This window comes from Zea mays, chromosome 1 (assembly GCF_902167145.1).
Source record: "Zea mays cultivar B73 chromosome 1, Zm-B73-REFERENCE-NAM-5.0, whole genome shotgun sequence".
Taxonomy (NCBI): Eukaryota; Viridiplantae; Streptophyta; class Magnoliopsida; order Poales; family Poaceae; genus Zea; species Zea mays.
This window is the reverse complement of record NC_050096.1, coordinates 243,301,625-243,373,088: the sequence shown is the minus strand read 5'-3', so window position 1 is coordinate 243,373,088 and position 71,464 is coordinate 243,301,625. Positions and strand designations below refer to the sequence as shown.

Below are 71,464 nucleotides of genomic sequence, written 5' to 3'. Positions count from 1 at the left end.
GAGCGGCCAATCTGCCTGTCAGACGCTGGACGTCCCTGGCGGACTGCGGAGGCGACATGTCGACGATGGCCTAGATCTTGGTTGGGTTGGCCTCGATGCCGCGGTGTGACACCAGGTAGCCCAATATCTTGCCCTGGCGAACACCGAAGACGCACTTTTCCGGGTTTAGGCGGAGTCGTGCATCTCGCATGTTCGCGAATGTCTCGGCGAGGTCAGCGAGATGGTCTTCCTTATTCTTGCTGGCGACGACGATGTCGTCCACATATGTAAATATGTTTCTGCCAACCTGCCCTTCGAGTACTGTTTTGGTGAGTCTGGAGAAGGTGGACCCGGCATTCTTGAGTCCCTCCGGCATTCTGATGAAGCAATAAGTGCCGAAGGGTGTTATAAAGCTGGTGCTAGCTTTGTCTTCCTCCTTCATGTATATCTGGTGATAGCCGGAGAAGCAGTCGAGGAGTGACATGACCTCGCATCCGGCCGCGCTATCGACTATTTTGTCGATCCGCGGCAACGGGAAATTGTCCTTTGGGCAGGCCTTATTGAGACTGGTAAAGTCTATGCACATTCGCCATTTCCCGCTTTTTTTCTGCACCATTACGACATTGGAGAGCCACGTGGGGTAAGCCACTGGCTCGATGAATTTAGCTTCTAGGAGGCGGTGCACCTCCGCCTTGGCGGCCTCTGTCTTTTCGTCGGACATTTTGCGAAGCCTTTGCTTTTTTGGTCGCACCGAAGGGTCAATTCCCAAGCTATGCTCAATTATGGATCGGCTGACTCCGACCAGGTCGAGGGCGGACCAGGCGAAGACATCTTTATTCTTGGCCAGGCAGCAGAGAAGCTTCTCCTCTTCATGTAAGGTAAGGTCTTCGCTGACAGTGACTGTCTGCTTGGGCATGGCCTGATCGAGGGGGACAATCTTGGTCCCGTCTTGGCTCTGCAACTGTGCCTTGTCATGCAGCTTATCGGTTGGGCTGGCGGGCGCAGGGACCTCGCGCTAGGTCGTGAGACAGTGCACGTTCCTCTGACCAGGCACGAAGTCCCGCTCTATGTTGCGCGCTGTCTGCTGGTTGCCGTAGATCGTAATAGCGCCTAGCGGACCTGGTATCTTCATACATAGGTACAGTCCGTGGATGGCAGCTTCGAACTTATTGATGGAGCCCCGGCCCATGATGGCGTTGTATGGATATACCATGTCGACAATGTCGAAGGTTACTTGCTCACTTCGGGCATTGGGTGCTACACCGAAGGAGAGGGGCAACTCTATTTTGCCAACGGGAAAGGTGCCCTTGCCGCCGAAGCCATACAACGGGTTGTCCGAAGGCTTGAGCAGGTTGTGGCTTATGCCCATGCGGTCGAAGGCGTGGAGGAAGATGATGTCCGCCTGACTGCCGTTGTCGACTAGGACTTTGTGTAAGTCCCAGCCTGCCACGCTGCAATTGATGACCATGGCGTCGATGTGGGGGGCGCTGCGCAGGTCGACGTCTCGTGCGTCGAAGGTTAGCGGTATGTGGGACCACTTTGTCTGCACGACTGGGCCAGTGACGGCGACATGGTTGATGCTGCGGTAGTGGTCCCGCTTCTGCCGCTTGGTGTCGAAGTCAGTGCTTGACCCCCCTGTTATCATGTGAATGACTCCGCGATATGGTTGATCGGCGAAGTCTTCCTGCTTTGGGGCATGGGGGATGTTTTGATGTTGCTGGTGTGGAGGTGGGGGTGGAGGAGGTACGATTTGTACTTCCTGATGGTGTTGGTAAGCGTGGTGCGGTGGATGCGGAGCGGGGGCGTGGATATATGGTGGAGGGGGTTGCTGGTAGTTGTGCGCGACAATTCTGGGGTTGTCGGCTGGCTGCGCCCGTGCCATTCTGTCTCTGGTGGCCTTCGTTTCGGGGCAATCTTTGGTTTGGTGGGCGCAGTCTTCGCCGTGAAAAAGGCAGTAGAATCGGCGCGGCGGCTGCGCGCGCCCTCGGCCCCTGCCGCGAGTTCCATTTCCGCGGCCTTGGGGGGATATTCCTGGCGGCGAGGGGGGTCAGCAGCGGGATGCTGGTTGGCGATGTTGTGTACTTGCTGCTGACTGCGGCCGTCTCGACCGGAGTCTGGCTGCGGAGTCCTCGTCCATGTGCGGCTGGACTGCGGGGCATCTTTGGGCTTCCGCTGTGACTCAACCTTGCGCTGGTGGAGCTCTTCGGATTTGGCATACTTTTCAAAGAGCTGATACAGCTCCTGGAGGTTTTTGGGTGGATCTCTGATACAATGACTGTAGAGGACGCCGGCACGAAGGCCACTGATGGCGTAGTGGATAGCGATCTGATCATCGACGGAGGGCAGCTGTGACTTGAGTGTTAAGAATTTGCGGTAATACTCCCGCAGAGTCTCCTTTTCCAGCTGCTTGCAAAGCGAGAGCTCGGCCAAGGCGTCGGTGTCTGGGCGGTACCCTTGGAAGTTGAGCAGGAACTTGTCCCTGAGACTTCTCCATGAATCAATGGACAGCAGAGGCAATCTGGTGAACCAGGTGAGTGCTGGGCCCTCCAGAGCGATGATGAAAGATTCGCCATTGTGGCGTCGTCCCCTCCGGCGGACGCAACGGCGACCTGATAACTCATTATGTATTGCGCCGGGTCGGTGCTGCCGTTGTACTTGGTCTAGGTCCCTGCTCGGAAGTTAGCTGGCCAAGGCGTCACTTGCAGGTGTGGCGCCAGGGGACTTCGCTCGTCGAGGTAGTTGACCCCTTGGAATGGCGCGCCGTGCTGGAAGGCGTAGTCATGCTGGGGGAAACGCGGGTTCTCTGGCTGCGCCCGGTGTTGCAGGGGTGGGCCATGCTGCAGGCCGAGGTGGCCTTCGCGCGTGTCTTCCGGTTGTGCGCGCTGCTGGAGGGGTGGCTCTTGCTGTAGACCGAGGTGGCCTTCGCGCTGCATCAGCGCGATCTCGCGCTCGAGGTCTTGAGCCTTCTGCTCCTCGTCGCGTATCATTTGCCGCACCTTGGCTAGTGCGGACACACGCTGGCGCTTGGCCTCCAGTATCTCTTTCTGCCTCTGGAGATTGCGGTTCTTGAGGCGCAGGGCGCGCAGCTGTAGCTGTTCTTCTGTTGAGACGCCGAGGACCTCGCCGTCCTCGGTGAGATCCGCGCCTTCCAGTGGGGCGAAGCCTGGGGGCGGCTGCGATTGTCCTTCGGGCCCGCAGGTGCGGAAGGTGTCGTCTTCGCAGGTGCGGGGAACATTGTCTTCAGTGGGCTCTTGGTGGGTGGATTGGGTGAGGACGAGGGCCTTGCCCTTTCTTGCGGCAAGCAGTGCTGCCTTCGAGGCCTCGTCAGCCTTCGGGTTAGCTCTCTTGGGTGCCATCGCGGGTGGTTTTGTCGTAGCACGAACGGTGGGCGCCAAATGTTGGAACTTGCTATCGGTCGCAAGAAAGCCAACAGGGGTGAACAGTGTGGACAGTAGGGTTACGCGTGAGATGGCAAACAACTCTATTTTCTCCGGCCTCTCACGGGCACTGTGCGGGGGTATTTATAGGTACCTGAACGCCCAGCGCCCTGTGTTAAGGACGCATGTGCCCTCAGCTACCTAGGTTATCCCCAGAATATTCCCATAAAGCAGGGTTACAGACTGTAATTACAGGGATGCCTTTACAAATTAGGCCCGTAACACGCGGCGGCCACGCAGGGCCCGTTACAATGGGCCGGATCGCACGTGGGCCTCTGAGCTGGACGAGGCCGCACTGTGGGATGCCTTCGTCGCCGGTCTTCGTCTGGTGCCGATCAAGCGAAGGGTGTCCCTGCCTGCTTTGTCTGTCAGAGCAGCGGCTAAGCAGCGGAGACTTCGAGCGAAGGGTGGCGTTTCTGCCTTCGCTCCAACACGCGGGCCTGCTCTTCATCTCGCCCCTCGGGAAACACCTACGCTACGTGCTACGCCTCCATTTCCCGGCGTCCAACAATGTGGCTGAGTACGAGGCTCTGGTCAACGGGTTGCGGATCGCCATCGGGCTAGGGGTCAGACGCCTCGACGCCCGCGGTGACTCGCAGCTCGTCATCGACCAAGTCATGAAGAACTCCCACTGCCGCGACCCAAAGATGGAGGCCTACTGCGATGAGGTTCGGCGCCTGGAAGACAAGTTCTACGGGCTCGAGCTTAACCACATCGCTCGGCGCTACAACGAGACTGCGGACGAGCTGGCAAAAATAGCCTCGGGGCGAACGACGGTTCCCCCGGACGTCTTCTCCCAAGATCTGCATCAACCCTCCGTCAAGATCAACGACACGCCCGAGCCCGAGGCGTCCTCGGTTCAGCCCGAGGTACCCTCGGCCCCCGAGGGCGAGGCACTGCACGTCGAGGAGGAGCCGAGCGGGGCCACGCCTGATCGAAATTGGCAGACCCCGTACCTGCAATATCTCCGCCAAGGAGAGCTACCCCTCGACCAAGCCGAGGCTCGGCGGGTAGCGCGACGCGCCAAGTCGTTTGTCTTGCTGGGCGATGAGAAGGAGCTCTACCACCGCAGCCCCTCGGGCATCCTCCAGCGATGCATCTCCATCGCCGAAGGTCAGGAACTCCTGCAAGAAATACACTCGGGGGCTTGCGGCCATCATGCAGCGCCTCGAGCCCTTGTCGGGAATGCTTTCCGGCAAGGCTTCTACTGGCCAACGGCGGTGGCTGACGCCACTAGAATTGTCCGCACCTGCGAAGGGTGCCAATTCTATGCGAAACAGACCCACCTGCCCGCTCGGGCTCTGCATACGATACCCATCACCTGGCCCTTTGCTGTGTGGGGTCTGGACCTCGTCGGTCCCTTGCAGAAGGCGCCCGGAGGCTACACGCACCTGCTGGTCGCCATCGACAAATTCTCCAAGTGGATCGAGGTCCGACCCCTGAACAGCATCAGGTCCGAGCAGGCGGTGGCGTTCTTCACCAACATCATCCATCGCTTCGGGGTCCCAAACTCCATCATCACCGACAACGGCACCCAGTTCACCGGCAGAAAATTCTTGGATTTTTGCGAGGATCACCACATCCGGGTGGACTGGGCCGCCGTGGCTCATCCCATGTCGAATGGGCAAGTAGAGCGTGCCAACGACATGATTCTACAAGGGCTCAAGCCCCGGATTCACAACAACCTCAACAAGTTCGGCAAGCGATGGATGAAGGAACTCCTCTCGGTGGTCTGGAGCCTGAGGACAACGCCGAGCCGAGCCACGGGTTTCACGCCGTTCTTCCTGGTCTATGGGGCCGAGGCCGTCTTGCCCACTGACCTGGAATACGGCTCCCCGAGGACGAGGGCCTACAGCGATCAAAGCAACCAAGTTAGCCGAGAAGACTCGCTGGACCAGCTGGAAGAAGCTCGGGACAAGGCCTTACTACACTCGGCGCGGTACCAGCAGTCCCTGCGACGCTACCACGCCCGAGGGGTCCGGCCCCGAGACCTCCAGGTGGGCGACCTGGTGCTTCGGCTGCGGCAAGACGCCCGAGGGAGGCACAAGCTCACGCCCCCCTGGGAAGGGCCATTCGTCATCGCCAAAGTTCTGAAGCCCGGAACGTACAAGCTGGCCAACAGTCAAGGCGAGGTCTACGGCAACGCTTGGAACATCCAACAGCTACGTCGCTTCTACCCTTAAGATGTTTTCAAGTTATTCATATACCTCGCACCCACGCAAAGTTTAGTCATCAAGGAAGGGTCGGCCTCGCCTCGGCAAAGCCCGACCCTCCCTCGGGGGCTAAAAGGGGGGAAACCCCCTCTGCGTTAAAATTTTCCTCGAAAAAAGATCTCTTCTGCCAGAATGTCTTCCGTGCTTTCTGACTACTTCGAAAAGCGGATCCTGAAAATGACGGAGTACACGTAAGCAGCCAAGGCTAACCGAGCCGAGGGACTCCTACGCCTCCGGGATACGGATACCTCACTCATCACCTTCTGCGATAAGTAACTCGCGTTCGGATAAAGTGATTCCGCGGACCGAACAAGTCTTTACGTTCGGAAGCTCTTCTGCTGAAGCGGTCCTTCGAGCCTTCTCGACTGAGTCGGTGACAGGGCCTCATGGACGGGTGAAAGTACGAGTAAGCGGCAAGGCTGACCGAGCCGAGGGACTCCCACGCCTCCGGGATACGGATACCTCACTCATCACCTTCCGCGAGAAGCAACTCTCGCTCGCACAAACATCCCTGTTACCGACAAAAAAGTCCAGATACTCGAAATAAGAGGAAAAGAGACGCAGCTTTACAACGCAGCGAGGGTGTGTGTTCTGGCCTCAGCGGCCGCAGAAGGCACACGCTACAAGACAATCTGATCCTGCAGGCTCGGGTCTTCACGCTGGAAGGGGGCTGTAGCACCCTCGGCATCGACGACACCTTCAGCGAGGTCCGACCCAGCCTCGGACGGCGACGCGGTCCAGGGACTTCTCCGGGAATCCGGCCCGAGCAGGCGGCTCGGCCGGTTACCCTAGGGGCCTCGGCTAACCATCTTCCAAGGGCGCCAGCCCGGTCCGAGGCCTCGGCTGGTCAACTCCGGCGTCGGTCCCGCTAACGGACAACCCGGCTAGGCTCCGGCCAACCAGGTTTTCATTTTCGAGCCAACTCCGCCTCTGTTCGTGCTAATATCGCTACCCCTGGCCTCGGCTCGTCAAAGAGCGGCCAAGGGGTCTCTTTAACTAAGCTAGAGGAGCCTCAGACAACAAGGCCGATCGAGCCGAGGGACTCCTACGCCTCCGGGATACGGATACCTCACTCGTCACCTTGACACGGGGCGACTCATGCTTGGTGAAGCGATTCAGATAATCGACAGGCGAGTCTTAGTGCTCAAAAATGAGGAAAAAACACGGCTCCGTGCCAAAATTACATACATGTTCAGGCCTCGACAGCCATAATGAACAAAAACACTGGCATTCAAAGTGCCATTACAAACGGAACTCCGGTTCCCCCTCCGCAGGTACGAACAACCCCACTTCGTGGGGGAAGGCCTGCGGAGCAACAAAAGACTGACAAGCGGCTCGCCGCCGCCCGCTCTGACTACGACGACAACGACCCCCGCTCCGGATGGTCGAGCTGCAGCAGCGCAGGCCTCAGGGTGGGCGCTGCTGCAACCTTGCCCTCGCCCACACCGACGCTCGAGGGGCGAGGACAAGTACGAAGAACCGGAGGCCCGAAACGCGGATGGTGGCGGTGATCCCGTCGGTGACGGGGACTTCTCGAGCCGCCACCGCCTCGACACCGATGGCAGGGGCCATCAGCCCCCCGGCAGATCCCCACTCAAATCCTCCCGGGCGAGTGGGGCACCGGCCTCCGCGTGAGGGCGCCATCCCGGTGCAAAGGCAGGACCACCCCAGAACACGAACGTCGCCCTAGCGGCGCACGGCATCTTGGGTGGTCCTCCCGTGCACACGGCGCGGCAGCCACCCTCCGGCGGGGGGGGGGGCGCCGGGAGCCAAGCCGACGAGCCCGACACGCTGGAGGTGACGACGCCCGCCGTCGACCGGCCCCGCGTTGTCGAAGTCCGGGCCGCCCGCAGGGCCAGTGAGCGCCCTCTCCCCCGAACGCCGCGGGAGAGGGTGACCCGCGAACCCGCGCGGGAGGTAGAGCGCCGGCTCAGCCCGGCCCCCACCCCAGCGAGGATGATGAACATCCTTGAAGCTGAGGGTGGGACCAAGATCGCAGCCCGGCTTGCTTCTCCCCACCCAGGAACTGGTGGTCACCGTCTTGGGTGACCACCGGCGGAGGGGTGCAGCCGGGCTGCATGATGAAAATCCTTGAAGCCGAACGATGGCTGAAAGGTACCAACTCCCACGGAGTTGCGTTCCTCCAACGATGAGGCGAAAAGACGGCGGGTACCCCCCATCCGGGGGCTTGGGAGGTGAAAAGACGCGACGCATAAGGGAGGAAGAAGACATGGTCGCCTTCCGAAAGGGGTCGCCCTCCTTTTAAAGGCAACTCTCCCTGCGTGCGCCCCCAAACGTCACGGGCTGAGTCTTCTCCAACACGCTCCAAGGCCCCCCCTGCGGCGCGGGGGCTGGGTCCCGCATGTCATGCAAACCGGCTCAGAGCAGAAGAAGCCAAACCGCCGCGCGTGGTGCACACAACCGCCCAGCAGTTACAAGCGACCCCCCACTTTTGCCCAGACCAACGGGCGAAAGGGGCGGGCAGCCATGCAGGCGGCATGCAACCGCGCCAGGTGGATGCACTTCTCCGACTCCCAACACGCCAGCATGGAGGCCCAGGCCCACGCGTCACGCAACCGGCGCGCCAGATGCTGCATGCAAACAACTGCACCGCCACTTGCGCCACCACCGCGCCTCTTCGGTTGCGGAACCAATACCGCGACTCGAGGCGGCCCAGCGCACGACCCAGCAGCGCCAGCCTGGCGCGACGGTCAATGCAGCCGAAAGTGGGCCGGCAGTAATGACGGTGGCAGGCGGGCGGGAGCAGCGGTCACGTCGTCGGCCAGACTCACGTCCCATCCAGGGGCAGCAAGAGAACCCCCTCTCACGGCGTGAAGACAGGGCGCCCGTGATCCGTTCCTCGAACGGCTCGCGCACGCGCAACGGCCGCCCTGCCAACCACTCGCCCTGTCGCATTAACTCCGCGGCGGGACAGGCGGCGCTTCTGGCAGGAGAAGCGGGCGACGCTTCGCCTTCGCCGTAATAACCGCGACAAAAAAAAGGTACGCCACGTCGTTCGATTTCGTATCCTTTTCCTTTTTTCCTCTTTCTCTATCTCTTGCAACAGGGACCGGGAAAGGGGGATACCCCGAAAAGGATCCTTCCCTGTGAAGGAACCGGGCTCCGAGCCCCCCTACTGATCAGAGGTTCGAAGGCTGGCCCTCCGAGGGGTTCAACAGTCGCCTCAGATCGCGTGGGCCCTACACCCACTACTGGTCAGAGGTTCGAAGGTCGGCCCCCCGAAGGGCTCCACGGCCGCCTCAGGCTACTCGGGCTCCGCGCCCATTACTGATCAGGGGTTCGAAGGCTGGCCCCCGAAGGGTTCACAGTCGCCTCAGACGCCGAGCGAGGGATGACTAGGGGTACGTTCGATACATAACCAAGGCTCGGGCTGCGCTCCCGAGGTACCCTAGGACATTTCCGAGACCAGCGGGAGCGATCTTGTAACGGAATCCCATCGGAGGGAGGCATCGAGCCCTCGGACCCCGTCGCCAGGGGACTGGGTCCGGCAGATCACCCGCAGGTACTTTTGGGCGTGCCTCTGGGCCCCTAGCCGACCCCCAATGAACGGGGCACGAACGTCCACTCGGATTACCCGCTTGCAGCTCACCGGAGACACCATGTTCGGTGCCCATCGAGGGTAACATGGCGCTCTCCCCCCTCCTCCTTGCGGAAAGGCGACATAGGGGCGTATGTAAAAAAGTCGAGTCTGTCCCTGATCGCCCTCTCGCCCTGTGCGGAGGCTCGGGGGCTGCTCTCGTAAACCCGGCTCCGGCCGAACCGTTGACAGCGTCAACATACCAGCCCGAGAACTTGGGCCCCGACCGTGCACCCGGGCTACGGCCAGTTCGCATGAGGGAACAACCAGACCAGCCGAAGCATTACGCAAGGCATTAAGACCTCGGGGGAGTGAAACCACTCCTCCGAGGCCTCGGGGGCTACACCCGGCGAGTGCGCTCGCGCGCACCCACCGGAACAAAATGCAACCGAGAAAGGCTGGTCCCCTTGCAAAAAAGTGCGACGAAAGCCTCCAAGCGAGTGCTAACACTCCCTTCGAGGCTCGGGGGCTACTGTCGGGGACCATAATTAGGGGTACCCTCAAGACGCCTAATTCTCAGCTGGTAACCCCCATCAGCATAAAGCTGCAGAGGCCTGATGGGTGCGATTAAGTCAGGGATCAGTCCATACGAGCGACTCGATCACGCCTCGCCCGAGCCGAGCCTCGGACAAGGGCAGCCGACCCCCAGGGATTTCCGTCTCGCCCGAGGCCCCCCTTTAACGGCGGACACATCTCCGGCTCGCCCGAGGCCTTGCCTTCGCTAAGAAGCAACCCTGACTAAATCGCCGCGCCAACCGACCGAGTCGCAGGAGCATTTAACGCAAAGGTGGCCTGACACCTTTATCCTGACGCGCGCCCCCCGGCAGAGCCGAGGTGACCGCCGTCACTTCGCCGCTCCACTGACCGGTCTAACAGAAGGACAGCGCCGCCTGCGCCACTCCGACTGCAGTGCCACTTGACAGAGTGAGACTGACAGGCAGTCAGGCCCTGCCAAAGGCGCCATAGGAAACTCCGCTCCGCCCGACCCAGGGCTCGGACTCGGGCTAAGCCCCGGAAGACGGCGAACTCCGCTCCGCCCGACCCAGGGCTCGGACTCGGGCTAAGCCCCGGAAGACGGCGAACTCCGCTCCGCCCGACCCAGGGCTCAGACTCGGGCTAAGCCCCGGAAGACGGCGAACTCTGCTCCGCCCGACACAGGGCTCGGATTCGAGCTAAGCCCCGGAAGACGGCGAACTCCGCTCCGCCCGACCCAGGGCTCGGACTCGGGCTAAGCCCCGGAAGACGGCGAACTCCGCTCCGCCCGACCCAGGGCTCGGACTCGGGCTAAGCCCCGGAAGACGGCGAACTCCGCTCCGCCCGACCCAGGGCTCGGACTCGGGCTTAGCCCCGGAAGACGACGAACTCCGCTTCGCCCGACCCCAGGGCTCGGACTCCGCCCTGGCCTCTGCCGAACGACCTCCGCCTCGCCCGACCCAGGAGCTCGGGCTCGGCCTGGGCCATGGAAGACAGACTCGACCTCGGCTTCGGAGGAGCCTCCATGTCGCCCGACCTAGGGCACAGGCCCGCCACGTCAACAGGAAGTGTCATCATCACCCTACCCCGAGCCGACTCGGGCCGCAGAGAACAAGACCGGTGTCCCATCTGGCTAGCTCCGCCAGATAGGCAATGATGGCGCCCCGCAAGCCCTATGACGACGGCGGCTCTCAGCTCTCTTACGGAAGCAGGGGGACGTCAGCAAGGACTCAACCGCTCCGACAGCTGTCCCTCCGCCAGGCTCCGTTGCTCCTTCGACAGCCACGACATCACACCAGCAGGGTGCCAAGATCTCTCCGGCTGCCACATTGGCATGTACTTAGGGCGCTAGCTCTCCCCCGCTAGACACGTAGCACTCTACTACACCCCCATTGTACACCTGGATCCTCTCCTTGCGCCTATAAAAGGAAGGACCAGGGCCCTCTTAGAGAAGGTTGGCCGCGCGGGGACGAGGACGGGACAGGCGCTCTCTTGGGGCCGCTCGCTTCCCTCACTCGCGTGGACGCTTGTAACCCCCTACTGCAAGCGCACCCGACCTGGGCGCGGGACGAACACGAAGGCCACGGGATTTCCACCTCTCTCACGCCCGTCTCCGGCCACCTCGCTTCCCCCCTTCGCGCTCGCCCACGCGCTCGACCCATCTGGGCTGGGGCACGCGGCACACTCACTCGTCGGCTTAGGGACCCCCCGGTCTCGAAACGCCGACACTAAATAGATATTTGGATCACGCACCAACAATAGCTAGCATGTCATAGGTTACAATAAACCTATCACAAGCAGCAAACAACTTAGGATTGACGAAATCAATTAAGCCAATCTAGAGCCTGTCTTTCATTGCAAAAGCCTAGAAAAACCTTCTGGGAGGACTCGGAGATGCACGTCTAAGATTGTCTTATAGTCATCAAAGCAACCTAGAATGCTGATAAATCTAGCGAAGAGATGTAACAAACAACAAGAGGATTGGAAAATCATAAAAATTGGGTAATAGACGCAAAAAGATGATTGAGCGTTGGATCCTTCAACTTATCATGATGCTCTTATATATAGAGAGGGAGTGGTCTTACCACTATAAAAATGAGTCCAAATCATAATCTCTAAGTTTTCTATGTCAAAATGTGCCCAAGAACCGATTTCGAAAGCCACCAGTTCAAACTAGAATACGAAAATCAGCCAGGCTAGGTCCCAAACCGACCATTCCAGTTTTGTCGGGTCCGAGAGGCTGGCTCGGCCATGGACAGTAGAGACTGGTGGACAGTAGAGAGACTGGCTAGGTCGAGTGCCAAACTGATCAGAAAAATATGCAGACAATTATGTAAGGAAAGTAGGCCTATATAGACTATTAAATTTGGAATTTGGTGTTTATAGGCCTATTAATAGTCTATATGCCTATAAACTTAATAGGCCTATAGACTAGTTTGGAAAGGAGGAGCTTGTCTGGTGACCATCAGCATCGACGGCGGGATGACCGCGATCACCGCGCGGGGAGAGGGTCACAGAGCGAGATTGGGGAGGCGGAGGCGGGGTCACAGAGCGAGACTAGGGTGGAGCGGGGGCGCGGGGGGCATGCGTGGAGGGGGCAGCGGCGGGGCAGAACCGTACACCATGTGAACGTCTACACTGATTTTCACGAGTTTGTGGCCAGTTATTGCATTTTGCAATACAAGCAATCAAGCTCTTTTTTGTGGCATCAAACCTTTGTTGCTTCAACACCTTACGTTTTGTATCCAGGCGTTGTATAGGGATAGCATGTTGTTGGCCTGACATTTCGTAAATATTCCTCCCAAAACCAAATTACACATATAAATTGAAAGAAAAGATTTGCACAATTGATGCATAATGATATAGCCATAGATCTCTCTTCAATCTAACTAGTTGTGTGTCCGTGCATTGCAACGGGAACATATAATACCATTGATAGCTTATGTACGTTGGGATGAGCATCGACATATATCTGACTGGATCTTCTTCTTCCTTGGGGATCTGGAGAAAAGCCTGTTCGGAAGCCAAACATGTTAAGACCTGATCATATGCTGCCCTTTGTCTCTGATCATCATCAGCACACTGTTCGACGCTTGTATGAGCCTTGTTAATTTGCATGCCTCGTGCATAGTCTCTCAACCATCAATTCATTATGGTATACAGAATCCGTGTGAGTTGTGACAAACATTATCAAATTCATATAAATTATTTTAAAGAATCAATATAGAGTTTTATATGATAGAGAAATACATGTGGATTAAAAAATGCTAAACAAAAGATCTAAAATATAATAGTTCGATCAAGTTGCATAAGATGTACAATTTTCCAATTGCTTCTGCATTTGGAAGTCCACTTTTCTATGTTATCTTTGCTATTTCTGACTTAATAGAATCCAAATAGTATTGAACACTAAGAAAACTACAAAATGAGATGGAGTTGTGTTGACTGAAAAACATATGTATGTAGCATTTGGAATAAAAAATACACTTTAAGTATTCAAGTACCAGATAATGCCAGACAAGGGATTAATTCCACAGAGCAAAGTACAAAATCCATGACAAGATATTTCATAATAGATTTAAAAAAGGAAGGCTTTTGCTTAAAATATGAGGCCTTAATCTCAAAATGTGTATATGTGATATTGAACGGGTCACCACCAATGCCTACACAAGTTGACTGCCCCAAACCTACAGCTGTTGTTTGAAACACTCGTCAACAGAAATCAGACATGCATTAACCAAACATAATCAGGTGCTCGTGCGTTGCCACGACTCACAAATTATTAATCTTTATTTTTGCATAATTTTAGATTTTTACCGTTTAAATGTGGGAGAGGAGAGAGAGGTGAATGGAATAGTAGATATAAGATTTATAAGAAATAGGGATCTACACCAAGAACATAAACACAAATTAATTAGCATATTATTGCCCCCTCAAGTTAAAATCATGCATCAATAGTACGCAACAATACAAATCCAGTGTGCATACTACAGAACAGGAATGTAGGCATTACCTTAATTAAAAAAGTAATGTGCTAGTATTAGTAGTACCTTCTAGGGTTGAGTCTTCCTCAACACCCTTGTATGCCCAGTGGCATGATGCAATGATGTTCTCAGACGCATATCTTGCGATATTTGTTTATAACCAGTCAAAAACTCAGAGAGTAATCTTACTTTACGAAGGATTTGAAACATAAAGAAAATTATGAAAATTACTGTATTAATCAACGAAAAAACACTCGATGCAACAACATACAAAGATCAATTAAATGCCCAAGCACAAAAAATCTAAATGTGAAGCAAAGCATATATACATATCTGGACATACAGTCTGGTTCTTGTCGCATGCTTCCCAGCTGGACACTTCTCCGACCATTCTCTATGCTACCGAGCGAATAAAGGTCTGAATAATTAACATTTAGCTTCTCTCTTTCTCTCTATCTATAGAAAACTCTTATCCTAGTTCCATATCATTATGTTTTTCTTCAGTGTGTCGATGTAACCGGCTACGCTGTCTCCATAGAAGTCGTCTTTAGTCGGCTAGATGATGCTGGCGTTCCAAACCAGGCAATTAGTGAACAAAACAGAGCATGCCCTAGCATCCAGGTTCCTATAGATTTCAAGATCATGACTGACGATGTCCAGTATTTGACGTACGTACATAGTGTAAAACAGTCTTCCTTGCGTACCAATGGAAGTCGACGGTGTTCCCTCCTTTGTCATGAGTGAAGTGGCTATGGAGTACAAGTAGTAGTTGTGTTAGCAGTCAGTAGCATGAGCGATCAGCCACATTGTTGATCTGATCAAACACACCAAATAGAGCACATCAAACCTTGCTTGCGGTTTGTACTACCTAGTGTATGTCTCTGATGAAGTGCGAGAGGAACATGAGCGCTTGTGTTATATTATCTGCACTTCAGAAAAGCAACATTCATGACTGTTAATGACAAATTGTCCAAAACTTTGCAGAATTGGAGCATGCACATATGAGTAGCAGAGTAGCGACATTACATTATGGGGGAGAAGATCTCCCATAGGTGGGGAGCTGGGAGGTACAATTGTTGATGGCGCCCACGACGCACAGGCCCTTGACACCATCCTTGTCCTTGTAGTCCCCTGACGAAACAGAAAAAACGACGCATGACGACCATGAGCACAATATTGAGTGTCAGATTCATCTTGGAACGAGGGGCGTGGTCGCTTACCGTCGTAGTTGTAGGTGCAGAGGAAGTAAGAAGAATTTGTTAATTGCTGTTATAGAGAATAAAATGAAGTACATGGCTTAATCTAGGTTGTCGAATGTCATTATCATAAGGCATATCCACTATGTTGCAAGCCTGGAACCTTTTATTCACGTAAAGTAAGCATGTGATGTGAACTCCGTCATGCTAGCTTCATACAAGTTACACACACTCAAAGAAGTTGCCAGGAAACCAACATTTTTGTCTCTTGTATCTAGTCTTGCACTGGGGCATCATTGGTTCCCCTCGCGCTCATACTCATAGCATGGGCGCAGGGAAGGCACACTCATTGCAGGCAACAAAGACATCGCCAGTGGCTGAAACACCTATAGAGTCACCACAAATCTGGCAGACCTGCCCATTTGCACTCTTTGTGGGCTTAGCCTGCATTAGCGAGATAACGACAAAGTCAGCACACATGCAATCAGAAATTCAGCATTAGAGGACACCTCAGTGACTCATGCACTTTACTGGTGAGCAACAAACTGTAAAAATCAATCTGTGATCAAGTGTCTATTAGTCTTGAAGTCGAGGCTAAGATCAAAATGCCAGAAAGGTAATTTCGAATTTACATAAGATGAACTAATTCAATGGTGTAGTAGTCATAAACAAAGGCACGCTGCAGCAGGGCAAAGAAGGATCTAATTCACTATCGGTCCATGGTAATTATGACAAGGAATTGTTGAGGCATGAGTAAACACAGGGATCTAAACAATCTAAGGCTCCATTTCACTGGATCTCCAAGACATTGAAACATGAACAGTATATCATTACCTATTGCCGATTTGGCAACTGTTCGAAGAATTGGACCGAGCACGAACAGTTCAGAAATTGCCAGGAGGACATGTCTGATCTGGTGACTTACACGGCGCAACGGAAGCATCGCTGAAATGGACAGGCAAAATCTACGAGCAGAGACACGCAGAAGCGACCGCATTTGAGGGGCGAACCCCAAGCGTTAGACTAAAGACTAACACCTCGGCCCAGAGCCAGCGACAGACACGCGCGCACGACATGAGCCGCTAGAAACTGAATCTGAAGCAGGCAGCGAGGGCGGCACTGGATTGGCTGGATGTACCGGGCCCGGCGCATCGCCGTCATGGCGGATCATGACGAACTCGTTGCGGTTGTGCGAGCCCGCCACCATCCCCATTTTGATCGGCAAACCACACCATCAAGCGCCCATGAGAAGACGGGTCGCGGCCGGTCAGACCCACCGCTCCTGCGTCGGTTGGGAAATCAAAGTCCCGGTCGGATCTGGGCGAGCAGGGCGTGAATCCGGGCATGGCGGCGACAATGGCGAGGAGATCTAGGGAGGAGCAGGCGGGATCAAGGCGGTGGCACTCGTGCCCCTCCGGTCTCGCTTTGGGCTGGTTCGGGGGCGGTTGCAGGGTTCCACGGGTCGCGCTAGGTGGGCGTGCGACATGCGTCGGGCGGGCGGGATTGCGGCGTGCGGGCGGTAGGGCGGGCGGGAGGGCGGTTCGCCATGGTTGCGGCGGGATTTGCGGGCTTGCGGTGTGCGGGCGGGAGGACGGTTCGCCTTGGTCGCGGTGGGGTTTGCAGGTTTGTGGCGTGCGGGTGGGCAGGCGTAGGGAGGCGGGGGCAGTCTACAGTAAGTTCTTAATAGTTAGTAGAGATTACTGTTTCTATATGCCTATATCAATCATAGCTGAATGCCCATGCGTTGCAACGGGAATATATAATACCAGTATACTACGATAACTTATATACAAAATATGTGTTATACAGTTATGAGAAAATGTTTCATAATCAATTTGTGATTCTGACCATACATAAATTTTGTTATTTATAATCTATCTGTTTCACCACTACATTGCAACCATCAGTATCATGCAGACTTCGATATATGTCACGATTTGCATGGTCTCATTATTGGAGAGCACGTTTCACACATATCGGAAGAAATTCCCTCGTACATCGTTAGTCATCGGACACGTACCACCATACGCTTTTGCTTAAACAAAAAGGTAAGTGTGTGTGTTTGCAAGACATATGGTCAAACATCGTATAACCATAAAGTTAGAATACTATATTAATATATTAAATAAATTAATCTAATAGACATATATTAACTCAATTAACATAGGATAAATAAATATCTAATTAGAAAAGTATGAAATATGGTATAATCAATGTTGTTACTGCGTAGTAAATATTCATACGAGACTAACACAACTGGAACGGTTAAATTTGGAATTAAAATGGGGAAGTTACGAATTTCCAAAGTTTCTATGTATTTGATATAGGATTAATTAGGAAATCAATTTTATTGTTGTTTTCATGACAAAACAGAGGTATTATGTGATAAAAAATAATATTATAGAATTATAGAAATTGGAATGAACTCATTTGGATTTAATATGAAATTTCCATGAATTAAATGGGTTTCTGCAATTATTTTTAAATAAAAATCAATTTCTAAACTCTTTTTCCCTATTTTCTTTATTTCCTGGACTGCGTCCAAAATTCCAGAAAGATCAGGGGCCAAGCTATAAATGTTTTTCTAGACTCAGTGAGCAACTGAGCATACAGAGTGGACGGTCGGTTAAACACAAAAGACGTCTTAGTTGAAGTTGTACGCAATTCAACATGAGTCACATTGGCTAGAGGGTTGAAGGCTAGGCATTCTGCTCAATAGATCCAAGGTTTGATCCCTAAGCAGCCATGGTTTTATTTTTTTCTGCACGCGGAACGGGGGAGGGCAGAACGGCAGACTATAGTGATGCTATCCGAAGAATCAACTCGCCATAGATTTATTAGTAGTTTGGCAGTAGCGTTCATTCGGATGTTGCAGACCAACTCGCAGACGTCGGTTCGGGCCAGAGTCGAGAAGTTCTACGATGAGATCATGGGGGTGAGGGGGGAGGATGAGATATGCGAGATGATCTAAGTAATATTGTCCATTAGATTTGAGTGAGGAAGAGGTGGTTATCCAGCGATTTGAACTGTTGGTTTTGATAATGTGTGTAAGTCTGAATACAATTTGTTTGGTAGATTTAGTGGATGATATGGGTGTGAGGTTGATTTGGTTGGGTGGGTTTGAAAATTTTAAACTAGTGAATTATATAGTGGTATAGATATTGTTTTTAGGAACGTTATTTGCAATTGCATGATAGATTAGAGCATCTTCAAGAGGGCCCTAAACAATGTTGTTGTCGGGGACCATAATTAGGGGTACCCTCAAGACGCCTAATTCTCAGCTGGTAACCCCCATCAGCATAAAGCTGCAAAGGCCTGATGGGTGCGATTAAGTCAGGGATCAGTCCGTACGAGCGACTCGATCGTGCCTCGCCCGAGCCTAGCCTCGGATAAGGGCAGCCGACCCCGGAGGATTTCCGTCTCGCCCGAGGCCCCCCTCCAACGGCGGACACATCTCCGGCTCGCCCGAGGCCCTGCCTTCGCTAAGAAGCAACCCTGACTAAATCGCCGCACCGACCGACCGAATCGCAGGAGCATTTAATGCAAAGGTGGCCTGACACCTTTATCCTGACGCACGCCCCCCCGGCAGAGCCGAAGTGACCGCCGTCACTTCACCGCTCCACTGACCGGCCTGACAGAAGGACAGCACCGCCTGCGCCACTCCGACTGCAGTGCCACTTGACAGAGTGAGACTGACAGGCAGTCAGGCCCTGCCAAAGGCACCATAGGAAGCTCCGCTCCGCCCGACCCAGGGCTCGGACTCGGGCTAGGTCCCGGAAGACGGCGAACTCCGCTCCGCCCGACCCAGGGCTCGGACTCGGGCTAGGTCCCGGAAGACGGCGAACTCCGCTCCGCCCGACCCAGGGCTCGGACTCGGGCTAAGTCCCGGAAGACGGCGAACTCCGCTCCGCCCGACCCAGGGCTCGGACTCGGGCTAAGTCCCGGAAGACGGCGAACTCCGCTCCGCCCGACCCTAGGGCTCGGACTCGGGCTCAGCCCCAGAAGACGATGAACTTTGCTCCGCCCGACCCCAGGGCTCGGACTCGGGCTCAGCCCCAGAAGACGACGAACTCCGCTTCGCCTGACCCCAGGGCTCGGACTCCGCCCTGGCCTCTACCGAGCGACCTCCGCCTCGCCCGACCCAGGGGCTCGGACTCGGCCTCGGCCATGGAAGACAGACTCGACCTCGGCTTCGAAGGAGCCTCCACGTCGCCCAACCTAGGGCGCAGGCCAGCCACGTCAACAGGAAGCGCCATCATCACCCTGCCCCGAGCTGACTCGGGCCGCAGAGAACAAGACCGGTGTCCCATCTCGCTAGCTCCGCCAGATAGGCAATGATGGCGCCCCGCATGCTCTGTGACGACGGCGGCTCTCAGCTCTCTTACGGAAGCAGGAGGACGTCAGCAAGGACTCAACCGCTCCGACAGGTGTCCCTCCGCCAGGCTCCGTCGCTCCTCCGACGGCCACGACATCACACCAGCTGGGTGCCAAAATCTCTCCGGCTGCCACATCGGCATGTACTTAGGGCGCTAGCTCTCCCCCGCTAGACACGTAGCACTCTGCTACACCCCCATTGTACACCTGGATCCTCTCCTTACGCCTATAAAAGGAAGGACCAGGGCCCTCTTAGAGAAGGTTGGCCGCGCGGGGACGAGGACGGGACATGCGCTCTCTTGGGGCCGCTCGCTTCCCTCTCCCGCGTGGACGCTTGTAACCCCCTACTGCAAGCGCACCCGACCTTGGCGCGGGACGAACACGAAGGCCGCGGGATTCCCACCTCTCTCACGCCGGTCACCGGCCGCCTCGCTCCTTCCCCCCTTCGCGCTCGACCACGCGCTCGACCCATCTGGGCTGGGGCACACGGCGACACTCACTCGTCGGCCCGAGGGACCCCCCGGTCTCGAAACGCCGACAGTTGGCGCGCCAGGTAGGGGCCTGCTGCGTGTTGACGAATAGCTTCCCGTCAAGCTCCAGATGGGCAGTCTCCAGCAACCTCTTTGACCCGGGACGGTGCTCTGTTTCGGGAGTCTTGAGTTCATGTCCTTCGATGGCAGCTACGACATGATACTCCTTCCACCGCCGCGCGACAACGATAATGGCGGCCGACAGCCCGCCCGCCGGCGGCGGAATCGACGACGTCTTCCCCGCGTGGTGGAAGAACAACATTCGAGCTCGCCCCGTCCTCTCCCCCGCCAACGGAGGAGGAGGCGGGGCAACCAAGGCCAAGCGGGAGGCCGCGCCTCGTCGGCTGTCGAGCGAGTCGACGTCCCCAGCGCCCCAACGGGGGGCGCGTCGGGCGTTGACCTCGCGTTTGAGACGAAGGCGAGCGCCGTCTCCCCGCGACACGCCAATCCCGAGCAAGCGGACGACGCCAGTGCGCTCGCGGAGAGCTTGCAGGACGTCGCCCTCGTACCTGAGACGACAGTGCAATCAGTCCCCGACGTGACTATGTCGCTGCTCGTCGACCGAAAGGTACCGACCGATTCCCATCCTACGTCATTTGGACTCAGCCTCAACCCGCCTAGCGACCTTGCTTTGGCGGGCGCTCTTGTAGAGGCGAGTTCAAACCCTCTGGGGTTTCGCATGCGGTCGCCTTGGGACCGGCTGACGGACGTCTCGACCTACGGGCCCTCTGGGTCCAAGGAAGATTACGACCCCAACATCTGTTGGGATTTCTCTGGATTTGGCAACCCCGGTGCCATGCGGGACTTCATGACCGCATGTGACTACTGCCTCTCCGGCTGTTCCGATGGTAGCCGCAGCCTCGACGACGAGGACTGCGGCCCAAGCCATGAATGTTTCCACGTCGATCTAGGGGATCCCTCCGAAGGCAATCATCTCGGCATGCCGGAGGACGGTGACCTCCCTAGGCCGGTGCCTCGCGCTGACATCCCACGGGAGCTAGCTGTGGTCCCCGTTCCGGCGGGGGGTCACGACCCACAGCTCGAGCAAGTCCGCGGGGCGCAGGCCAGGCTCGACGAGGGAGCAGGAGCGCTTGAGCCGATCCGCCGGGACGTCGGGAAGGCATGGGCGGGCCAACCCCCGGCCGGAGAAATACGCCACCTGCCCCAGGGTCTCCAGCACCGCGTCGCCGACGACGTCAGGGTCAGGCCGCCACCCGCATCCAGTGGGGTCGGTCAGAACCTGGCTGCAGCAGCGATGCTTCTCCGCGCGATGCCGGAGCCATCAACCACCGAGGGTCGGCGAATCCAGGGAGAGCTCGAGAATCTCCTGGAAGGCGCTGCGGTCCGACGGGCCGAGAGCTCTGGCTCCCGAAGGCAGGGATACCCCTCGAAACCTCATGTCGCGACTTCCCGATTCATGCGGGAAGCCTCGGTCTACACCGGGCGCACGCGCAACACCGCGCCTGCGGCCCCGGGCCACCTCGGCAACGAGCACCATCATCGCGACCGTCGGGCCCACCTCGACGAGAGGGTGCGCCGAGGTTACCACCCCAGGCGTGGGGGACGCTACGACAGCGGGGAGGATCGGAGTCCCTCGCCCGAACCACCCGGTCCGCAGGCCTTCAGTCGGGCCATCCGACGGGCACCGTTCCCTACCCGGTTTCGACCCCCGACTACTATCACAAAGTACTCGGGGGAAACGAGACCGGAACTGTGGCTCGCGGACTACCGCCTGGCCTGCCAACTGGGTGGAACGGACGACGACAACCTCATCATCCGCAACCTCCCCCTGTTCCTCTCCGACACCGCTCGCGCCTGGTTGGAGCACCTGCCTCCGGGGCAGATCTCCAACTGGGATGACCTGGTCCAAGCCTTCGCCGGCAATTTCCAGGGCACGTACGTGCGCCCCGGGAATTTCTAGGACCTCCGAAGCTGCCGGCAGCAGCCGGGAGAGTCTCTCCGGGACTACATCCGGCGATTCTCGAAGCTGCGCACCGAGCTGCCCAACATCACCGACTCGGATGTCATCGGCGCGTTCCTTTCCAGCACCACCTGCCGCGACCTGGTGAGTAAGTTGGGTCGCAAGACCCCCACCAGGGCGAGCGAGCTGATGGACATCACCACCAAGTTCGCCTCTGGCCAGGAGGCGGTCGAGGCTATCTTCCGAAAGGACAAGCAGCCCCAGGGCCGCCCATCGGAAGATGCTCCCGAGGCGTCTACTCCGCGCGGCGCCAAGAAGAAAGGCAAGAAGAAGTCGCAAGCGAAACGCGATGCCGCCGACGCGGACCTTGTCGCCGCCACCGAGTACAAGAACCCTCGGAAGCCCCCCGGAGGTGCTAACCTCTTCGACAAGATGCTCAAGGAGTCGTGCCCCTATCATCAGGGGCCCGTCAAGCACACCCTTGAGGAGTGCGTCATGCTTCGGTGCCACTTCCACAGGGCCGGGCCACCCGCGGAGGGTGGCAGGGCCCGCGACGACGACAAGAAGGAAGATCACCAAGTAGGAGAGTTCCCCGAGGTCCGCGACTGCTTCATGATCTACGGTGGGCATGCGGCGAATGCCTCGGCTCGGCATCGCAAGCAAGAGCGCCGGGAGGTCTGCTCGGTGAAGGTGGCGGCGCCAGTCTACCTAGACTGGTCCGACAAGCCCATCACCTTCGACCAAGCGGACCACCCCGACCACGTGCCGAGCCCAGGGAAATACCCGCTCGTCGTCGACCCCGTCGTCGGCGACGTCAGGCTCACCAAGGTCCTTATGGACGGGGGCAGCAGCCTCAACATCATCTACGCCGAGACCCTCAGGCTCCTGCGCATCGATCTGACCTCCGTCCGAGCAGGCGCTGCGCCCTTCCACGAGATCATTCCCGGGAAGCGCGTCCAGCCCCTCGGACGACTCGACCTTCCCGTCTGCTTCGGAACGCCCTCCAACTTCCGAAGGGAGACTTTGACGTTCGAGGTGGTCGGGTTCCGAGGAACCTACCACGCGGTACTGGGGAGGCCATGCTACGCGAAGTTTATGGCCGTCCCCAACTACACCTACCTGAAGCTCAAGATGTCGGGCCCCAATGGGGTCATCACCGTCGGCCCCACGTACAAACACGCGTTCGAATGCGACGTGGAGTGCGTGGAGTACGCCGAGGCCCTCGCCGAGTCCGAGGCCCTCATCGCCGACCTGGAAAGCCTCTCCAAAGAGGTGCCAGACGTGAAGCGCCATGCCGGCAACTTCGAGCCAGTGGAGACGGTCAAGGCCGTCCCCCTCGACCCCAGTGGCGACGCCTCCAAGCAGATCCGGATCGGTTCCGGGCTCGACCCCAAATAGGAAGCAGTGCTCGTCGACTTTCTCCGCGCGAACGCCGACGTCTTCGCGTGGAGTCCCTCGGACCTGCCCGGCATACCAAGGGATGTCGCCGAGCACTCGCTGGATATTCGGGCCGGAGCCCGACCCGTCAAACAGCCTCTGCGCCGATTCGACGAGGAGAAGCGCAGAGTGATAGGCGAGGAGATCCACAAGCTAAAAGAAGCAAAAAGCATCAAGCTCAACCCTGAAAGGTGGGTCCTCGGGGCGCCCCAGGGCATGGTCTTGGGGTTCATCATCTCCAAGCGGGGCATCGAAGCCAACCAGGAGAAGACCCCGACCATCGCACAGCACCCCGAGCCCTTGCTGGGGGCACCCGGGGGCTGCACGCACCCCCGGGAAAGGCCGCTTGTCATCGCCGACGTTCTGGAGCCCGGAACGTACAAGCTGGCCGGCGGTCAAGGCGAGGTCTACGGCAACGCTTGGAACATCCGACAGCTACGTCGCTTCTACCCTTAAGATGTTTTCAAGCTGTTCGTATACCTCGCTCCCACACAAGTCTCAGTCGTCAAGGAAGGGTCGGCCTCGCCTCGGCAGAGCCCGACCCTCCCTCGGGGGCTAAAAAGGGGGAACCCCTCTGCGTCAAGATTGGGTGTACCTCTCCGCATCCAAAATTTTCGATCAAAAAGGCTTTTGCGTTCTCCCGGCTATGTCAGAAGCAGGGCCTCAAGGAGCGAACGTGGGTGCATGTAAGTGGCAAGGCCGACTGAGCCGAGGAACTCCTATGCCTCCGGGTTAGGGACACCTCACTCATCACCCGCCACGAAAAATGACCCTACTCGGGAAGCCACCCTATTATTGACAGGCTAAGCCAGACACGCAAAATAGAAGGAAGAAGAGTACGACTTCATGCAATGAAAACAAAGTGTTCAGGCCTCAGCGGCCGCAGCAAGACACACGCGCATCCAACAGAAACTGTTCCAACAAGAGTTAGGCGTCGCCTTGGGAAGGAACCGCGCCTTCAGCTCCGTCCCCGCCTTTGATAAGGTCCATCTCGGCTTCCGGCGACGGCGCAGGGGGAAGGATCTCCGCCTCAAAGGTGGTCGCCAGCACTGCGCTCGGACCCGCGGCGACCGCGTCGAGCCGCTGAACTTCTGCCAGGGCAGCTTCGTCTTCGTCAGGAAGACAATACCCCTCACTAACCCGCTCTAGGTCCACAACGTAGTGGGAAGCGAGCACGGCGAAGGCCCGCCTGACGCCGTGGTGTAGCGCCTCGCGGAGTCTGCCGCGCGCGTGATCACCCAAGGCTTGAAGGCGGCTTTGAGGGGAGCTTCCTGAGGGGACGTCGCTGGAGCCAAGGATCCGATAAACGTCCGAGACGGCCTCGGACATGGCCGCGAGGTCGGCCTCCCTCTGCTCGGCAGCTCCGGCAAGCGCCTCGGCAAGCGCCTTGGCGGACTCGTCAAGGGCGGACTCGAGCTCTGCGAACAGCCAGAAGAAAGATCTCAAACACAAGCAGAGGAAACAGACAAGAACAAGAACCAAGGACGGCCAAGGCGTACCTCCGGCTCGGGCACGCTGCTCCGAGGCCGCGACCTGGGCTGCGGCTAAGTCGGCTGCGAGGGTTTCAGCCCGGCTTTCGGCCTCGGCAGCCCGGCCCCGAGATTGGTCCCGCTCCTCGACGACCTGGACGAACTCCGACCGCTGCCGTTGCGCCTCTGCGCGCGCCACTGCCGCCTCCGCGCGCGCCGCTGCCGCCTCGGCTCTCAGGTCAGTGCAGAGCAACTGGAAGTCCGCTACCTTGGCACCCTGCTGAGAAAGGCGCGCAGTAGCCCCGGCGAGCGAGGTCCTTAGGGATCGCAGCGAGCCCCAGACATCGACCTCGCGGCGGATGAACGACGACTTGGCGGCGCTCCGATCCGTCAGATCCTGGGGGAAGGAAACGGGGTGTCACGAAGAACGCCTCATTCACAGAAAAGAAAAGGTATGCCTGAAACCGTTACCTGGAGGATTTTGGGGACGTCCCTGCAGAAAACCTCCAGCGACGACCGCAGCGACCCCACCGTTGCTTCAGCACACTCGCGGAGCTCATCCCAGGACTGGTCCTCCTGTTCATCGTCGAGAATGAAGACAGGGTCCGAGGCCTCGCGGGTCCGAAACCAGAGCAACTGGCGCCGGGCCCCGGGGCTCCGCCGCACAGCGATGAGGCTGCCGCCCGGCGGGACGGATCGCACCTCCACGCCCACCTCTTCCGAGGCACTGGGCGCCGACGCATCAACCGTCTCGACGCCGGCAGCAACCGGTCGCTCTCTGACTGGGACGGCGGCGACTTCGGTAGCGGCAGGCGCCGGCATGGCCGGCACGTCAGGTGGGCTCGGGACCACGTCAGCGTCAGCCGCCTCCCCTATCATGATGGCCGCCTCGGCAGAAGAGCCAGCCTCGGGAACCTGCTCCACAGCGACAGGTGCCGCCCGAGCCCCCTACGGTGGAACGCCTTGCGAGAGGGTCGGCTGAACGACAAGGCCCGGAGCGGCACTGGCCGCACAGGCCGGCGCCGTCTTAAGGGCCTTCCGGGGTGCCAGGTCGGTCTGGCCATGGCTTCACTTGCTGAGGGAAAAAGGAAAATCACGGCCGAGACATATGAATGGAAAGCCAGGACGAAGACATTCCGAGATACCTACCCGCTCTGGGCCATGATCCACCGCGCCTGGGGGGAAGTCTCTTGGATCCCAGCTCCCGGAACAGCCGCCGAGGTCCGCTTCGCCGGCAACTTCGGCACCACCCTTGCTTTGGACACCCGGGGAGCAGATTGCCCAGGCACTGTCACGGTGACTTGAGGGTCACCTCCATGCGCTGCCGGCGCGAGCGGCGGCTCTCGGGGAGCAGACGCCCTGGCCTGGCCCCCCGGAGTCACCTCAGCTCCTCCAGCCGAGGGGTCAGGTGCCCTCTCGGGTTGCCCCCGTGCCTCGGGCCGGGACCCCGACGCCCCGACTCCGGGGACTAACGGCGTCGGCCCGCTCGGGGGCTGGCTCGACGGCTCCTGGCCACACCCCAAGCCGGGGCTGAGGCCGAGACGGGCGGCCATGTCGTCCTCCTCGTCATCATCATCATCATCATCGTCGTCGTCGGGCGTTTCCGGCGACGGCTCCCTCGGGAGTCCCTCCCTCTCCTGCTGGCGACGGAGCTTTTCCAAGGCGTCTCGAGCCCGCCTCCGCTCACGGGCCCGGGCCTTCTCCACGTCCTTCTTCCTCTTCTTCTCCTCCGCGGCGACCCGCCGCGCTGCTCGGTCCACCGCATCCTGCGGGACCCGTGGCAGGGAAGGCTTGTGCCACCCCACCTCCTGAAGAAGGGGGGGAAAGAAACCCGATCGTAAGAACCAGGAGCAACCCAATGTATGAAGAAGGAAGGAGCGAACACTCACCAGAGTCACGCACCCTTGGTCGGGGCGCATCAGAAGCTGGGAGAAGGCGTGGGGGTCCGGCTTCCCCAACGCAATGGACACCCGCCATTGGACGGCGACACGGCGTCGAAGGGACGAGGATCAGGGGACATCCGCGAGCCCTCCCAGTCAGCCTCCGGGGTCATCTCCCAAAGCGACAGTCGTCGCTCCGCCAAGGGAAGCACCCTCCGACGGTGGATGGCGGCAATCACTCCCGCAGCGGTGAGTCCCCCCTTCTGCAACGCCTCCAAGGCCTGGAGAAGGGGTTCGAGGTTCTTCTGTCTTTCGTGCGGGGTCCCGTGGCGCCAAGCGTCGGTGGTGGTGGTGACTACTCGCTGGGAGAACGGCGGAAGCAACTCGCCGTCGTTCCGGAGGTAGAACCACCGGCGCTACCACCCCTTGTTCGAGGACGCGAGGATGGCAGGAATATACTGCGACGCCCGCGACTGCCTCAACAGGAGGGTGCAGCCGCCGGCCCGCACCGCTGCGCGGACCTTCCTCTCCCCCCGTCGGCGAGGCAAAAAGCTCCGCGAAAAAGAGATGGGTCCACAAATCCCAATGGGGGGCAATCCCCAAATACCCCTCGCACACCGCTACGAAGATAGCGGCCTGCGAGATGGAGTTGGGGGTGAGGTTGTGCAACTCCACCCCATAGTGGTACAGGATCGCCCGCATAAAGCGGCCCACCGGCACACCGAGTCCCCGCTCGTGGAAGGAGACGAAGCTCACGATGTACCCCGGTGGTGGGGATGGAGCGGCTCCGCCCACGGGAGGAATCCATTCCGGTCGCTGCTCATCAGTGAGAGGGCAAAGCAAACCCTCGCCGACCAGATCCTCCAGATCGCTCGCCGTCACCGTGGAAAAGGGCCATGGATCGCGCGGCGAGATGATGGTCACCCGGTCAGCCATCACCAAACGGAAGGGATGGCGGCGCAAGGGGCAGGAAGGGCGGTTTTCTCTTCTCTGGCTAAAGTCTCTCGGGTTGCGAAAACCTAAGAGGGAGGCAGGAAGCGGAGCAAAGAACCGTCACCAGACCCTCTCCCAGGTATATAAAGACCAAGGCGAGACCGTTTCCAACGTTCCGCCCGGACCGGATGCGGGATTCAAAAAACGCGAAGCGAAACAGCTGTTCCTCGAATGGCTCGCGCACGCGCAACGGCCGCCCTGCCAACAACTCGCCCCGTCGCGTTAACTCCGCGGCGGGACAGGCGGCGCTTCTGGCAGGAGAAGCAGGCGACGCTTCGCCTTCGCCGTAATAACCGCGCCAAAAAAGGTACGCCGCGTCGTTCGATTTCGTATCCTTTTCCGTTTTTCCTCTTTCTCTATCTCTTGCAACAGGGACCGGGAAAGGGGGATACCCCGAAAAAGATCCTTCCCCGTGAAGGAACCAGGCTCCGAGCCTCCTTACTGATCAGAGGTTCGAAGGCTGGCCCCCCGAAGGGTTTCAACAGCCGCCTCAGATCGCGTGGGCCCTACACCCACTACTGGTCAGAGGTTCGAAGGCCGGCCCCCCGAAGGGTTCCACGGCCGCCTCAGGCTACCCGGGCTCCGCGCCCATTACTGATCAGGGGTTCGAAGGCTGGCCCCCGAAGGGTTCACAGCCGCCTCAGACGCCGAGCGAGGGATGACCAGGGGTATGTTCGATACATAACCAAGGCTCGGGCTGCGCTCCCGAGGTACCCTAGGACATTTCCGAGACCAGCGGGAGCGATCTTGTAACGGAATCCCATCAGAGGGAGGCATCAAGCCCTCGGACCCCGTCGCCAGGGGACCGGGTCCGGCAGATCACCCGCAGGTACTTTTGGGCGTGCCTCTGGGCCCTTAGCCGACCCCTAACGAACGGGGCACGGACATCCACTCGGATTACCCGCTTGCAGCTCACCGGAGACACCATGTTCGGCGCCCATCGAGGGTAACATGGCGCTTTCCCCCCCTCCTCCTTGCGGAAAGGCGACGCAGGGGCGTATGTAAAAAAGCCGAGTCTGTCCCTGATCGCCCTCTCGCCCTGTGCGGAGGCTCGGGGGCTGCTCTCGCAAACCCGGCTCCGGCCGAACCGTTGACAGCGTCAACGTACCAGCCCGAGAACTTGGGCCCCGACCGTACACCCGGGCTACGACCAGTTCGCATGAGGGAACAACCAGACCGGCCAAAGCATTACACAAGGCATTAAGACCTCGGAGGAGTGAAACCACTCCTCCGAGGCCTCGGGGGCTACACCCGGCGGGTGCGCTCGCGCGCACCCACCGGAACAAAATGCAACCGAGAAAGGCTGGTCCCCTTGCAAAAAAATGCGACGAAAGCCTCCAAGCGAGTGCTAACACTCCCTTCGAGGCTCGGGGGCTACTGTCGGGGACCATAATTAGGGGTACCCTCAAGACTCCTAATTCTTAGCTGGTAACCCCCATCAGCATAAAGCTGCAAAGGCCTGATGGGTGCGATTAAGTCAGGGATCAGTCCATTCAAGCGACTCGATCATGCCTCGCCCGAGCCTAGCCTCGGACAAGGGCAGCCGACCCCGGAGGATTTTCGTCTCGCCCGAGGCCCCCCTCCAACGGCGGACACATCTCCGGCTCGCCCGAGGCCCTGCCTTCGCTAAGAAGCAACCCTGACTAAATCGCCGCACCGACCGACCGAATCGCAGGAGCATTTAACGCAAAGGTGGCCTGACACCTTTATCCCGACGCACGCCCCCCCGGCAGAGCCGAAGTGACCGCCGTCACTTCACCGCTCCACTGACCGGCCTGACAGAAGGACAGCACCGCCTGCGCCACTCCGACTGCAGTGCCACTTGACAGAGTGAGACTGACAGGCAGTCAGGCCCTGCCAAAGGCACTATAGGAAGCTCCGCTCCGCCCGACCTAGGGCTCGGACTCGGGCTAGGTCCCGGAAGACGGCGAACTCCGCTCCGCCCGACCCAGGGCTCGGACTCGGGCTAGGTCCCGGAAGACGGCGAACTCCGCTCCGCCCGACCCAGGGCTCGGACTCGGGCTAGGTCCCGGAAGACGGCGAACTCCGCTCCGCCCGATCCAGGGCTCGGACTCGGGCTAAGTCCCGGAAGACGGCGAACTCCGCTCCGCCCGACCCTAGGGCTCGGACTCGGGCTCAGCCCCAGAAGACGACGAACTCCGCTCCGCCCGACCCCAGGGCTCGGACTCGGGCTCAGCCCCAGAAGACGACGAACTCCACTTCGCCCGACCCCAGGGCTCGGACTCCGCCCTGGCCTCTGTCGAGCGACCTCCGCCTCGCCCGACCCAGGGGCTCGGACTCGGCCTCGGCCATGGAAGACAGACTCGACCTCGGCTTCGGAGGAGCCTCCACGTCGCCCAACCTAGGGCGCAGGCCAGCCACGTCAACAGGAAGCGCCATCATCACCCTACCCCGAGCTGACTCGGGTCGCAGAGAACAAGACCGGTGTCCCATCTGGCTAGCTCCGCCAGATAGGCAATGATGGCGCCCTGCATGCTCTGTGACGACGGCGGCTCTCAGCTCTCTTACGGAAGCAGGAGGACGTCAGCAAGGACTCAACCGCTCCGACAGCTGTCCCTCCGCTAAGCTCCGTCGCTCCTCCGACGGCCACGACATCACACCAGCCGGGTGCCAAAATCTCTCCGGCTGCCACATCGGCATGTACTTAGGGCGCTAGCTCTCCCCCGCTAGACACGTAGCACTCTGCTACACCCCCATTGTACACATGGATCCTCTCCTTACGCCTATAAAAGGAAGGACCAGGGCCCTCTTAGAGAAGGTTGGCCGCGCGGGGACGAGGACGGGACAGGCACTCTCTTGGGGCCGCTCGCTTCCCTCTCCCGCGTGGACGCTTGTAACCCCCTACTGCAAGCGCACCCGACCTGGGCGCGGGACGAACACGAAGGCCGCGGGATTCCCACCTCTCTCACGCCGGTCACCGGCCGCCTCGCTCCTTCCCCCCTTCGCGCTCGCCCACGCGCTCGACCCATCTGGGCTGGGGCACGCGGCGACACTCACTCGTCGGCCCGAGGGACCCCCGGTCTCGAAACGCCGACACATTTCTTCATTATTAAGCTCGGCCGCCTCAACTTGTGCCACCTTGCTAGGTAGCGCCTCCTTGCTCCCCGTTGCTTTGAGCGCAATGGTTTGAGGCTCTTGGATTGGGCCATTCAATGCATCATCAACGTATCTAGCCTCCTTGATCATCATCCGCCCGCTTACGAACTTTCCAAGTATCTCCTCGGGCGTCATCTTGGTGTACCTAGGATTCTCACGAATATTGTTCACAAGATGTGGATCAAGGACAGTAAAAGACCTTAGCATTAGGCGGACGACGTTGTGGTCCGTCCATCGCGTGCTTCCATAGCTCCTTGTTTTGTTGACGAGGGTCTTGAGCCGGTTGTACGTTTGGGTTGGCTCCTCGCCCCTGATCATTGCGAATCTTCCAAGTTCGCCCTCCACCAACTCCATCTTGGTGAGCATGGTGACGTCGTTCCCCTCATGTGAGATTTTGAGGGTGTCCCAAATCTGCTTGGCGTTATCCAAGCCGCTCACCTTATGGTATTCATCCCTGCACAATGAAGCTAGAAGAACAGTAGTAGCTTGTGCATTTTTGTGAATTTGCTCATTAATGAATATGGGACTATCTGTACTATCAAAGTGCATTCCATTTTCTACTATCTCCCATATACTTGGATGGAGAGAGAACAAGTGGCTACGCATTTTGTGACTCCAAAATCCGTAGTCCTCTCCATCAAAGTGGGGAGGTTTACCGAGGGGAATGGAAAGCAAGTGAGCATTGGAACTTTGCGGAATACGAGAATAACCAAAGGAAAAGTTTGAATTAACCGTCTTCTTTTTCTCGTAGTCGTTGTCGTCATCCTTTTGGGAAGAAGAAGATTCGTCGCTGTCATAGTAGACTATCTCCTTGATGCGCCTTGTTTTCTTCTTCCTCCCATCTTTTCTTTTGTGGCCCGAGCCTGAGTCAGTAGGCTTGTCATCCTTTGGATCATTGACGAAGGATTTCTTCTCCTTATCATTGACCACCATCCCCTTGCCCTTAGGATCCATCTCTTCGGGCGATTAGTCCCTTTCTTGAAGAGAACAACTCCGATACCAATTGAGAGCACCTAGAGCGGGGTGAATAGGTGATCCTGTAAAACTTAAAACTTAACACCACAAACTTGATTAAGAGTTAGAACAATGAAATCAAGTGAGTAGAGAGGAGAGCTCTTGTGAAGCACAATAGACACAATAAGGACAAGCACAAGAGACACAAGGATTTATCCCGTGGTTCGGCCAAGTACAAAACTTGCCTACTCCACGTTGTGGCGTCCCAACGGACGAGAGTTGCACTCAACTCCTCTCAAGTGATCCAATGATCAACTTGAATACCACAGTGTTCTTCTTTACTTTACTCTTTCCCGTTTGCGAGGAATCTCCACAACTTGGAGTCTCTTGCCCTTACAATAAGAATCACAATGAAGCACTAGAGTAAGGGAGGGAAGCAACACACTCAAATCCACAGCAAATACGCACACACAAGACCAAGACTTGAGCTCAAAAGAGTATCACAAGGTTCTCACTAGAACGGAGCTCAAATCACTAAGAATGTCGAACAAGTGTGCAAGAATGAAGTGTGAATGATCAACAATGCTCAAAGGTTGCTTAGTGTACTCCTCCATGCGCCTAGGGGTCCCTTTTATAGCCCCAAGGCAGCCAGGAGCCGTTGAGAGCATTCCAGGAAGGCAATTCTTGTCTTCTGACGCCTAGCGCACCGGACAGTCTGGTGCACCACTGGACACTGTCCGGTGCGGATTTCTTTCCTTCTTTGGTGAAGTCGACCGTTGGCGGTTCAGAGCCGTTGGCGCACCGGACACTGTCCGGTGCACACCGGACAGTCCGGTGCCCCCTTCTGACCGTTGGCTCTGCCACGCGTCGCGAACGGATTACGCGGCTGACCGTTGGCTGGGCCGACTGTTGGCTCACCGGACAGCCGGTGCACACCGGACAGTCCGGTGAATTTTAGCCGTACGCCGCCGACGATTTCCCGAGAGCGGCCAGTTCGCCAGAGCCAGCCTGGCGCACCGGACACTGTCCGGTGCACCCAGACTTAGCAGACTTTTGGCTGCTTTGAGCCAAGCTTTTCCAATTGAATTTCTACTGATTCTAGCACTTAGACAAACATGTTAGTACACAAAAACCAATGTACTAAGTCTAGAATCATACCTTTATATTGATTTGCACCTTATCCACAATTTGGCATAGTTTATCACTTAAGCACTTGTGTTGGACACCAAATCACCAAAACACTTAGAAATGGCCCAAGGGCACATTTCCCTTTCAGTCTCGAATCTCATTCATCTCTACCGAGGAGATAAGGCAGGGTAGCACTACGAGGCCTTACAAAGTTCCACTAGCTTCAGAAAACCCGCTACGATTTCTTGAGAAGGGCGATATAGAAATCCCTCATCCAAAAAGCCATCGCAAAATGGTCGACCCGAGAATCTCCCTATACCGGTTGCTTCCCATACCGCTCTTGCCTCTTTCGGGTAAGGTAGACCTCCACTAGCTTTTCTAATTAGTCAGCCAAGGACATCCCATACCATCCTTGTTGGTAGCACTGTTATCTCAAGTTAAGCTCCATGCTCCAATTAACCAAAATGGTTTTATCATGAACAGTAAATAATCCATTGACAGATAAACGCATGATCATGATTCATATGTATCATAACGCCCAAAACCACATAGAGCAATAGCAAATGTTACCCAGTAATTCATTTGTAAGCAAGGTATATGGTAAACAAAACTAGGGTAACCTATTAGGCCCATCAAATTAACTTGAGCATGTTACAATGATTAACAGGAACATTATTAGGTTAAAAAGAGTGATTAAGGGCACAACTTACCTTCAAGGAGCTTCTGCTCAGAATCTTCAACTTAGGTTGCTTCTGGTTGTTCGGTCACTTGCTTGTTTCCTCGCAACAATATAAGTAAACAAGGCATGGGCAAAATTAACATCGCACCAAACACAAAAATCATATGCATAATAGTATGCTATGTGTCATAACAAAATCGTAGGTTCGAGAACTACTAAATTCAGAGTTAAAACGAAGGAGATATGATTTTTCTAAGTTTTATGAATTATTTTTACACTAAAAATCATTTTTGGATTTAATTTCTATATTTACTGGCAACTTTAGGACCGCGGTTACTAATTCTTGAAAGGATAGGGTTTAATCTGCAACAAAAAGGACCTATATGTAGTCATATTTATATGGGAGTGGTTGGCGAGTTAATTTGCTAACATTCTAGGGGCTCTTTATTAAAAAGATCATGGCATGGGGTACACACGATTACCAGACACCCGATCTGATTTCTACGCGCTAGATTAGATCAAGTCTTAATCGAACCGGTACGCGACGGTAGCCGTTGGATTAGAGATCGATGGCCCAGGAGACATCCCGTCGAACCGTTTTTTCATGATGTAATCATATTCGAACCATTTTTTCCAAATGGTGGAAATAGAGAGATGTTTTGAACAAAGAGAGCCTGCTTCATAGTTGTTTGAGTCAAACAATTTATAAGTTTTTCACAGCACATAGCATACACTATCTTTTTCATAGCTTCCAATATCCATATCTTACAGCTAAACCAAACAGATACATATGTAATAACGGACAGATTTTTGGTTGAACTATCCAAGATTAATCCCCTGAAAATCATCTCACTAATAAACAAGGGGACATCTTCTAAATCCTCAACTCTAGGGTTTCACAAGAATTATAGCCAAATGGTTATGGTCCTCCTGCCAAATCATAAGCTTGCCCAAAAAAATAACAATCTTTTTACCATTAGTTTGCAACCAGAAATCTTAGCGGAAGCCCATGAGCATGGGCCACACTTCCTGATTGATTGCTCTTATTACTTCTTTTTAAGAGCAAAATAATACATCGAGTCAATATATACAAAGTTTTTGGAAAAAAATATCTGCGCTTGCTGGCTTTATTCATATTCGTACTCATGTTTAATCTAGTTAACTAGTTAATTATCTGTATATTGTTACGATTCCTTTATATCATATAGTCAGACCTTGTTTAAAGGAGATATTTATTCAAATACAATTTTATTTTTTATTTTTAAATTATCAGTATAGATATTTACAATACCTCTTCTTATGTAACACAAGTGGCCTGTGGCCGTGAGTTGGAGTGGTACAGAGCAAGCGCTTGGTTCTGAGCAGACAGGTTTGAACCCCCACAACTTCATTTTTTGTCCGGGAATTTATTCGCCTCGCGGGCGCGTGGGAATCACAATTCATTTCATTCGTTGGGCAGACACGCGTGGAACGAGAACCCACGGTGCACCTTCTAGGACTACTAGATCAGGTGGCGTCCATTCGGACGCCCTATCCAGTACAGGAAAAAATGAATAAGCAATTGTACCGGTACATCATAAAAACAAAACAATACATGGAGAATGTCTATTATACACCATGTACATCTTCAAATCGTAGTGATCTACAGTAATAAAAGTATGCAGTGAACTCTGATGGATGCGATTTAGAGAGGACCTGTTCAAAAATTCGGCATGTTATTATCACAGCAATACCATAATATGCTATTTGAACAGGAAATTAAGTGATGGGGTCATGGGGAGTTTGCATTGCACCTCAACTGGTGTCAACATTTTCTTCTTACGTAATATTCTATCATACTTTTGCTTCTTTGTGCCAGCTTTCAGGCCTTGCCAAGGAAGACTGGGGGATTCCAAGATGAAAAAAATGTTATGATGCACAAGGTTATAGAAAATTCTAGTGAAGAGAAATAGTATCGTACCTTCCTCTTAAGAAATACATCAGCACATAACCAAGAGATTCCAGATCATCTCTTCTGCTTTGCTCTGTAAGCAAATGAAGAAAGGTTAACCCAAATTCATCTATCAAGGCATCTAGATATGTGGATGAATATAGTTTGCAGCTAATTGACTACAAGTTCACAATTGACTACAAGTTCACAAATACTGTTACAGGTTTTGAAGAGTTTTAATTTGTTTCAAAATATTTGTCTTCCATGTTCCCTTTGGCCTAGACTCTGATCATTTAATGCTCAGATACTGATGAGACAGTAGGGCATATCCATATTTACAAGACATAAACTCACCTAAGATGGGTATTTACACTGGCATATCGTGCTGTTCCTGTGAGTTTTTTGTTTTCCCTGTGGCACAACAAAGAAAATATATTAGCTTTTTAAATGATAACACACATAAAGAAAGACTGGCTAGAAGCTTAGAACCAAAAAAAAGAACCTCCAGGAGAAAAAAAAATGTAACAGGAATTTTCATTTCAAAAAATGAAAAGTTAATGCTGATCTGTACAGCAGCGTTTTTAAAATGTTTAACATTTGATATTACCTATTTTTATTATTAACTTTCTACACACATTGTTCTGAGTGTCGTGGGCTGCCCCTGGCCTGCTTATGCAAACCAACCTGACCACTTCGGTTAAAACCGGTGCAAAACAGCTTCATATTATTGTCAGGTACCAGGTTAACCTTTCAAGAATGACCAAATTTAGCCCAAGAAAAAAAGTACAACTGATCAAAAGTTTCAATTTTCATGTAGGCTCAGAACCAAGAACACAGTCATGTAAGCTGTTAATAAGTTGTTGCATAGTACCACAAAAAGGTTTATGGTGTCACTACAAGAAACTAATAAATGTTCGTGGGTTAACTTAAGAACGTGGGTACCGACATTCTTAATTGAGTTAAGTTCATGGGTTTGTTGAAGAACGTGAGTACCCACGTTCTTAGTTTAAATTCGTGCGCCCTAAATAAAACCGTCGAACTTATAGTATTAGAAACGTGGGTACCCACGTTCTTAATTTAAGTTCGTGGGCCACGTCGACACCGTCGAACTTAACCCAAACTAAAGCCCTAGCGAACCGCGCGTGCTCTTCTATCCCTCCTCCACAACGCCGCCGCCAGCCCACGCGCCCGCCGCCACCGCTCCTCCCCCGCGCGTCGCCGCTCCTCCACGCGCCCGCCGCCACCCCTCCTCCACGCGCCCACCGCCACCGCTCCTCCACCGCGCCCGCCGCCGCTCGTACGACGCCGAAGGAAGGTAGGTGGGCCGTGGATTCATTCGATCCACTGCTATCCAGAACGAACGATAGATGCACCGACCGATTATCCTTTGCTCACACTCAAATCCTGCAGGTTCGTTCCCGAGAAGTTCGAGGAGATATTCGCCAGGCACGCGAGGACTGTCCCCGACGCCCTGACCTCGGACGAGATCGACCAGCTGCTCTAGGCGAACAGAGAGCCCGGGGACTACAGCGGGTGGTACGTACATGTAAAGCCCAAAAATGGTGGTAATTTCCCTCCCCAATGCTCGTACAGCATCAACTCTCACTCACTCCGTTTTTTCTGTCCTCGCTTGCGCACAAATCGAAAGGGCTGGCGCGGAAGCGGAGTGGAAGATCCTGTACAGTCTCGGCAAGAACGGGGACGGACTCCTCCGCAAGGACGTCGCGAGGAGCGTCTACGACGGGACTCTGTTCAGCTGGCTCGCGCCCAGATGGAAATCTCCCGATAGGGAGAAGCTGATAAGCGTGGTCCGGGAGAACTGAACCGAGAGGACCGTGCCATATCTGCGTCCTCTTGTTGTGTTGCTTATTGGTAGCACAAGGCAGATCCGACTAGGATAGGATGTCGTCTTACGCTGCTCTAATATTTTATTTTTCATCTTTTACACAGACACAAATGAGGGACTTGTCTGGCTTTGTTGAGACTAGGCAACAACTTTTGTCATTAAAGCCAAATCACCGCATGAACTGGATTGGTTTTGCGGTTGCTCATCATTTGAATTCTGAGTATGCCACTTTCTAGTCGATGTCGATTAGAACCAATCATATATGATTTAGCATAATATGTCTTGGAACACTACTGAATTTTTATATGCTACATATGCTATGGTGAAAGTACGGTAGCAAACTTCATCCCAAACATTGTTGAGTGTGCACTGTAAGCAATTGAAGTAGTACACGGTATAAAGTGCGAGATGAATACAATCTTCTTGGCTCATGGGTTCCTTTATCATGTCAATTATTTGATTGCTCTTTGTCATCATTGCAAAACATACTTTGTATAATATATGGCTTTTTCATTTTTTTTGCATATTGGTGTTCTTTTCTTTTAAGTGTTTAGATAGCTAAAGGTCCATTAGTCCAGGGTTTGCACAGAAGTCTCTGACTCTCTGCCTCACTTGTATATACCTCATTTTTATAATTGAGTTGTACAGCCTGAAGATATTTTTTCTGTGATCCAAACCTGGCCACTTATATTTTTGTTTCTATTCTTTTATATCAGATGTAGAAACTTGTTCATTTATTTGTGATCTATGTGCTAAAGATTATGATTAAGATAAAGCATTTACTGCATGAAAGAATTAATCACTTAACGTGGTTGTTTGACTTGGAACTGATACTGATTGTCACTTGCAGTTCTTCCAAGGCAGTAGAAGTATTGGAGGCATACGAGGGAACACTGGAAGATGATTATCCTCCAGAGAATGAGCGATACGAACACAATGAAATGCTGCTGTATAAGGTTTGTGTTTCTTGAATAGGATTGCAATTTCTTTTATTAGTATTGGATCAGAAAAAAATGTTTAACATTTGGTGTCTGTTTTGGTTCACCGTATAGTATTCTGTTCAATTGCTCTACATCCACCTTCCATGTCGTGTGAAGCTTGTGGTTTGAGTTATGAAATACTCAAATAAGTGGTACCTAATTATTTTCTATTTTTGATGTCAAGTACGACCGCCACTTCGCCGCCAAGTACGAGCTGGGGAAGGAGGTGGGCCGCGGCCATTTCGACTACACCTGCTCGCGCCCGCCCGCAAGGGAGACATGAGAGGCCAGGTCATGGCTGTCAAGGTCATCTCCAAAGCCAAGGTCTTGCTATTCGTGATCTCACAGTGCTCTTTTATTGGACGCACGCCATGATCTTACCTGTTTCAATCGGCTCGGTTCCTCCACCGGATCATGAACAAACTATGTGGGATGACATAATTGCCATCCTGTTGTGATCTTTTTTAACTCTCTTTTAGTAGATCAGTATCTCTGAAGTGCCACTACCACAGGTGTTGCAATCATAAGTTCATGATTTGCTTCTTGGCTGACTTGCAGGGTGATCAGTTTTTTCCCCCCGATGGTATTGGCATTGGCATTGTCATTTCCCCACAGGGTTAGAAGTACATTGTAGAGATCTTGTTTCAGCAATGCCGCATTTAATAATGTGCCCGTTTTCATGATCTGAGTGTTCAACTGTTCATCCATCTATCACCTGTTTCTTGCTTTTTTGTTCTTTCTGTAAGCTATCATGGCATAGTAGTTTATGCAGCTGTAGATCACTAGCTTGGCGGCGACAGAGTTCCTTGTGAGACCTCAGAGAACCTGTTCCCGAGTATCTCCATCATATTGTTGTTCCTGCCATTAGTTTAGGTGTCCCTTGGTCCATTCTGCGTCATTTTATTATATGATCATAAGTAGAAGAAACATAGGGAAAAGTGTAGGAACTAAAGAAATGTCTCTTAGATTCTTGGCAAAGCTGAGGACATGTTGATATTGGGGACTGCTTTCCACTGACATTGTTCTGATTGTTGAATGATTTAATTTTGATCTCAGTTTTACTTGGCATCTAAAATGTTTGTGCAACAAGTTGTCGAGAAAACCTAGTGTACGATAGGCGACACAGAAGAATTCTACGTGCATGGGTGCATTGATGTTTTCATGCATGTATATTGTCGTTTTTTGAGCGATACAACATTAATTAATTAATGACTATTTTGGCCTGCTATAGTTTTTGCTTGTGCTACTGAAATTATTTGAGCAGGAGATGTATTTATTGAATCTATTGTGTTTCTTCCTTCTATATAGTTCTTTATTTGAATTGCGTGCAATTTTATTCCTTGTTACAACATACACACATACATGGTATATACTTTTTGAGGCTAGAAGCTAACAGATGCTCAAGGGATCCTTTCAATTAAGATTAAGGTTCTCTTAGACAACCCATCAGTTAGCGCTAAATTCACTTTCGTAGCACCTAGCTCACTGCACCAGGGGAAAAATATATCTTGATCTAGATTTTATATTTAGTTTGCAAAATTCACCTCATTCCTTTGTTTTTCTCTTGCAGATGACAACGGCAATATCTATTGAGGATGTGCGCAGAGAGGTGAAAATTTTGAAGGCGTTATCTGGACATTCCAATCTTGTCAAGTTTTATGATGCTTGTGAGGACGCCCTTAATGTCTACATAATCATGGAGTATGTTTTTCTTCCTTGACTTTGCATAATATTGATCTATGTAAAAACAGTGAATATTGCATGTGCTGTTTATCTTGAAACAACATATATGATAGTGCTCAAAAGTCGCATTGTCTACCTTAGGGTTGATGTTCTCTTGCAGCACATTAACATTATATACGGTAGCAGGCCATTCTAGGCACAAACTGAATCAGGTATTTTTCGCTTAGTGCTGAGAGCTGACCCTAATTTTGACGACTCACCATGGCAATCAGTATCGCCTGAAGCTAAAGATTTTGTCAAAAGACTTCTTAACAAGGATTACAGAAAAAGAATGACTGCTGCACAGGCACTCTGTAAGTACTCTCAATGTTTCACTATGTTTCTATTTTTTCTGCCAATTTGTTGTTCTTTCATATTTTTCTGCCAATTTGTTGTCCTTTCATATTTTTCTGCCATACTTGCGTTGCTGCATAAAACTGTAATATTATTGCTTGCTGAATTCCTAAGACAGAGTGTGCTGTTAACTCGTGAACTTGTTGGTTTGGTTATAGATTCGTGAGAAGTACCTATCATTGAAGAAAGGTACCCGACCAGACATAACAACGGCAATTGAAGATGTAAAAACCATTCTTATTCAACATTTTATAGTGTTCACACAAATAAAGGCTTCTCTAACTCCCCCTAAACTAAATAGCATTTGGTAATAACCAGAAGCTTCACAGTGCTCGATCTTCATTTGAGCAAGCCCGTTTCAACCTGGTACGATTTGCATTGTCCATTACTTTGCTCCTTAGTTTCTAAGCTTATATGCTTACCATGCCATTGTTTGCCATGTCCATGTTAATTTCTCAGGTCACTTCACTTTCCCATGTCGAGGCAACGAAGAGATATGAATTTTTGGAGGCTGTTAGTGCGACGATGGACTCACATCTTCGATATTTTAAACAAGTACCTCCTTGCATATTTTGCCTTGTGGTGTAGCTATGTTATGCATGAATGTGATTAATCCTATCAATTTCTATTTGTCAGGGATATGAACTATTGCATCAAATGGAACCATATATTAATCAGGTAACTCTTAAACTATTTCTCTTTGTATTATGGTGTTAATGTTTTGCTCTAGTAGTTACATATCTTATTTCTGCTTTTAATCCAGTAGTTGGGAGAGGTGATCTTTGCATGAGTCCAGTAGAATTTGAACCTTCTGTAAGTGATGATTTAGTGCTGGAGAAGAAATCTGGAAATGGGCAGCATGATGTCAGAGGCACACATCATCACAGAACCAGCATGAAACCTGAAAAACCAATTGACTTGCTTAGAAAGTTGATGGCAATAATATGTGTGCTGACTGTGGTGCTTTAGAACCTGATTGGGCATCATTAAACCTTGGCGCACTTCTATGCATAGAGTGTTCTGGGGTGCACAGAAATCTTGGAGTGCATATATCAAAGGTATCTACAAAACCTTTAACTGTTAATTCTTTTAAATAGACTCTTGTTTCTCTTGATGGTTTTGCAATATTTATTTCTGCATTCATTTATTCTTTGAAGTCTAGAGGTTGAAACTTTAAAGTCTAGAAGTTGTTTCAGTGTGTGCATGATATCAAATAGACTTGGGCTTTGGTGCAGTGGTGCTATCACACCGACAGCTACACCTAAAGCTACAACACATGTTTTGCATAAAGAAAGTGAAACAGTTTTTTCTCGAACACACAGAACTCACATCATTATATTAAGGAAGTGAAATATGATCGTTTTTTATAGCTTAGTATCATTTTTCTATTGCTAATTTAGGATAGTTATATATTTATTTTGATAGAATAGTAGCCTAAACACATGCATCTTATTTCAGGTTAGATCTCTGACACTTGATGTCAGAGTTTGGGAGCCATCTGTAATCAATCTCTTTCAGTCATTAGGCAACATGTTTGTCAACAGTATTTGGGAAGAGATGCTGTCAGATGATAATTCAAGGTAATATTATTGTTTTGAATCTCTTTATGAAGTAATTCCATGTCTATTGCTCTCCAGGTAACAAACTCTCAAGATTGTTTCTTTTGCAGTGCTGATGGATCAGACACATCACAGTACCTCTCTGTTAGCAAGCCTAATCTCTTTATGAGAATTTTGGTTTATTTTGTTTGATTCCGGCTCTCATCAAGTGACTCCTCCCCCTCACGCTGACTTTGCGGACAGGTGTCTCAATTCTAGTGGTGGAGCTACGAACAACAATCTGATGTCCTGATCGAGAGCGATGGAGCTAATGTTTGAACTTGTGAACTAAAAATATAAACTATGGGTGTGAACTTATGTATTTGGAATTATGTGAATTTGTGAACTTATGTATTTGGACTTGTGTGAATTTGTGATATGAACATATATCCATGTGTTTGAAATCTGTATTGTATGTGATATTCTGTGCTGCATGTGATTTTATGTTTGTCTAATTTTTCATTTCTGTAATTTTTATTTTTTTCTGGAAAAGGGATAAGAACGTGGGTACCCACGTTCTTAATGTTAAGAACGTGGGTACCGTCGAACTTAATGTGCAGCCCACGCAGACCCACACAGGCCACATAAGTTCGACGGCCACGTGGCCCCGTCGAACTTAAGGTTAAGAACGTGGGTGCCGTCGAACTTATGGGAAAGAATTCGACGGCCCCCGTCGAACTTAAAAACGCACGTTCTTAACCTTAAGTTCGACGGTACCCACGTTCTTAACATTAAGTTCGACGGTACCCACATTCTTAACCTTAAGTTCGACGGGGCCGTCGAACTTACTTCTCTAAGTTCGTCCAAAAATCGCCGTCGGCTATATTCGTCGGTAAACCCACGTTCTTACGGTAAGTTCGACGGCTTATTACATTAAGTTCGACGGTTTTTCACCCACGTTCTTTAACCAGTTTCCTGTAGTGTGTGAACTATGCCAAAATGCCAATGGCATAAAAAAACATCAAGTGAACAGGAATACAGACACAACTATGGGGTCTAATTGGGATGGTACACATGAACAATCTCCCACTTTCAGGATGGTAAGTTAGAAGTAGCTTTATAATTTTATAGGCATAAATTCTGTACCTGTATGGTATGTGCTTATGAGTTTGGAGATCTCGATACTTGTTCGCAAGGCCATAGTCGATGACAAATACCTGTGGAGTGCGCTCAACTGCTTCAGATGGTAGGCACAAGCTAGTAGTCATTTCTCATAATAAGAAACATCGCTCAACTTCACTGTTACCATTAGACATCAGATAACAGGAATTAGTGAGAACATGGAGCGGAGAATATTCCAGCGCAGAATATGATACTGTAAAGGAGTGATCCGAGTAAAGGCATTGAACACAGAAATTTACCTTCGATAGGCTAGCAGCCCAACCAAAGGCCCCAGTAGCTACACAATTCCTTGCCCATGCAAGCAATGCAGAAGCAAGGCCAAAGTATGTTGAATGATTACATGGAGCCATTTCCAAAGCAGAACGAAACTGCTCCACTCCCTGGCGTTGTATTTCGAGAGAAATTAAATAGTATTAACAATGAAAGAGATCAGTGCTACATAGATTTTTGAATGGATTCACCATTAGATTAGCATTGGCTGATTAAATCATGTATACCAGTAGAACGATAGATAGTTAAAGAACGCACAGGCCATGTCTGCAAGGAAATGAATTAAACACATAAAGCGGATGTTTCAATTCTTACGAAATTTGATCTTCTGCATGAGAAGAACCTTTTTTCACCTCAAGCATGGTAAAATTCTTTTTATGCCCTAAAATTCCAATTCTAGCACTGTGTCCTGCATAAAAAAGCAATAGCAAGGATTGAGATTAAAGCTCAGAGGTAGAAGACACCACATCAATAAGGCTTCCTATAAGGCATAACATCAACTAACCTGAAGGTTGTACTGACCAGCTGGTGCAATGTAACTTATTTTCCTCATAGAACCTGGTGGAAGAGCAACATGGTGTTGCATCAATGTATTCTCAAAAACAATCTGCAACACACACAGTCAGCAATCATTAGGATGTAAACACAGGTCAACAACATCCATCTCCATAGTCCATATCATAGACGGCTAGTCTTCAGAATGAATGTCAAGAAGTTACAGCGTATAGATCTCCACATGTGATGACATGTCCAACACCTGGAAATATAACAAGAAATTACATACAACTTAGCGATAACAAAAACTGTATGCAAGACCATTTGGAGAATGTGGTACTACATTAAGTCACTACCTAGTTTCTTTGGCTGGAATTTTTCCCATATCAGCTAACAATTTAATTTGCCCTCGGTAGATAGATATAGCTTTCTAATTATTAAATAGTTCATACAATTTAAATTACCAGTTAATATCCACAGTCGACGCCACCATAATAGTTCATACAATCTCAGGTGGCTAAGACCAAATCCTTTTTATCCCAAGCTGAATCTGGCTCAAACATGAAAACAAGGAAAATAATATTCATGACAAATAAAGGCAATCTGAAATTTAAGGATGGGTTACACAATATACCTTGGTATTTTTCTTATCATTCAAAATTGAACTGCCTTCTTTCTTCAATGGAACATAGGAGCTGCTTCGGTGTCTATTTCCTGTACTATGAGATAAATGCCATAGCCTCTGACCATTATATGCAGGACTTCATAGTTTGGTTAGCAGATAACCGTGGTAATAGATAAATTTCAATGGAAACTAAGGAAAACCTTGAAATGGACGTGTCTGATTGGTTACCACCTAACAGTTACATGTTAAGGGGAGTAGAACGACAAATAGATGGCTGGTAGTAGCACAGATCGACAAAGAGAAATAGTAGAAGTACCAAGTGAAGCAATGTCTTGTTCAGGCCTAGACTACATAGGCATGCTTTACATATCGCGAGTATGGTCCTCGCAAGATTGCACGCATATCATAGCTACGACCAGCTACTACCCTAGAAGCACCAAAAGGCATAACTTGCAGTCAAGCACACAGCATAGCGCTGCTCATATCTTACAAGCATAAAACCATACTCCCTGCACAGCAGGGGGGCAAGTTCTAAGAGTAACCTAGATGAACTGGGATAGTTCCCAAAAGCGATCTTCAGTTCCCAAAAGCGGGTCTCCATAGCTGGTGGCGCTCGTGTCCAAAAGCACTGCAACTAAAAAAGGGTAGCAATCAATTAACAAGTTTTGGCAAACATTGCAATCTCAAATATAATGTCTACTTTTTTCCGTAGATCTCGACTGAAGAAGTCTATGAAGGTAATCCATTCGAAATCACTTGACTATCGATTTTTTTGATTTGCTAATGTTTTAGCCTATTGACCTCTTTTCCGAAAACTTGCTAATTTCTATTTTGACCTATATCGGTAGAAGGTTACACCATTTTCTCTTTTATTCATATATTAGTTCAATCAACAGCATATGGATCTGTTGTTAGCTTTAGAATGCTTGTTTGAGATATCTGATGACCTGTGAACTTGCTTTGAATGTTGTTCCTGTGCAGCACAGTGTTTTAGTTAGCTAAAAGTAGCTATTACTGATCATTGGGCTTTTGATTTGCGTAGTACCGACTGCCTTATATTACATGCAATTGGAACACTTGGAAGCATATATCTCATGAAGTTGTAGGGCAGAATTGGACATACCGCTACTCAGCATCAACGTCTCTAGAACCAGCAACATTGGCATCTCCTGTGTCTTCATCTCTAAAAAGTTTCTTGGCAACCTTCTTGGAAGGTGATGTCTGAGCCCTATGAAAAGTTTGGTCCCATGGCATGCATGCAAAAGTGATGAGATGGTACAGGAATAACAGTCTAGGTAGTTTGCTTGGCATGAACCTAACCTTTTTCCAGTAACACTTTTGTGAGCCTTGTTTGTAGACCCATCTAGCACGTTGTAAGCAGCTCCTGATGGTGTCTGCACGTTAGGCGAAGAAGTGACAATTTCTGTTCCTTGGAGCAGATTGTCTCCCTGATGTGGGGCTGTCTGTATGTTACCCTGCAATGAAAACACATGTCTAGGGCTTATTTCTTAGTGTATACAGAAGGAGAATGATGCTTTATATTGTAGGTAGCTATTTTGTTCCACTGAGTACAACAATGAACCTTGGCAATAGATGAAACTTTGTGACTCTCTGGTGTCAGTGACGGCTCGCGGATGAAGGCAGCCCCCCTGTTCTGTGTGACACCTGATCCTTGTCCTACCGCGGAGTTAGCAGCCAGACAAAAAACAGGTTAGAGCCACAAGAGCTGCAGTTGATGGTGAGAGCACCTAGAGGGGGGGTGAATAGGTGATCCTGTAAAAACTTAATCTTATAGCCACAAAACTTGGTTAAGAGTTAGCACAGTTAATGCCAAGTGGCTGGAGAGAAGATATTGCACAGTACGATAACCACAGAAGATCAAACACAGAGAAGACACAGTGGTTTATCCCGTGGTTCAGCCAAGTACAAAAACTTGCCTACTCCACGTTGTGGCGTCCCAACGGACGAGAGTTGCACTCAACTCCTCTCAAGTGATCCAATGATCAACTTGAATACCACAGTGTTATGCTTTTCTTTTCTTATCCCGTTCGCGAGGAATCTCCACAACTTGGAGCCTCTCGTCCTTACACTTTTGATGTTCACAAAGAATCACGGAGTAAGGAGGGAAAGAGCAACACACACAAGACTGCAAAAGATCAGAGCAACACGCACACAAGTTGCAACACGAGCTCGAAACACAACTCAAGAGTTCACAACTCCACTAGAGCTCTATGTGCTATCACAATGAAAAGACTGCGCGAAATCGATGTCTTGGTGCTTAGAGATGTTGTAGGAATGCTTGATGTACTCCTCCATGCGCCAAGGGGTCCCTTTTATAGCCCCAAGGCAGCTAGGAGCCGTTAGGAACAAATCTGGAAGGCCATCTTTGCCTTCTGTCTCGTGGCGCACCGGACAGTCCGGTGCACACCGGACACTGTCCGGTGCCCGATTTGTTTCCATAAAAAGCGCATCCGACCGTTGCTGTCTGATGCATATCTGCGCACCGTTGGCGCACCGGACATGTCCGGTGCACACCGGACAGTCCGGTGTACCTTTCCGACCGTTGGCTCGGCCACGAGTCGCGCGCCGATCGCGCGGCCGACCGTTGGCCCGGCCGACCGTTGGCTCACCGGACAGTCCGGTGCACACCGGACAGTCCGGTGAATTTTAGCCGAAGTCGCCGGAGAAAAACCCGAGAGCGGCTGGTTTGCCCCGCGCTGGTCTGGCGCACCGGACACTGTCCGGTGCACACCGGACAGTCCGGTGCCCCAGCCCGAAGCAGCCTTTGGCTGTACACAGCCACTCTCCACTTCTTTTTCTTTTTCCTGTTTCTAACACTTAGACAAGAATATTAGTATTCGAAACTAATGTACTAAGGCTTAGAAACATACCTTTACTTGTGATTTGCACTTTGTTCACCCATGAGCATATTTTCACATTTAAGCACTTGTGTTTGCACTCAATCACCAAAATACTTAGAAATGGCCCAAAGGCACATTTCCCTTTCAATCTCCCCCTTTTTGGTGATTTATGCCAACACAACATAAAGCAACTAGAACAAGTGCAAAATCACTTCAAATAAAAACTAACTTTGAGTTTTATCCAATTTTGGCATATATGGATCATCTTTTGCCACCACTTGGTTTGTTTTTGTAAATCAAACTCAAATCTCTATCTCTAAGTCAAACACACGTGTTGAAGTATAAAGAGAGTCATTCCAAAAGATTGATCAAAGATTTCAAAAACTCCCCCTTTTCCCATAATCACTACTTCTCCCCACAGGAAGCCAACTTTTGACAAAAGAGACAATAAGAGAGTTTTGACAAAACAAAAAGCTCTATTTCACTATTTTCAAAATTTCTCAAGTGGTAGCTGATCCATTTATTGCTATGGCCTTTATTTTCTCCCCCTTTGGCATCAAGCACCAAAACGGGATCAACTTTGGCCCATTAACTCCATTGCCTCACCAAGATCTTCAATTAAGAGCAAATGGCAATAAGAGTTCATGAGATGGACTTGGAATAAGTTACCCTCTCATCGAAGTGCAGTGGAAGTCTTTCATGGTCCAAGTCCACCTTTTCCCTTTCAATTCTCCTTTGAGACTAAATCAAGCAAACTCAAGCATATGGTTAATCTCAAAGGGTCAAGTTGTAACACATCTCCCCCTAAACATGTGCATCACTTTGCAATGGACTTGTGAGGTCCAGGGAGTGTTTGTACAACTTGAGCACCATAATAAGCAACAAAATGCAGAATGAACATGATCAAAGGCATAAACACATGTATGCTACAATTCAATCCAAGTTCCGCGAATCTAAGACATTTAGCTCACTACGCAGCCTGCAAAAGGTCTTCTCATCTAGAGGCTTGGTAAAGATATCGGCTAGCTGGTTCTCGGTGCTAACATGAAACACTTCGATATCTCCCTTTTGCTGGTGGTCTCTCAAAAAGTGATGCCGGATGTCTATGTGTTTTGTGCGGCTGTGCTCAACAGGATTTTCCGCCATGCGGATAGCACTCTCATTATCACATAGGAGTGGGACTTTGCTCAGATTGTAGCCAAAGTCCCTGAGGGTTTGCCTCATCCAAAGTAGTTGTGCGCAACATTGTCCTGCGGCAACGTACTCGGCCTCAGCGGTGGATAGGGCAACGGAAGTTTGTTTCTTAGAGTTCCACGACACCAGGGACCTTCCTAAGAATTGGCACGTCCCCGATGTACTCTTCCTATCGACCTTGCATCCAGCATAGTCGGAATCTGAGTATCCAACCAAGTCAAAGGTAGACCCCTTTGGATACCAGAGCCCGAAGCAAGGCGTAGCAACTAAATATCTCAAAATTCGCTTCACCGCCACTAAGTGACACTCCTTAGGATCGGATTGAAATCTAGCACACATGCATACGCTAAGCATAATATCCGGTCTACTAGCACATAAATAAAGCAAAGAACCTATCATGGACCGGTATGCTTTTTGATCAATGGACTTACCTCCTTTGTTGAGGTCGGTGTGTCCGTCGGTTCCCATCGGAGTCTTTGCGGGCTTGGCGTCCTTCATCCCAAACCGCTTTAGCAGATCTTGCGTGTACTTCGTTTGGGAGATGAAGGTGCCTTCCTTGAGTTGCTTCACTTGGAACCCAAGGAAGTAGTTCAACTCTCCCATCATCGACATCTCGAATTTCTGCGTCATCACCCTGCTAAACTCTTCACAAGACTTTTGGTTAGTAGAACCAAATATTATGTCATCGACATAAATTTGGCACACAAACAAATCACCATCACATGTCTTTGTAAAAAGAGTTGGATCGGCTTTCCCAACCTTGAAAGCATTAACAATTAGAAAGTCTCTAAGGCATTCATACCATGCTCTTGGGGCTTGCTTAAGTCCATAGAGCGCCTTAGAGAGCTTACACACATGGTCGGGGTACCGTTCATCCTCGAATCCAGGGGGTTGCTCTACGTACACCTCCTCCTTGATTGGCCCGTTGAGGAAAGCGCTCTTCACATCCATTTGGTACAACCTGAAAGAGTGATGAGCAGCATATGCTAGCAAGATACGAATTGATTCTAGCCTAGCCACAGGAGCAAAAGTCTCCTCGAAATCCAAACCTGCGACTTGGGCATAACCTTTTGCCACAAGTCGAGCCTTGTTTCTCGTCACCACTCCGTGCTCGTCTTGTTTGTTGCGGAACACCCACTTGGTTCCCACAACATTTTGCTTAGGACGAGGCACCAGCGTCCAAACTTCATTCCTCTTGAAGTTATTTAGCTCCTCTTGCATGGCCAACACCCAATCCGGATCTAGCAAGGCCTCCTCTACCCTGAAAGGCTCAATAGAAGAGACAAAGGAGTAATGCTCACAAAAATTAACTAATCGAGATCGAGTAGTTACTCCCTTGCTAATGTCACCCAGAATTTGGTCGACGGGATGATCCCTTTGAATCATCGCTCGAACTTGGGTTGGAGGTGTCGGTTGCGCTTCTTCCTCCATCACATGATCATCTTGTGCTCCCCCTTGATCACACGCCTCCTGTTGATGAACCTGTTCATCGTCTTGAGTTGGGGGATGCATCATAGTTGAGGAAGAAGGTTGATCTTGCTCATCTTGTTCCTGTGGCCGCACTTCTCCAATCGCCATGGTTCGTATAGCAGCCGTCGGAACATCTTCTTCATCTACATCATCACAATCAAAGACTTGTTCTCTTGGAGAGCCATTAGTCTCATCAAATACAACGTCGCTAGAGACTTCAACCAAACTCGATGATTTGTTGAAGACTCTATACGCCTTTGTATTTGAGTCATAACCTAACAAAAACCCTTCTACAGCTTTGGGAGCAAATTTAGAATTTCTACCCTTCTTCACTAGAATGTAGCACTTGCTCCCAAATACACGAAAGTAAGATACATTGGGTTTGTTACCGGTTAGTAGCTCATACGACGTCTTCTTGAGGAGACGATGAAGGTAGACCCTATTGATGGCGTGGCAAGCCGTGTTCACGGCTTCCGTCCAAAAGCACTCGGGGGTCTTGAACTCTCCTAGCATCGTCCTCGCCATGTCGATGAGCGTCCTGTTCTTCCTCTCTACCACACCATTTTGCTGTGGTGTGTAGGGAGCGGAGAACTCGTGCTTGATCCCTTCCTCTTCAAGGAACTCCTTCACTTGAAGGTTCTTGAACTCGGACCCGTTGTCGCTCCTTATCTTCTTCACTTTGAGCTCAAACTCATTTTGAGCTCTCCTGAGGAAGCGTTTGAGGGTCCCTTGGGTTTCAGACTTGTCCTGCAAAAAGAACACCCAAGTGAAGCGGGAAAAATCATCTACAATAACTAGACCATACTTACTTCCTCCTATACTCAGATAGGCGACGGGTCCGAAGAGGTCCATATGCAGCATCTCCAAGGGTCTTGATGTCGTCATCACATTTTTGGTGTGATGAGAGCCTCCCACTTGTTTCCCTGCTTGACAAGCTGCACAAGGTCTATCTTTTTCGAATTGAACATTAGTTAGACCTATTACATGTTCTCCCTTTAGAAGCTTGTGAAGGTTCTTCATCCCCACATGTGCTAAGCGGCGATGCCACAGCCAGCCCATGCTAGTCTTAGCAATTAAGCATGCATCTAGACCGGCCTCCTCTTTTGCAAAATCAACTAAGTAAAGTTTGCCGTCTAATACACCCTTAAATGCTAGTGAACCATCACACCTTCTAAAGACAGACACATCTATATTTGTGAATAGACAGTTATACCCCATATTGCATAATTGACTAACAGATAGCAAGTTATATCCAAGAGACTCTACTAAAAACACATTAGAAATTGAGTGCTCATTAGAAATTGCAATTTTACCTAAACCTTTTACCTTGCCTTGATTCCCATCACCGAATATAATTGAATCTTGGGAATCTTTATTCTTGACGTAGGAGGTGAACATCTCCTTCTCCCCCGTCATATGGTTTGTGCATCCGCTGTCGATAATCCAGCTTGAACCCCCGGATGCATAAACCTGCAAGGCAAATTTAGGCTTGGGTCTTAGGTACCCAACTCATGTTGGGTCCTACAAGGTTAGCACATATATTCTTAGGGACCCAAATGCAAGTTTTATCTCCCTTGCATCTTGCCCCTAACTTCCTAGCAATTACCTTCTTGCCCTTTCTACAAATAGCAAAGGGAGCATTGCAAGTATAATAAATGGTAGAAGGTTCATTTGCTACTTTCCTAGGAGCATGAATAACATTCTTTTTAGGAACAACATTTTTCCTAGTAACATTTCTATCATACACATAAGAAGAACTAGGAGCAAACATGGCATGAGAATCATAAACATATGAATCAAAAGCATCATAACTTCTATTTGCATTTCTAGTATGTCTTCTATCATGATACAAAAAGGCATGGTTCCTTTTAGCACTAGTAGCCATAGGGGCCTTCCCTTTCTCCTTGGCGGGAATGGGAGCCTTATGGCTTGTTAAGTTCTTGGCTTCCTTCTTGAAGCCAAGTCCATCCTTAATTGAGGGGTGTCTACCAACCGTGTAGGCATCCCTAGCAAATTTTAGCTTTTCAAAATCACTTTTGCTAGTCTTAAGTTGAGCATTAAGACTAGCTACTTCATCATTTAGTTTTGAAATTGAAACTAGGTGTTCATTACAAGCATTAATGTCAAAATCCTTACACCTAGTACAAATTGCAACATGTTCTACACAAGAGTTAGATTTATTTGCTACTTCTAATTTAGCATTCAATTCATCATTAATGCTTCTTAATTTAGAAATTGTCTCATGGCAAGAAGATAATTCACAAGAAAGCATTTCATTTCTTTTAATTTCTAGAGCAAGAGAATTTTGTGCACTAACAAATTTATCATGTTCTTCATACAACAAATCCTCTTGCTTTTCTACAAGTATGTTCTTATCATTCAAGGCATCAATCAATTCATTAATTTTGTCTACCTTGGTTCTATCTAGACCTTTAAACAAGCATGAATAATCAATTTCATCTTCATCACTAAATTCATCATCACTAGAAGAAACATAAGCGGTATCTCGAGTACTCACCTTCTTCTCCCTTGCCATAAGGCAAGTATGACGCTCGTAGGGGAAGAGAGATGACTTGTTGAAGGCGGTGGCGGCAAGTCCTTCATTGTCGGAGTCGGAGGAGGAGCAGTCCGAATCCCACTCCTTTCCGATATGTGCTTCGCCCTTGGCTTTCTTGTAGTGCTTCTTCTTCTCTCTTTTGTTCCCCTTTTCCTGGTCACTTTCATTATCCGGACAGTTAGCAATAAAATGACCAAGCTTACCGCATTTGAAGCATGATCGCTTTCCCTTGGTCTTAGTCTTGCTTGGCTGTCCATTGCGACTCTTTAGCACCGTCTTGAATCTTTTGATGATGAGGGCCATCTCTTCATCATTAAGACCGGCCGCTTCAATTTGCGCCACCTTGCTGGGCAGCGCCTCCTTGCTCCTTGTTGCCTTGAGAGCAATGGGTTGAGGCTCATGGATTGGGCCATTCAACGCGTCGTCCACGTACCTCGCCTCCTTGATCATCATCCGCCCGCTTACAAATTTTCCAAGAATTTCCTCGGGCGACATCTTGATGTACCTAGGATTTTCACGAATATTGTTCACCAAGTGAGGATCAAGAACGGTAAATGACCTTAGCATTAGGCGGACGACGTCGTGATCCGTCCATCGCGTGCTTCCGTAGCTCCTTATTTTGTTGATAAGGATCTTGAGCCGGTTGTATGTTTGTGTCGGCTCCTCGCCCCTTATCATCGCGAATCGTCCGAGCTCGCCCTCCACCAATTCCATCTTGGTGAGTAAGGTGACATCATTCCCCTCATGAGAGATTTTGAGGGTGTCCCAAATCTGCTTGGCATTGTCCAAGCCGCTTACCTTGTGATACTCGTCCCTGCACAAAGAGGCTAGCAACACAGTAGTAGCTTGTGCATTTTTATGAATCTGTTCATTAATAAACGAAGGACTATCCGAGCTATCAAACTTCATTCCACTTTCCACAATCTCCCAAATGCTTGGATGGAGAGAAAATAGGTGAGTACGCATTTTGTGACTCCAAAATCCGTAGTCCTCTCCATCAAAGTGAGGAGGCTTGCCAAGTGGAATGGGGAGCAAATGAGCATTTGAACTATGCGGAATGCGCGAATAATCAAAAGAAAAGTTTGAGTTAACCGTCTTTTGTTTGTCGTGGTCGTCGTCCTTTTGGGAAGAAGAGGACTCATCGCTGTCGTAGTAGACGATCTCCTTGATGCGTCTTGTCTTCTTCTTCTTCCCATCTTTTCGCTTGTGGCCCGAGCCCGAGTCATTGGACTTGTCATCCCTTGGCTCGTTGACGAAGGACTCCTTCTCCTTATCGTTGATCACGATTCCCTTCCCCTTAGGATCCATCTCTTCGGGCGGTTAGTCCCTTTCTTGAAGAGAACGGCTCTGATACCAATTGAGAGCACCTAGAGGGGGGGGTGAATAGGTGATCCTGTAAAAACTTAATCTTATAGCCACAAAACTTGGTTAAGAGTTAGCACAGTTAATGCCAAGTGGCTGGAGAGAAGATATTGCACAGTACGATAACCACAGAAGATCAAACACAGAGAAGACACAGTGGTTTATCCCGTGGTTCGGCCAAGTACAAAAACTTGCCTACTCCACGTTGTGGCGTCCCAACGGACGAGAGTTGCACTCAACTCCTCTCAAGTGATCCAATGATCAACTTGAATACCACAGTGTTATGCTTTTCTTTTCTTATCCCGTTCGCGAGGAATCTCCACAACTTGGAGCCTCTCGTCCTTACACTTTTGATGTTCACAAAGAATCACGGAGTAAGGAGGGAAAGAGCAACACACACAAGACTGCAAAAGATCAGAGCAACACGCACACAAGTTGCAACACGAGCTCGAAACACAACTCAAGAGTTCACAACTCCACTAGAGCTCTATGTGCTATCACGATGAAAAGACTGCGCGAAATCGATGTCTTGGTGCTTAGAGATGTTGTAGGAATGCTTGATGTACTCCTCCATGCGCCAAGGGGTCCCTTTTATAGCCCCAAGGCAGCTAGGAGCCGTTGGGAACAAATCTGGAAGGCCATCTTTGCCTTCTGTCTCGTGGCGCACCGGACAGTCCGGTGCACACCGGACACTGTCCGGTGCCCGATTTGTTTCCATAAAAAGTGCATCCGACCGTTGCTGTCTGATGCATATCTGCGCACCGTTGGCGCACCGGACATGTCCGGTGCACACCGGACAGTCCGGTGTACCTTTCCGACCGTTGGCTCGGCCACGAGTCGCGCGCCGATCGCGCGGCCGACCGTTGGCCCGGCCGACCGTTGGCTCACCGGACAGTCCGGTGCACACCGGACAGTCCGGTGAATTTTAGCCGAAGTCGCCGGAGAAAAACCCGAGAGCGGCTGGTTTGCCTCGCGCTGGTCTGGCGCACCGGACACTGTCCGGTGCACACCGGACAGTCCGGTGCCCCAGCCCGAAGCAGCCTTTGGCTGTACACAGCCACTCTCCACTTCTTTTTCTTTTTCCTGTTTCTAACACTTAGACAAGAATATTAGTATTCGAAACTAATGTACTAAGGCTTAGAAACATACCTTTACTTGTGATTTGCACTTTGTTCACCCATGAGCATATTTTCACATTTAAGCACTTGTGTTTGCACTCAATCACCAAAATACTTAGAAATGGCCCAAAGGCACATTTCCCTTTCAGATGGGGAGAGGGTGCAGTGAAAAGAGTTGTACTCAAAAAGAAACCTACTAAGTCAGAAGGGGGGAATGCTTGTTCTGTAGATGGAAAAAATGCCTTTAAACTGTAACACTACGGCCTAAACGCTGTTATGGCCCCTCCCAGTGTAATGTGGCTGAGTCTTTAATATGGGCGGAACATATTCTGAATATCTACCTGAGCTATAATATTGTGGTTGCTTCAAGTAATTTTCTGAGATATACACCAGTTTTGTGTGCAACATGTGCGCAGCATATGGTGTTCTGGACAAATGACGCATATTAGCCTCTTTTTAGCATATGTTGAATTTCTGGTGTAGTTTGTGCAGCATGTTTGCAGTGTATGACTTTAGTTCTGTTTCCATATGCACTAATCATTACTCAATTTGACCAGTTTAATATCAATCAGTGTAGGTTCAGCCAATTGTTTATACTTTTTTTAGAAAGCTGCCTAGTTTCAGGTGAGCAGACAGCAGAGTGCCAGTTTGTGTCTATTCGGCAGACTTTGCAGTTTGTGTCGTTTCAGCTTTAGGTGACCCATCATATACAGGTAGAACAAAATGGAAAGAAACAAGCAGAGGAAACAAACCATTAGTTTCATTTCTAACTTGGCATAAACTAACGTACATAGGTCTACTAAACAGATATGATAAGATGTACCTTGAGAAAGTATGGTCGACGATGGCTGTGAGGACGGTGTAGTTGGAAGTATGTTACCACCATCCATTTCTGCGTTTATAGCATTCACTTGGAAGGAAACATTGCCATAAATAATTGTGCTTTCGGTGAAGCTAACATTCCACTCGAAAGACTTTTCCAGTAGATTTGTAATCTCTTTTGGAATGAAATCGGGTGGATTAGTCGAGATGAGGGTGTCCACATTTTTTTTAATGAGGCGCTGCGCCATTCGTCCAAAGAAGATAAATTCGGCGGTGTCAGTGTCGTCTTCAGCAGTGAGGGATATCTTGTACCTGCATAGAGTGGTTCGATTGCCAGACATCACAAACCATGAAATCTGTCCTAGACACTAAATGTCTCCTTTAGTTGCCATAGTTTGTTTTAACGACTTTTCTTTTAGCTATATTACCAGAACAAGCACACTATGCACAAACTGGCATAGGTCTATCTTACAGATGTACGGTATGCTAATGCGTTGCGCACTAAACTTCACCAAACTTAAGATACTCTAACTGCATAAGCCATATACTGGACAACCTCCATCATAGGAACTCTTCTGGTTGTAGTTGGAACTGAAGCAGCCATATCTACTATCTACCTGATTGGTAACCAAAACCTTGCACAGGGCTATTGCCCCTGCTCAAATGCTGTGCATACCTCAAACGAATTTCTAGGGCATATTTACATCCCTGACATCAGCTGGGTAGCTATGAATCTCTGCATTGCTATTACTGATGGGTTCAAGAATCAAAGCCAAATACGAAATGCGTACAGTAATTTTTACTTCTTTTCTAGTATTCACCTCCAAATTGCAATATGCAACTGAAAGGGGTAAAGTTGGTCTATGTCTATCGTGCTTACAGTGTGCTTAATTTAGAACGCGTATGAGTTAACATTTTTAGATCTAAATAGAAGGTGTCTAGAAGGTCCTTAACAAAAACGGAGAGAGTCGTAGAAGAGTTGACCTTGGGGTAGGCGATCCAATGCTGTCACAGGAACTATTGGTGCACTTGTATGTGTCACCGTTTGGTTTGGTTGTCCTAAGGCATTTTTTGCATGTGTTGTACCACCATGATCTATCAATCTTGTGAATCTTTACGATGACAAGCCATTCCTTCTTCTGTAAACAATGTAACTGAAGTGAATAGCTATGAACCTGTGATAAAACTTAGGATTGAAAGGCTTAGCCGAGTAGTGGTACCTTATTTTCAAAAGGATGGAGGTACTTAATATCCTTGAGTTTCTTATGTTCAGGCACTGCAATCACTGTACCCTCAGCAGCTGCTTTCCCCTGATCCCAAATGACAGGGTGGTAGTTGGTTTCAGCACTGCTTACCCATGTCAGTTTACGAATGGCAATAATCAGATTTGGTGAGAAAGATGACGGAAAATTGTATGTCTGAAAACCTAGGATGAGTAAGTTACCTAGTTCTGAGAGCGTTTACTTCCGAGACCGGTGCGTTTATGTACCACTTGCATGATGATCCATCGGATAAAGACACATTATCTAAAATACAATGGAACCTTTTAGACGCTCATGCGTATTAGCAGCGCAATAAAAGGGATGTAGTAGACTTACCAGTGTAACTCCTCACGAGAGTGCCAACAAATATTATTATCTGTGGTGAGGATCCACTGTCCCTGTGGATCTGTTCAGCTGGGAAAGTTGTGGCCCGCTCGCCCCAAAGCACAACATCAACGGCTGGCCCAGTATCCCTGTCAGAGTGAAGAACAGCGAGTTTACAAATAAACCGTTTATTGTATCATGTTAGTCGTGGACACTACAAAGAAAAAAAGTCATAAATGGTGCGTCTAGAGCGCTATTTCATACTGCCAATTATGTGCAAAGTACGTAAACCACTAAATGCTAGGCCTCAAAATAGCTGTCTGTTTAAATGGCCGATGGCAGATGAAGTTGTCTAGTAATCTTCTATATGAGCAATAGATAATATCAGACATGGAGGATTGGCTGAGCAGGGAAAATGATCTTTTCTAAGGTACATTGCAATGAAGTATGGTGAACCGAAGACATAGGTAGTTTAAAACCAGTTTTCCTTTGCAAGGAAGATGGCCTTTTTTATTTCCCACTATGGCCAACCTGTTTGTAGCATAACCCTTGCATGATTTGTGGACATAGTCCTGCTGAGTTTTAGGACGCAAATTGACCCCCGCGTGATCTAATGGTGTTCTTACTGTCTAGGTGCATTTACCCTTTATCTATTCCCTTGAGTGTATCGACGATTTTGCTAGCGTGGAGAATAAGAAGCGGTAGCCCCCATACGGATGATAATCTGTGGTTTAGGTTGAGGCTGTTCACGGGTTCCTTGCAATGTTGGTGCAAACAAAACTGTGCAACATACACGTGTGCGGCACCCAAAAGGAATGTATAGCAGCATAGGAATGCAAACGATACCTTGCATTGCTTATAGTGACTGTTCTCTTCATAACCTCAGCCTGTCGTCCCCTTGTGCGCAGCGACGAAACATGGGAGATCACACTGACAACACCGAGCACATCTACAATAGAAACGGCGAGGGCATTAGTACTGTATTCACGCTACTTGTAGCATGGAAACCACTATGTCTAGAAGGTTACCCATGAAATATTCCTTGTAGTCCACGCGCGGTTGCAGCTGTTCTATGGGAGTGAGGTTATATGTGCAAACCGGAAAAGCAGGGGGGATCTGGAGGACAACCTCAACCGTAGTCCACTTTGTAAAGCTGATCATATTGCAGTTTTCAACCGGTTTGTAGAATCTGTTAGCTTTCCTGACTAAGAAATACTTCAGGTTGTATACCCCTCCCTCATCAAGCAGCGCACTGAACTGTTGGCATAACGGAGGATAGACCTAGGCATGTATGTTGTTTCCCTAACAAAAGGAGGTAACATTTTAAACAACACGCAAGAACTGCATAGAAAATTGTATATCATGTTGTATGAGCTGATGGTTATTATGCATGCACAAGTATTAGACCAGTATAAAGATGCATGTACCTCTTCATCAAGCAAAACAAGATCAGTATGCAGGAGCCTACTGTCATCCTGAGGATCAAGGAATTCCCAAAGCCTAGAGACACGCACACACAGGCTGTGAGAGCAGTCTCCAACCATAAGGCTAGGAATGAGTATGTCCCCCATCTGCAGTAAAGAAACAGTGGTCAGTCATTTCCAGCGAAATAAGCAACCAACAAACATTACACTCAATGTTGATAAGGGCAGTATGGCCACCAAAAAAATATTTAGGATAGGAGAAACATGCCAGGTAAAGTTAGTCCAATATCATTGAGTAGGCATCTACCACGGATGTTGTCTGACAAGATCTACTGGAGCACCATTTAGTGCTTGCATGTCGGTCGGCTGCTAGACGAACGGTATAGGAGCCCAAAAATTGTTTTGGTGGGGAAGCAGTTGTACAACAGAATAGGTACGATAATTAAACGCGTTGCTGGTATACACATTTTTATTTTACATATTGGTTATGTACAAGTCTGAGTCGATAATGCACTAAGAAGTCTGCAGGGGGTCCGCATGTGAAGGTGACGAAGAGATCCGGTGGGCCGTATACTCTGCAGATGGCCATCGCGTCCTGGTAGTTCATCACATGGTACCTTCGGCCGCCCGTAAAAGATGCAGGCACAATAACTCTTCCACCAACCGAGTCCGCACTGGTGAGACCCTTGCCAATGGCGTCGGTTATCCCCTGTACGGATTCACAACGCAACTCTTTTTGGTGGTCCGCTATGAACTGCAATCGAGATGCCTCAATCGTAGAATACGCATCAACAGCTAGCTGGTTGCTTAGCCTACCATAGCAAGTGAATGGGTTCGGTTCGTTTGTGGTGGTGTCTGTTAGCGGTGGCAACCGCTGTAGGAAAGTCGAGTAAGGACTTGTCGCCTACAAACGGCGTGCACACGCATCTTAGTACGCGCATAGAGCTGTAGTAGATACAAGCAGCATGAAAAGGTTGACAGCCATTAACCTGGCCGCTTTTGACGAACCTGCTGAGAGTACAACGAAATCGCATAACGCGACGCATGTGCCGGCGCCAAAGCGGATGGCTGATCAAGTGTGTTCATGTGTTCGATAGTAGCTGTTCAAAGACATAATGAATGCCTGGTTGTTTATGTGAAAGGGAAAGAGACAGATTGCCTTAAATAAAGGCTATATTCAACCAAAAGAGTGCATAAGCAGGGGACTAATGATAAAGATTTATCGGCGAAGATGAAGAGAGTCATGGATTTGTCGGAGGACCTATCAGAGAAGTTAAAGAGAAGCAAGGATAGGTTGGCTGTGTTATTGAATAAGCCGACTGTAGGCACCAGCAGGCGTCAGGAGCCCTGGTGCAGACTAATTTCACAATATTCCATGGTGGGACTTCTATTATGTCCTTTAACTTCTCTTTCAATCAGTAGAAGTTACTGAAGTGCTTGATTTCTCCTCATGAGGATACTACAGCAGACAGACTTCAATGATATTTAGGATCAAATATCTACAATCACAGCAGACAGACTTAATGTGATTGTAGATATTTGAGCAACCTCATGAGGAGAAATCAAGCACTTCAGTGTTATCCTGCACTTGCACTTGCAGTAGTATCCAGCTGGGGCAACACTCACATTTCAATGATATTCAGGATCATTTGTCATCTAAACGGGGCAAAGCCTCATCCTTTCTCTTTGGAAGAGGTCGGTGTTCATTGCTGTCTTGTGGTGAGACTTCATATTTGTCATCGTTGTTTCTTTGTAAACTATTACTTCTTAGTTCTAGAGTTCTGAATTCACAGCTGTTTATATGATAGTACAGACATAACGTCTCCCCCAAGTATTCTTCAGTGCTTGATGCACAATATTTTTTGTCCGCAATTGGTTTACCATTTATTATGTACACACTGTTGCAGGTCTATTAGCAGACCCACTTAATAAATGTAAAACGACGGAGGGCCAGAGCCAGTTTATCTCTGAAGATAATATATCATCTGGTCGGTGTCAGTTACTAAAGGAGGATTTGATTAATGCAACGGTTGATGTGAGTGACATCTCTGAGTCATTTGATAGTTGCCCATATTATCTAAGGTACACGTACATTCTGCTGTCTCATTAGATTCTGTTATTTGTGGTTTACTGAAACTTGTTTGGCCAGGAGACATGATACTATTTCTTCCACATAGGTGCATTAAGTTGAACCATGTGTCATCTATACACCATAATTTAAGCTCTTGACACAATGCTTGCTGATTCAGCACCCATGTTTTAATCTTGCATACATTTGTATGTCTGTACCTCAAGATCGCATGATCTATAGGATTTCTAAAAAAGTCTAATGATAATCTGTTTGTGTTGGGGACTTATTCTCAAATGCTATGAATTAAGAACAAGGCAACATAAAATGTTAGATATCAATGCCCTTCGTCTGCCGAAGCATTATCTCCACAAGGATTTAATGATCTTCGGACGAAGGTCACGAGCATAATATTACGAAGGTTTCACCTTCGTAATTAAACTTATAAAGATAATACAAAGTAAAGTAAAACATGAAACATTAAAGATAAATAAATGACATTATTCCCATATCTTATTATATGAATTTAAGATATTTGAATACAACGTTTAGGTACATTTATACCTTTGCCTTGACAAACAATAATTCCCGAGTGATGCGTTAGCAATTACAGGAATGCGTGAACAGTAAAGGAATACTGTTCACTATTTATAGGCACAGAACACAGCCTGTGAGGAATTACAATCATGCCCTTCATAAAAGTTTACAACAATGACTCAGACCCTTATGGACTAAAAGGTCATTCTATCTTTAAGTCGGTTCGACCCTTCATCTTCGGATATGCTATAATACCGAAGCTTCATGAATGGTTCCTTCGGCATCACGTACGAGCAGCTTCAGCCGAAGCTGTTTCTTTTCTCAGGACCTTCGGCGACGAAGCATGGTCCCAACAGTTTGGGACTATGAAACGCAGTGAGTAGATAGTAGTTTTTTTTGCTTTTCTCTTTAGGAAATAATTATTGATCATTTGTTATTGGCTGCTGAACAAATATCTTACACAACTCATGGTTGGAGCCAATTTTACACAAATGGCTTTCCCTATCCTGTATTCCAATTCTTGAAACATTTTGTAAACTATTATTTTCATTGTGCACAGAGCTTATTTGAATTCCTCTAGCCTTCAGAAAAATGCAAGCGTAATGCTCAAAATAATAGTTGTACTAAACAACATTCTGATACTGTTTAATTGCTTATCATTTAATCATTGCAGTAGTCAAGTAGTCGTTTACTGTCTTTGGCCTGATTTACTTTGGTATATGGTCGAAATTTTTAAACTTTGCTGCTCACATTCTAGGACAAGCGCAGATTCATCAATCGAACTTAAATACTGAAAACAGTCCTAGGACAAGCGCAGATTCATCAATCGAACTTAAATACTGAAAACAGTCCTAGGACAAGCGCAGATTCATCAAAGTTTAAATGATAAGGCCAAAGACAGTAAAGTTTACCAGATTCATCAATGTGAGCAAGTAAATCAGGCCAAAGACAGTAATGAGTTCACTTATGACCAGTATTTAAGTTTAACAGATCCTCTTATGACAATGTTGATCTGAGCAGCAAAGTAGTTTAACAGATCCTCTACTTACTGTCAGATGCTCAGAGGCCAAAGACAATGTTGATTTACTAGTATTTAACTTTAACAGATCCTCTACTTAGATGTTGCTGCTCAGATCCTCTACAGTAATGACCACACCTAATCTGGAAAAATGCAGAGAGACTATCCATGGACACCAAATCAACATAACAAAGAGAGGAATGGTGGAAGGAGTGGCTCACCTCGAATAGGCGCAGAAGAGACGACCTGCGCGTGCCTGCCCTTCTGCTACGTAGCAGATCTACAAGAACAACAGACATCATGAGTTCCAGGAACCGAGACAAGAAAATTAGCATTGGAAGAAATGAACGGACGACGGCGACGGAGTCGAGAGGAGAAAGGCGCTTCCGCCGGGTAGCAGGCCGACGGAAAGAGAAAGACACCAGCGAAGGGGCTCCACATATGTAGTAGAAAGCAGCGGGATGGGCGCTACGGCGAAGAACAGAAGAACAGCGAGCCTGCGCTGTTGGAAAAGCACAGGCGACGAGACGGATTTGTGGGATTTTAAAATCCGCTGAACAACCCTCACCTAACGTTATGGGCACAGCACCGAAGCACAGCGACGTGCGACGAGCTGGACAGAAGATCTACACCGACGCACTGACGTAGCCAACGGCGATTTTGGAAAACCTAAGATCTACAGCGGCGCACCGGCCTGTACCACGATGCTTGCGCTGTTGGAGAGGCTGAGGCGGCGCACTCACCTGGCTACAGCGGCGCAACCCCGCAGATCCGGTCGCAACCCCGCAGACCCGGCCGCCCTCGTGCACTCCGTCGCAGATCCGGTCGTGCCCGCGCCGTTCGTCGAAGTCGCGGTCGGAGCCGTCCAGTCGCGACACGACCCTCGGCAGTCGTGGACGAAGCCATCCCCTCGCGCGCGGACGCCGGTGCGCTGCCGTCGGAGGCCGTGTCACAGAGGCGGAGAAGACGACGGGTCACTGGTGACTGGTGGTGGAGGAGACGGGTCGCTCGTCGCTCGTGGCGTCGTGCCGTCGCCCCAAACGCGCCGACTGCAGGCCCACATCCCGGCCGTAAACGGGCCCACGTGCACTGTGCACGCACGCGTCGGACTGCACAGGCACGCGTCGGTGCGTGAGCGGACAATCTCGCGTGAAACGCTCTCGAGCCAGCACTCCCGCGTATCTTTTAACTAGAAGTAATTTTGGCAACCTCAGTGATAATGATAGTGATTTCGCATAGGTCACTGATGGAAGTCGGTGCGCTAACTGAACTTATATCACACGCACTCTCTTAAATTTTTTCTATCAAATATAAAACAGCTTACATTTTGTGTTCAGCGGTTGTACAGGGCTAGCAAGCAGCTGGCCCGACAGACGGAGACTACAAAATCTTAATTACTGCCAATTAATGCAAAATCAAGTTACAGTTACAGATACAAACTGAAGGAAAAGATTTGCACGACATGCATGCATGCATAATGCTACAGCCTCAGCCAGGAAGCTAATTTAACTATCTACTGATGCTATATTGCTATCCAAAGAGATGGGCTCGCTCCTACACAAGCTAAGGCACCTGTGGTCAGTAGGAGAACTGCAAGTTGCTTGTGAACGACATGCCGAACACCCAGTTGGGCGGCACGACGTTCTGGAAGACGATGGTCTGCCCGCCGCTGGACGTGACGCCGAAGGTGAGCGCCTGGCCGGCGATCCCGGCGAGCGACTGCCAGTTGGCGCCCCAGTTCCTGCTCATGGGCACCCGGTTGGTGCTGGAGCCCTGGACCCAGGCGCTGTCGACGGAGCCGCTGCCGCCGACGTTGGAGATGAGCACCAGCTCGTAGTGGTTGAACCCGGTGATGGTGAAGCGCACGCCGCCCTGCTTGGCGCACGGCACGCGCTGGTACAGCACCGGGATGATGCCGCCCTGGTAGACGCCGATCTGGAGCCACGCCGGCTGGGACATGTCGAAGTGCGGCCGCGGCGGGTTGCACCAGCCCCCGGTGCCGCCGGAGTAGGCGTAGTTTGGCGGGCACAGGTTGGTGGCCGTGACGGTGACGGCGCCGCCGCCCGGCCGGCACCACCGCGCGTCCGTCTGCGCGTCGCACGACACCTGGTAGCACTGCCCGCACGACGCGCCGCCGTTGTACAGCACCTGGCTCAGCGCCGCCGTGTACTGCCCGTACCCCGTCGCGTACAGGTTGCCGTACCCGCACGCGCCTCCTGCATATATGTTCGATCACATTAATTATCACATAGCTATCTCTGTCACGAAAACTGTGGCGTGGCGGTAATAGAGTACAGGAGCGCGACATGACATGCGCATACGGATGACTGGATGAGTAGGGTACGTACCCATTGTGCCCGAGGCGTCGCTGCCGCCGTAGAACGTGGCCGTGCCCCTGGACCAGCCCGCGTCGACGACGGCCGGCGCGGCAGCCAGCGCGACGAACACCACGAGGAACACGGCCAGAGGTTTGGGCGTCTTCATCGTTGCCACCGTACCCTTTGCGTCTCAAACAGTAGGATCGTCCAGTGCAGTGAAGATGGATCACACGCGAAGCTGACGGAGGGAGGAAAGGAAACGACGACTGTACGCGGACGTACGAGAGAAAAGGTACGGTGGTGTGGTACTCTTCGATGGGATCTGGTTCCTACAAGTCACTGGCGCGGCTCACACATCCACGCACCCGGCCGGCTCGTCGGTCGGTTCTTAAATAACAAGGGTTTCGAGTTCGATCGTGCTGACGAACAACAGTTGAATACAGGCGATCGAGATCGACGACGGACGCACGACGCCGCCACATGAGCGCTCGCAGCGACAGTTGCGCTGCGCATGCATGCCGATAGCCGATCGCCGACGATCAGATTCAGATCGGCGCTAGCTGCAAGTGCATGCGGATAGCCGGAACGTAACATGCGCGCATGGCCATCAAGCGAGAGTATATAGAAGATTCTGATCTCAAGTTATGCTTGCATTTTCTGGCCATCAAAGTCAGCTCTCTGACACCCGATCCAGGCGATTATCAAAACGAAGGACTGATGAATTCCGTGGACAGAATGATAAGTAATAAGAAGGGCAGCTGATAAGCAAGAAGTCGACAGGTAGGATCGCTCCGACAAACGACGCTACTAAACCCATTTGTTATATATTTGATCCGAACAACCCTGGCACATATGCCGGCCACGTGAGGCCGGCGCGCGGTGGACGTACCCATCCCAACCCCGCCGCCCGCCGCGGCGTGCCGGCGTCGACGCGTCGTCGAAGCGGCCAGGGCCCTTGGATCGTGCCGAGATGCCGTGCAGTGTGTGATTAATTATTAATCAGTATCACTTAGTCAATGTTTTTGCTTTAAGTTACGAGCGAGTGATATGCTAGTTCAAAGTGAATTATTTCGCGTGTTGTAAAATATGTGCGAGTCGAACATTTCTCTCTTTGTCACTGATGATAAACACAACACACTAGATAAAAAATAGAAGAACACATATATATGCGAAATAAAAAAAGAGAATATTCTTGATTTCTCTTAATATCTTTTCTCTATCGCCTCTCTTCCCTACTGTATAAAAGCACTAGTTCTTCTAGATTCCATCGTTATCTTTCTTTTTTTGCAAAGAGTCTTTATATTTCTTTCTAATTTAACCGAGGTCCAACTTATCCCTCGTCGAGTCTACACCAGCGGAGATTCCCCTCCTCTCTCGCGCCCGACTCACACGACTCCTCTCACTCGCGCGGGGACAACATTCCTCGACGACGGATAAGACCTATAGTTCCCACACATATCACATATGCAGTCCTGCGACGACCTAAAAGTTTCATAAGATCCCACATAAACAATGGTCTCGTATTAGGATTTCTTGTCCTCATTTTTCTTCTAGAGTATGCATATTTTACAACACTCCTTAGTACCATGTGCCCTTGTCGATGAGGATGAGAGTTTCTGATCTTCCGTGAAGCGAAGATAACTCTCAATTTCACTGGACTGGTACACATCAATCTAGCTTCAGATCAAAAAGACTTGAACCCTACAACCTTAACGTCACATCTATTCTAGTTATCAACAGCTTCATAGTTCGGTTTACCTCGTAGACAAGGCTAACCAATGCTCGAAACAAATAACACACATAAGAAGTCAAAAGAAGGATCCCGATTAAAGTTACAGATTGTGGATCTATTATCAAGCACTTGAAGTTTGGGTTTCACAACTGTTGGCGGTGATAGTTCAAAAACAAATTGATCTCAAGCAAAACCTAAACCCTAACTCGGACGATGGTGACTCAATATAAAGTGTTTGGGGGTGTTATGCATGTGCATACATCTCATAATGGGCTCTAAGATGATACATGACTCAATTGACTAAAAATGTGATTTCGCAGGACCCTTGCAGATTTTGGATGCTGACTTGTTTCGACAATTCTATGGACATAGATGGAAATTTGATGTGAAACAAAAATCATTGGTCAAATTTAAAAATATCTTTTAAAGCGTTGGTGGATCATCGAAAATGGAGTCAATATGTATCTCAAATGTCTGTTTTACTATAGACATGTCTTGGAGGGTGAGACAGACTCAAACTCGAGTTGGACCAGGTCTCACACTTGACTTGGACATCATTACTAGCCTTCTCTACCTCTACACCTCTCTACATGTACTTCATGGTCCTGTCCAATACTCTGAAGTATGATACATCATTAGGTATCAATTTATTCTCAAAACTATGAAAATGATCGTTTAAGAACAAGCTTAACTCTAGTTTCAATTATCACATTCAAGCTCTAGTCATTGGACCTTACATAATGGTTGAAGGACCAATGGGTGCAACCAAATGAGTGATGCCCTCCTCATCGTCCTCCTCTCGAAGTAGAGTCATGCTCAACTCAAGCTCATCTTCTTCTCTCAAGTATGATTCGAAATCTAGAATATTTAAAGTGGGACTGACCCTAAAATCATGTGGAAACTTAAGTTTATATGCATTAACATTAATTTTCTCAATTGTTTTAAAGCACGAGCATCTCTCAGCATCAATTTAGACTTACGCAACTTAGGAAGTCTATCTTTTCTCAAGTGCAACCAAACCAGATCATTTAGTTCAAGCTTAACTTCTTTTTTTCCTTCACTACTACCAATTCCATATTTTCATTGCCTTAGTGGGTTCATGTAATTTGAGTATAAAATTAGCATAATCTATATCATTATTATATGTTCACTTAGTGGTAGGAAAAGGCAAAAGATCAATCGGAGTATGATGGTTAAATCCATCCACTACTTGGAAGAGACTTATAGACTTACCTTGGTGGTGGAGTGTTTTGCGCATGCGAACTCATCATGCACCAAACATTGTTCCCATATCTTCCAGTTTTTCTTCAAAATTGCCCTAAACACTTAGTGAACAATTTATGTTTCACTTCATCTGTATCTTCGTCCATGACAATCCCAAAAATAAAAACCATTAACATATGAGCTCAAGGAATACAAGGAACAAGAAGAGGCATATATAAACCATATGGTTCAACTATGACTTAGCTTTTTGACACGTAATGTGACATAACCCAATGGTTGTTCCAAATATAACTTCTCCCAAGTCGCTCTCGATACACTGAATACTCTCACCAAATCCTTCTCAACCTAGTCACGAGTCTTTGGATTTCTTCATCGTTCATTTAGGACCCAAACTTTTCCATCCAAAATCCATGGACCATAGTCCTAGCTCGATTATCCTCTGACTCTAAGAAACTTCATCACAATTTTATAGGTCATTGTTCCAATCTCTACCATGTCTAGGACTCCAAATTCACTTGTCACTCTATTGATCCCCTCCAATCTACGTAAGTTAACTAGGGCTAATTGTATTCAACCATTAGTTGACCTAACAATGACTCTCGGTCGCACCCAGTTTTAGAAGGCAAACTGAATGTGAAGCATGTACGTGTCAGGATCAAAACTCATGTAAATAGTGTTATATAAATGATTCATCATTGCATAATGCTCGAATAACATAACAACATAAAGGGTATTTAAACTTATTACAGATTGGTGTCAAAGGCATCCACATAATCATATAATTCACATAGATCAAAATGCTCAAACAAAAACATAACTAATTTAAAGGGGCCTGCCACAGGTAGCTGACAGGGGAGAACGCTATACTAGCCATCGAACTCATCAAGGCCTTAGTACTTTTGAAGATCTGCCTCGATGCCACGCCTTCTTCACTCAAGCAGTGGTTGCATTGTAAGCAACCTAGTGTTTATGTGAAAGCAAGGGTGAGTACACAACTTGTAGGATTATGGGGAGGCTACGCTACCGCAAAACAAAAATTTTGACCCCATAATACCAAGATCTACTACTATTATAGGTCATGGGATTACCACTAGACGCGCAGGGCAGCGGAAGCCATCTCGATATAGAAGAACGTATCGAGCAGTGCAGTCATCGACGTCCTTCACATCCTCATGTGTTTTGTCCTAGTGCTCCAGATGCAGCACCTCCGAGGTGTCCACACATATAGGGAGGAAGCGTCGTGTGCCGAACTGCTAGGTTCGCGATGGTGGCTGGGCGAGGGCGAGAGGGTTGTGGCTACAAGTTTGCTGGTGGGTGATTAGGTTAACCCTAATTGTGCCCCACTCCTCATTATATAGGCATTCTGGTGGGCTTCTCACTCTGAGGCCCATCAGAAACCCTAAACCCAGTCTAATTCGGATCCTATCTGAGTTAGGCTTCCTTCTCCTTAAGTGTTTGACCCTATAGGTTCACATATACATAAACAGGGCATGAGTACCCTTACTTGTCCCAATAATTGAGACCGGCCTCTAGCAAGACATGTCAACTTCTATGTGCATGTAGAACCATTGGAACATTACCTACATGTTGTTCCCTTTGTCTCACGATATTTGGTCTGGCTCTAAGTTGACTTCTCTTTCTCGATATTGTGAATTGTAATCCTTTCAATGTTAACACTTAGCACGACCATGCATTTCTTGATCCAATCACTCGAGGGGCCCAAAGATATCTCTCTCAAGAAGAGAGGGACAAATTCCATCTTGATTGACCATGGTTCCTGACAAACCCCAATACCTTTATAACTATCCAGTTATGGAGTAGAGTTTGATAGTCCCTAAGTAGGTCATTTCGCATCTAGAGAACATGTGACAATCTCAGGTCTAAGGACATAGTGTATGAAAGTCGCCTAGAGGGGGGTGAATAGGGCGAATCTGAAATTTATAAAGTTAAGCACAACTACAAGCCGGGTTAGCGTTAAAATATGAACGAGTACGAGAGAGAGGGTGAAAAACAAATCGCAAGCAAATAAAGAGTGAGACACAAGGATTTGTTTTACCGAGGTTTGGTTCTTGCAAACCTACTCCCCGTTGAGGTGGTCACAAAGACCGGGTCTCTTTCAACCCTTTCCCTCTCTCAAACGGTCACTTAGACCGAGTGAGCTTCTCTTCTCAATCAAACGGGACACAAAGTCCCCGCAAGGACCACCACACAATTGGTGTCTCTTGCCTCAGTTACAATTGAGTTGATCACAAGAAAGAATGAGAAAAAGAAGCAATCCAAGCGCAAGAGCTCAAATGAACACAAGTCACTCTCTCACAAGTCACTATTTGATTTGGAATGAACTAAGGACTTGGGAGAGGATTTGATCTCTTTGGTGTGTCTTGTATTGAATGCTATAGCTCTTGTAAGGTGTGAGAAGTCAGAAAACTTGGATACAATGAATGGTGGGTGGTTAGGGTTATTTATAGCCCCAACCACCAAACTAGTCGTTTGGTGAAGGCTGCTGTCGCATGGCGCATCGGACAGTCTGGTGCGCCACCGGACACTGTCTGGTGCGCCACCGGACACTGTCCGGTGCGGCTGCCACGTCACCTGGCCGTTGGATTCCGACCGTTGGAGCTTCTGTCTTCTGGGCCACCGGACAGTCCGGTGGTGCGCCGGACAGGCACTGTTCAGTGTCCGGTGCGCCACCTGCCTCTGCTCTGACTCTGACGCGCACTGTAGTGCATTTAATGCCTTCTGCAGACGACCGTTGGCGCGAAGTAGCCATTGCTCCGCTGGCACACCGGTCAGTCCGGTGCGCCATCGGACAGTCCAGTGAATTATAGCGGAGTGACCTCCAGAATTCCCGAAGGTGAGCAGTTCGGAGTTGGAGTCCCTGGTGCACCGGACACACACCGGACTGTCCGGTGCGCCAGACCAGGGCACACTTCGGCTGACTTTAGCTCTTTATATTTGAATCATTTTTCGGTCCTTTTATTGGTTTGTTGTCAACCTTTAGCACCTGTAGAACTTATAATCTAGAGCAAACTAGTTAGTCCAATTATTTGTGTTGGGCAATTCAACCACCAAAATCAATTTTAGGAAAAGGTGTAAGCCTATTTCCCTTTCAATCTCCCCCTTTTTGGTGATTGATGCCAACACAAACCAAAGCAAATAGAGAAGTGCATAATTGAACTAGTTTGCATAATGTAAGTGCAAAGGTTACTTAGAATTGAACCAATATAAATTCTCATAAGATATGCATGGATTGTTTCTTTATTTTTAGCATTTTGGACCACACTTGCACCACATGTTTTGTTTTTGCAAATTCTTTTGTAAATTCTTTTCAAAGTCCTTTTGCAAATTGGTCAAAGGTAAATGAATAAGATTTTGAGAAGCATTTTCAAGATTTGAAATTTTCTCCCCCTGTTTCAAATGCTTTTCCTTTGACTAAACAAAACTCCCCCTTGATCAAATCCTCATCTTAGTGTTCAAGAGGGTTTTAGATATTAATTTTGAAAGGGTTGTACCAATTTGAAATTCTAATAAGATACCGATTGAAAATCATCAATTAAAAAATCTTTTCTTAACTCAAATTTTCAAAATTGGTGGTGGTGCGGTCCTTTTGCTTTGGGCTAACATCTTCTCCCCCTTTGGCATGAAACGTCAAAAATGGATACTTGAGTGAAATATAAGCCCTTATACTTTCTCTCCCTATGGTAAATAACATAAGAGTGAAGATTATACCAAAGTTGGAGAGTGGCTCGGAGCGACGGCGAAGGATGAGTAATTTTGATGGAGTGGAGTGGAAGCCTTTGTCTTCGCCGAAGACTCTAATTCCCTTTCAATCTAAGACTTGGTTTGAAATACACTTGAAAACACATTAG

General features: G+C 49.9%; 3 protein-coding genes across 3 annotated transcripts; 2 read left to right on the top strand and 1 right to left on the bottom strand.

Annotated features, from left to right (window-relative positions):
• Positions 1-37,249: 37,249 nt before the first annotated feature.
• Positions 37,250-38,436, top strand: LOC109943760 (N-terminal acetyltransferase A complex auxiliary subunit NAA15). Its single transcript, XM_020547258.3, has 3 exons — positions 37,250-37,358; positions 37,989-38,094; positions 38,303-38,436. Exons 1-3 carry the CDS (start codon positions 37,315-37,317, stop codon positions 38,399-38,401), a joined length of 249 nt encoding a protein of 82 aa, XP_020402847.2. The 5' UTR covers positions 37,250-37,314; the 3' UTR covers positions 38,402-38,436.
• Positions 38,437-40,719: 2,283 nt separating this feature from the next.
• LOC109942144 (ADP-ribosylation factor GTPase-activating protein AGD1-like) lies at positions 40,720-41,971 on the top strand. The gene is made up of 5 exons (XM_020543657.2): positions 40,720-40,749; positions 40,831-40,872; positions 41,121-41,252; positions 41,653-41,774; positions 41,864-41,971. The coding sequence occupies exons 1-5, from the start codon at positions 40,720-40,722 to the stop codon at positions 41,943-41,945; spliced, it is 408 nt and encodes a 135-aa protein (XP_020399246.1). The 3' UTR covers positions 41,946-41,971.
• A 21,616-nt stretch (positions 41,972-63,587) lies between these two features.
• Positions 63,588-65,133, bottom strand: LOC109943515 (expansin-A15). Its single transcript, XM_020546771.1, has 2 exons — positions 64,670-65,133; positions 63,588-64,537 (listed from the first exon to the last, which is right to left on the bottom strand). The coding sequence occupies exons 1-2, from the start codon at positions 64,803-64,805 to the stop codon at positions 63,900-63,902; spliced, it is 774 nt and encodes a 257-aa protein (XP_020402360.1). The 5' UTR covers positions 64,806-65,133; the 3' UTR covers positions 63,588-63,899.
• Between the last annotated feature and the right edge of the window lie 6,331 nt (positions 65,134-71,464).

Bases quoted from the DNA above. Each gene is read 5' to 3' on its own strand.
- LOC109942144 (XM_020543657.2), top strand. From the start codon at position 40,720: ATGGACTCACATCTTCGATATTTTAAACAA. The intron at 40,873-41,120 runs GTAACTCTTAAA...TGACTTGCTTAG, and splicing joins TGGAACCATATATTAATCAG to AAAGTTGATGGCAATAATAT. The intron at 41,253-41,652 runs GTATCTACAAAA...ATCTTATTTCAG, and splicing joins TTGGAGTGCATATATCAAAG to GTTAGATCTCTGACACTTGA.
- LOC109943760 (XM_020547258.3), top strand. From the start codon at position 37,315: ATGAACTGGATTGGTTTTGCGGTTGCTCATCATTTGAATTCTGA. The intron at 37,359-37,988 runs GTATGCCACTTT...TGTCACTTGCAG, and splicing joins GCTCATCATTTGAATTCTGA to TTCTTCCAAGGCAGTAGAAG. The intron at 38,095-38,302 runs GTTTGTGTTTCT...TTTGATGTCAAG, and splicing joins ATGAAATGCTGCTGTATAAG to TACGACCGCCACTTCGCCGC.
- LOC109943515 (XM_020546771.1), bottom strand. From the start codon at position 64,805: ATGAAGACGCCCAAACCTCTGGCCGTGTTCCTCGTGGTGTTCGTCGCG. The intron at 64,538-64,669 runs GTACGTACCCTA...ACATATATGCAG, and splicing joins CGACGCCTCGGGCACAATGG to GAGGCGCGTGCGGGTACGGC.